This window comes from Diadema setosum, chromosome 17 (assembly GCF_964275005.1).
Source record: "Diadema setosum chromosome 17, eeDiaSeto1, whole genome shotgun sequence".
Lineage (NCBI taxonomy): Eukaryota > Metazoa > Echinodermata > Echinoidea > Diadematoida > Diadematidae > Diadema > Diadema setosum.
This window is the reverse complement of record NC_092701.1, coordinates 21,035,979-21,093,178: the sequence shown is the minus strand read 5'-3', so window position 1 is coordinate 21,093,178 and position 57,200 is coordinate 21,035,979. Positions and strand designations below refer to the sequence as shown.

The window sequence follows — 57,200 nt, the reverse complement described above, 5'->3', positions numbered from 1 at the left end:
TTATGTCTTAATATTATAACTATAATGATTCAAATTCATATATCGCGGCAATGTGTTGTAGAATCTCGAAGCCTGTCGTAGTATAGCCTCTTGCATACCAATTTGCATACGTCATTGCAAATATTGTTATTCATTTTTTTTTTTATTCTGAATTGGTTGGTTCCAGTACTTGATTTTCCTCGGACTAAGATGACACCATGTACAGTTTGCTTGACCGATAGCATATCTATTTGTCACTACGCCAAGGTACATTTTAATAGCAAAACTTTGTTTTAGGGGAAAATATGTTAAAAAGGAAAAAGTTTGCTTAATCTATTATGCAAATGAGATGCATGTTTTATTTTAATACTTAAAGTTGGTTCTTGTATCTCTTTATCACACTAGGAATCTTGAACCGGTCTTGATACAATGATAACTATCATCAGAATTATGATTCAGATCCATATATTGCGGCAATGCGTTGTAGAATCTAGAATCCTGCCAGTTATGTATCCTCTTGTATACCAATTTGCATAGATATTTGCATAGTGTAATTTAATTCTTTTGAATTGATTAATTTTGATTCGACTCTGGCGACACCAAGTACTTTTTGTTTGCCCGATAACTTGAACACGTAGGTACTATACATGTGCATATATATGCGGTAATGCATTGCTGTGTCAGCGGCAACTCCTAATTTGCATATTTCACTTCTTAATTTGCATATATAAGTGAAAGTTATGAACAATTGATGACCTAGCTATTGTCTTTGCACCTTAATTTCTGAAATCATTACTATTTCTGCATGTCTAGGAACATTATATGAAAATTAGATCATCGAAACACCTTAAAAAGCAATGAATTGGCGGCCATTTTGTTTATGCAAATTAGATACTCTTAGACTCGAAATTCCGCTTGGGAACAGGAATTTTTTAATTCAGCGTACTTGATTTATACAAAGTAGCCCGGTTCCCAACATGTAGGTACAAACACATAGATACACGTAGATGAGCAGGTATAGGTACTATACATGTGCATATATTATATGCGGTAATGCATTGCTGTATCAGCGGTAACTCCTAATTTGCATATTTCACTTCTTAATTTGCATATATAAGTGAAAGTTATGAACAATTGATGACCTAGCTATTTCTTTGCACCTTAATTTCTGACATTATTACTATTTCTGCATGTCTAGGAACATTTTATGAAAATTAGATCATCGAAACACCTTAAAAAGCAATGAATTGGCGGCCATTTTGTTTATGCAAATTAGATGCTCTTAGACTCAAAATTCCGTTTGGGAACCGGAATTTTTGGATTCAGCGTACTTGAATTATACAAAATAGACCGGTTCCCAACTTTTACTAAAAAATGCCTCTAACAGTCATATTTTCCCCAAATCCCACTAGACTATTATACAGTTGCCGCAGGCTGGTTCCAGCATCAGTGAGCACGTGACCTCCTGACGACCCACCGCATGAAAATGCGGTTTTCCTATATTCATATCACAAAGAAAGCAAATCAGAGAAGACGAAAAAAAAATGTCCTTATATTATACGGAAGGATTATAAAGAGACCAGCCTGAAAGAGACAATCAGTGCACTTGTTTACACACTTACACTGCATTGAGAATATCAGTGCAATGTATATTACGCGATAGCGTTATTAGGTGTATCTCCCCTCCCATGTCTTTCTTTAAGAGGAATATTGACGGACAACGTGTAAATAATATTATGCGAATTCATGTGATGGGTTCCATGTTCAAGAACTCTCAAATGAAGAGCAAAAAATAAATAAGTAAATCAATAAAGTGAATAAATGAATGAATGAATAAATAAATGAATAGATAGATAAATAAAATGAAATGAAACAAATAAAGAAAAAAATAATGGAATAAACGCAAACTCTCTGAGAAGTGTTGTGTGAAATCGAATACAAAATATTTCCTGTTGCCATTTGAAACTTTGCATTTTCTCATTAATATTTTATGCAATGTTATTATGCATGAAATGATGATATCACCTCATCTCACAGCTCTCATAAACTTTTTGTTATGTGATAATCCTGATTTGGTCTTTAATTTTGCAACTACAATTCCTTTCCCTTTCAAATGGTCATTGCTACAGATTCTTTTAAACTCTTCACTGATTTGGAGTGGAGTTGGCAAGTTATTCCGTTTGAGTTCATTGAGAAGAAAAGCGAAATTCAGAGAACATTTTGTTAGCACACCATGCGAGGTCAGGACAATGTCTTTATGTATAGTTCTCGTAAAAACTGCTTGAATAGTGTAATTACGGACTTGTAGTGAAAGCAAGATAAACTTGAAAGGTACTGTTTATCACCAGTGGGAGCACTGGTTTAAAAATGTTCGAGTTGTCACATTTGATGCATATGTACACGTATATGTCAGTTGTATCACAAAACATCATGTTATAAACCATACAATTTCGCAATAAAGCCTGAATATAATTAGGAGATAATCACTATATTTTTCTCAATAAACCATAACTGTACATGACTTATTCTACAAACAATTCTAGCACAACTATTGCTCACATTTTGTATATTTAACAATCTCAACATTGATTATACTCATTAACATTTTCACATTGGTTGTTTCTATCCCTAACTCATATTTTAGAACTATTTTGAAGCACTAAAGCTGGGTTTTTATTTCATCTGAATAGGTATAATTTAATAATGCCTTTAAATTTCCCATAGCCCCTTCACTTTTTGACAAATTCCATTGAAACTGTAGATGTCCTGTTTGATCTGAATTTGTTTGTGAAAGTCAATTTAAACGTAGAGTGGAGTTTAACATCATGAAAGACAAGATTTTATCAAAGTCGGATCAATGGAGCGGAAGCGTGCCAAGTAGTTATAGCGTAACACCTTTTACAGATGTCATTTCCCGTATTCATACCGACTCGGGAAAAAAACAACAACAACAACAATTCGAGGTCTTTAAACTTTACATTTTAAAACGTTCTTGCGATTCCTTATCAAATTCCATTCGTCAGTCGTTTTTTATAATTATTTCTATCTGAATCCCAATGGTAGTGACCGATATGTTAGACGCACCTTCATTGTCATAAGTGATAAGTGCAGATGATCATCCGAACAGGTAGTGTTGCACTTCTTTACTCCATTGAACCTATTTATGTTGTGTTTAGATACCTATCTCGACGACGATTCTATCAAAACACGTAAATAATATCAACAATGACGAAGACTGACTGCTTTAGACTGCGACCCACTCAACTGGAGCCATGTTAACTAATCACCAGGAAGTTAAAAAAGGGGAGACGGAGTGACACATAACAAACCCGAACAAAGGCTCTCCTTTTCGGGGTCCATGCCACGCTGGGTTATTGTGCATAGGCCTTCACTGGGTAAAGCACGGAAGGTGAGAACGAAAGCTATGTGCTTTCTGACACCACCACCAGGACTTCTACTTCCTGGTTCCAAACAGTGCTGCAAAGTGCATCACAGATTCGCCCCAGTCGTGTCCGTTTCACCTGTGTGTGCTAGACGGGACCATCGCAGTTACTGCAGCACATGGGTTTCAAACTCGTCAACATTTTAGACCACAGAAGCTGCCTGTGATTGAACACGCACATGCCGAGCCTCGGTCAGTTGTTCTACGATTTCGTGTTTTAAAATGTAAAGGGAAAACTTTGAACCAATAGGCAAGTGAACGACGATTTGTTTGGTAAATATACGGCGAACAGGTTTCGCTCGGGCCGCCCCATTGCCGATTAACCTGTCCATTTCGAAACAGATCGCCCAACAGGTTGTTTACTAGTGCATGCTGTGTATTTTTGACGAGATTATCATAGCTTTGATCGTATAGACGGATATTCTAGTCTCTTCTAGAGATGGAGAAACAGACACACAAAGATACCATCCAGGTTTGGTACGAAGGGGTCCAGATGCACGATAAGGGAGACACATCGGGAGCCCTACAGTCCTTCCTCAGCATCGACCAACCATCAGCGAAGATCCTCTTCAACATCGGCCATGTCGAGATGTCCCAGTATCGCTTCGAAGAGGCAGAAAAGGTAAGTTGACAAGAATCCGCTTTCTTTCTATAAACATTAATTTGTAAAGAACATTGTCATTTCAAGTGCCCCTGTCTGCAAAACTTTCGATTCATTTTTTACGTTGTATTATTACAGGTGTTTTTTTTTTTTTTTTTTTGCATTTGGTGTTGGTATAGTGAGGTGTTCTTGATGTCAACATTGTTTTCTTTATACAATTATTATACCCCTTCATCATTATTTCCTTGGACATGAATAAGTCAAGAGTCATACAACTGAGGGATGATAGTCATAAATCAAATGCCAAACCCAGATTTAACCCATCAACCCGAAAACATTGGCCGGCGGACCATTTTTCATTTGTATATTATGGGGGGGGGGGGGGGGCTGCTCATTTAAGTAGTCACAGAAGGGCGATGTCTGACTCCAGCTTCCCTACCCCTTTCTCTGAAGGAGTCTCGGGTGAAAATAAGAAATTCATGAGATTCAATTCTTGTGAGTTGTTTTGTTTTTGCTTCTTTTTAAAGACCCATCGGAAGTGTGTGTGTTTGTGTGTGTGTGTGTGTGTGTGTGTGTGTGTGTGCGTGTGTGGGGGGGGGGGGAGCGCGAGCGGGGACTGCAATGAATTACCCAATCCCACACACCTTTATGAACTTTAAAGAAATATGATGACTGTAACCCTGGCTCATTATTTCGGCGTATAATGAAATGCTTCACGGTTTTAGTCGTGTTTGATGCTGTATTGTGTAAAGAAATGGGCTACACGGTTGATTCGTTTTGAGCTTTCCACCACCAAAATAAATAATGCTTGTTTATCAAAATGTGAGGATTCTCGACTGCGAAAAATAAGTTTTCTAATGCTAGATTTGCGTCTTTTTGTGTTAACTTATTGGTGTGCTGCATGAGTAGTGAAAGGGGAGACTGCAGATAAAAAGAAAAGGCTTACCTCTGGGCCCACAGTTACATGTTGCATAAAACATATTATTCAAAATTTTTCTGATACGGTGAACAAACAATCATTCACTTGCAACACAGTCACTGCCGAAAGGAAGATGTTATTTTTTTACAACACAGAAGACTCTGTTTGCATGATAACACCACAAAAGGGGTAAAACAGGGGAAAAAGTGTTTTTATTCATCTGAAGGGTTAACCCGCCTTGTATCAGTGATTTGAGTCAAGGTGGTAAACCACTTTAATATACGCCAGTACACAAGGCCGTTCACAGGGTCATTCTATAGCATTGTTGTTTGGAGGATATAGTGTATACAGTACTGACCGCTCAGAGATTAAACAAAAAAAAAAATCTTTTGTTGATTACTCAGAACTGGATTCTATAGTGCGAGTTTCGAATTAGACAGTATATTGTCACGATTTTTGTGTGGAGCACAAATTGTACGTGAACCATATACTGACCCCAGAAATAGTGGGTCAAAGTGAACACACGAGCACTTTGATAATTACTCCGCGGGAGAGTAGTCAAGAGTAACGTTCATTAAAAAAGTGAAATTGTAGTGTAGATAAGTTAATCGAGTTAATAAAAAAAAAGTGAGCGGCAAAGCTACAAGGTGTTAATGACAATGGAACCGACGGATATAAGATCTATATATAACCAATGTATTAAACTGTATAGAGACAAGTGACAGAAACTATACCGACTCGATTTTCTCCTTTTATGCTCTCGTTTCTTGTGACGGTTCCCAGCTAAAATAGAGAATGCCAAGTCACAGCTTCATCGCCCTGTTCCTTCTGTAGCTATTAAACTTTACCATTATTTTGCGCAAATTTATTCTCATCATAATTGCTGTAACTTTGATTTGTATAACTGTGACGGCGCTATAAGGTTTATCATCGAATGCTTCCGTGAAGCAAGCAGCCATTAGATGGGACCAACGCCGGACCAATGGCCATAACTCGCCTCCGAAGGACTATTAGGCATGATATGCAATGAGAACCAATTGCCTCATAGCTACACCTGTATATGCCCCCCCCCCCCCCAGAAAAAATACAATCGGATTCCCTCATTGATAACTTTCATATAGATTATACAATCTGAATGTTATTTCAAGGAATGGAACTATAACTTCTTGTCTACATTTTGCAGAAAAACCCATTCAATATGTGGTCAAATAATAAGGCCAATGTGAACATGAAAAAGAATCGCACTTTAATGTGTAAGGTGTCACAAAGCTTTTAAAAATATCACACACTATTGTTTCAGGAAGCTAGGGTATGATTTTGAGATAAGTGTTTGTAACTGGGACTTCTCCTGTGAAAAAAGTTAAGGGGGTCAGAGGTCAAATATAAGAGTAAGTTTGCAGTAGCCTATAGATGATTATAGTTTTGAGAAATGAAATAAATTTGATATTAAACGCGCATTTTCTATGATTGTCCAAAACTTTGCGTGTGTTGAGGAGTGTAAAAATCCGCAAGTATGATTTCTGTTATGTTTTTAAACGCATCCCATTGACAAGGAAAAGGAAAAGCTTTCTTCCTTGTTCTACAATTCTAAAACTATAGGATGTCACTTACTGAGATGTTTATATTGAGCCCAGGGTAGCACGCCGAGGCAGTCTGTATAGAGTACTCGCCCAGAGAATGACTGTGCATGCGAGACATGCACTCGGACCCGGATGTTATGGCTGACAATCGTAAGTGCCACGATTGAAGCTGTTAATAATGAGCTGGTTACCACGGTGAAGTGCTAAATTGATCGCATATAGGTCTTCCGGACGTATCCCCTCGCTTGTCCCACAGCATGAATCGACAAATTTTAAGTGTAAATCTGGCATAGATCGGTATCCCCCGTCGGAAATTAAAAACTGATAACGCAGTAGCTCGGAAGTGGTTTCCAAAGCCGTGGGTAACACCTTTGCGCCAGAAATCAATCATTTTATTTTCAGGTACGGGTCATTTATGTCATAGCAATTAAAAGCTCTGGAGTGACCTTCCGAATTTCATTACGTCAAATTTCTACCGGGTACACAATGAAACGCTTCTTTTCTGTGAGATTCGTCATAGTGGTCATGTATTGTTTCATTGTTAATGAATATTAACAACAAAACAGTACATTATATGGCAGTCCAGTTTAACAAAGAGTTTGTTTAACGTATTCCAATTGCCATACCATAACGGGATGACCTTTGTAGATGCGTGAATATCGTCACGCAAGTCTTAGACAGTAATGGTATAAACAGAAAACAAAAAAGTACCACGCACACACACACACATCCACACGCACACGTAATAATCATGCAATTCATGACACCATGGTTGATAAAATGATTTATGTTGTCGAAGGCCGAGGAGTTTGCTTTTATTTACCACTTCATTTTCACTATCATACGACTGCGTGTCGTGTATCAATATGGACAAAATGATAACTACAGTACATTAATAAACGTCTGTTCGATTACCTTCATTATATCAATTATAAAACTGGTATGCGTGCTTTGCACCATTCTGCTCAAGGGCATTTTCTTCACGGGTCTATAGATTCAATGAAATAGTGTTTGGTGACGTTTTCCTACTCATTGTCTGTGGCCGATCTAGAGGCGGAGGTCGTATCAAGGAATAATCTATTAGTACCGAGTACTGTATGATTTCAGGCCCGGTAAAAACCAGTGAACTGTCGCCCTCTGTTGGCAATACTGTGCAACTACTCTCACAGCACACAGCATGCAAAAGTCAGTGTATTATTGGTGGTGAACCCAGGGAGGTGGATGGTTTCTGTTGATAATCCCTCTTTTCAACAGATGTTGGTGTTGTTATCACTTTGCCATGTGTCACTATTACAAAATTATTATACAATAAAGATGATCCTTCATGAGGATATTTCTGATGGTCAAGTTTTTGGATTTTCTTTGTTTCTCTCAGCATTTGCTGACCATGTACGCGTTGATGTGTAACTTGAAAAGTGGAAAAAACAACAACAACTTCTCTTTTTACATGTATACAGGAGTATCTTAAGTAGAGTCAGTTATCTTCATGTAATATGAGAGTTGTAAAAGATACCACTGAAGGAGTATTGCAGTTATAATCTTCGCTCATAAATAGGACTTATGCTCCGAAGCGTATAATATAGCGTATACGGTCTAAGGCCTTCTGAATATCCTTATAAACGATTGCAAGGGCCGTACGGAACTGTTTTTGTTGTTTTTCTTATTTCTTTTTTTTTTGCTCCTAGGATGGGGCTATACGGGCCGACGGGGCTATGGGGCAGGGATAATCATACCCCCTCCCTCTGTAGCTCCTCTTCGTCGTTGTCATAATTCCTCTAAAAATCATCGTCATCATCATCTACTTTTTAATAGTGTTTTTATTCCTCTTCCTTCTTTCATATTTCAATACTGTCTTTTCTTCATGTTATCTCTCTCTTTTTCTTAGAAGAATACGATACACGCTATTATAGCCCTACTTGATTTCGAAGGGATCTGATTTGTGCAGTAAGGGCAACACGTCGTGGGTTTTTTGATATAACCGTAAATAACGGGGTAATAGGGACGTTTTCGTCTCACCCGCCGCATTAACCGCACTCCCCCACCCCCCTGAAATATAAAATTCAGGGTGCAGTTTATACACCCTTGCAGTAAATACTTACTGATATAAATTAGCATAATGTGCAGACATTGTTTAATGTTCGAAGAAATAATTCCTTTATACAGTCAGGCATTCTACTGTATCATTTCCTTCTTTTTATGGCACAAAAATCAACAATCAATTTTCTCTCCAAAACGTTTCACTCAATACCCTACCAACATGTCGGCAGTATCTCCACCCGTCATGCTAGTCAACGGATTGTCATCTCCTCCCCCATCCCCCCCACCCCTCCCCCCCCCCCCGACGACCGAAGAAAAGGGGTGCGATTAATGATACGTCGACGCGGGTACTCACTTCCCGCAACAATGTTTACAATTATATAGTTCAAAGCGGTGACGAGAGCCGGATGATCTCATCTCCTCGTATACCACCGAATACACAGAACTTGCGCCAAAAACGTACTTAGTCTGCGTCGATTGGGGGGGGGGGGGGCAGGTGTGGGCTATCGCCCCCTGAAAATGTTAGCTTAGGAGTTTAGTGCAATCCCCTGAAAATGTGTGTGTGTGTATGGGGGGGGGGGGGGGACAAACATAATTGTACTCTCTATATGATTCCCGAGATGTGCAACTTCTTGCTTTTTAATTGTTTGAATATTGTCCAAACTCTACCAAGTCGTTGAATTTCATTTGTAAGAGTAAAAAGCCTCCCTCGCCTGAAAAACAGATACCCCCTCCCCCCCCCACACACACACACACAGCTCCCCCGCTCGGTCCCTTTCCATTTATAGATTTTGTACAAATTTGACATAAAATAAATTCCCGAATATTTGATTAAAACAATATTCACCAAATTTTAATATTTCAATTCCAAAAAGTTTAATGCTACAGTTTCCTCATGTTGGAGTAGATATCCCCCTCAAATAACCCCCGCCCGATCCCCCTTTATAGATGTAGTCCTTTTTTATGCAGACCTTTTTGATTGACAATTCTATTCCATCAAAATTGTCACAACAACATATAACACACTGTAATTTCATTTCAAGTCTAAAAATGCAAAAGCTCTCTTGTGAGAAGAGTTGGGGGATAATCCCCTCTTTCACACTCCCCATGCTCCGAGCTCCCCTCCATGCATTGACTAATTATGGTTAAACTTTTTGGATTGACAACTTAAATTCCAAATGCACCAATGGTGTTCACCAGATCATCATCTGAACTGTGCGTAGACATGCAAAAGTTCCTTCATAGGAGGGAAATGCCCCCCTCCCCCCGTCCCCCCGTCCCCCCCCCCGTCCCCCCTCCTACACCGCATCCCTTGCTTAGTTTGCAGGCACAAACCCTTGTTGGTCGTATTAGGAGTCTGCATGTGCCAAGACTAATACACGCACCACTGCACTTCAATTCAAAATTCAAAATTCAATTCAAAATTCACTTCAACCACTTCAATTCAAAATTCAATTCGCACTGCAGCCTCTCCCAACAAGGCCTTGTTGGGAGAAGCTAAAACACAGGGCCTATGGGACAGTGCCGAAGTGGTGCATATAGTAGTCTTGGCGCAGACTCCTTTACGACCAACAAGGGTTTGTGCCTGAAAACTATCCCTTGCTCGGTCCCGGTCTCGCATGGTATGAGAATTTACAAGTTTCCGAGTACATGTATTCGAGTAATCCACAAAAGTGTGCATCACGTCGTTTTATTTCCATTCTAAAATGTGTGGGGTGGGGTATCCCCTCCATAGATTACTGGATGTTATTGTACACAGTGATATGACGCACAAGCGGAACGAGAGGTGCAGGTATTACCACGATTTAGCCATTCACATTTCCCATTTCATATTTCTTTTTCTTATTTTTTGTTGTTTACAGAAACCCCCAAACATTTCACCAAACGTGTGTACTAGTAGATCAATGAATTTCAATCATTAAAATTCAAATCTTCCTCGTGTGAGAGGGGATACATTATGCACCTCCCGCACAGTATATTCTCCAAGTTTTGCCCACACCCATCCTCTGTACCCCAATCTTGGAAACGAATGCACGCCCTTGCATGCTCCTAACATCCGAACATCCCATTATTGCTGCACTATCTACTAGTATGTGCTGCAATACCAATGCTTTTTTATTTTCATTTTTTTTTTAAAGATTACTCGTAATCATAACACTGCGAGTCATTGGCCAGATGCTTATGAATTATACACTGTATGATTTATACATAGCAAAGAGCGTACAACGCTCTTTGATATTGTAGTGATTGATGTGAGCGAGATTGATCATTGAAATGTGGTGGTGGATGAGAGCAGGGAGGTCTTCCCACGACCACCTCAGCTCCCTGGTGAGAGTTCGAGAGTCGAAGTGAAGGTAGCAGCTCAACCCACCTAATGAATATTCATACTCGCCCAGACAATCTGCACTGAGAGACTCGTGACCTTTATTTAGACACTAGTCCAGGCCGGGATAATCCCCTCGGGGATCGCCCGGCGTCTGTTTTGCGGCTGTGTGACGAAGCCCTTCACGTCATTGTACGAGGGAGCCCCCGGAGCTGGAGGAGAGCCACTCAAGGAGCTGAGGGACAGTAGGGGAGAATGCCTGCACACTTTGTGAGAGGAGAGTGGAGAAAAACTCGCCCGTCGTCAGGTTTGCTGGCTTTACACTGTATGCAACACATCAGCAATTACCGGCAACGAAACCCACATCATCGCGCATCGTGGATGTCGACACTAGAGATTAGAGTAGATGTCAAACACCACGTCGTGTGGCCTTATGACAATCGCAGTAGATGCGTATTCACACCCTTCGTCAACCTCTCAAGACTGGACGGACGGACTTGTCGGTGCCCCCAGCCCTAGTCGGCCGCTCGCCCGTAGTATATGCGTAGCTATACCGCTTAACAGCGCCACACGCCTTCGCTTCATTCAATTACAGTTAATACAGTAGGCCTATATTCTAATTTCTAAACACCGTTAGGCGTTGCTTCGTGAAGGCACTTGCGAAATTATGATGTCTTTCAGAATTATTAAGTGCTCAACCTAGCTCTGTAGCTGTTTAACTTTAGCAGGTGTTCTAGACTGTCTGCTCTGACGTGGAGCGAAGGTCAAACTTTTTGTCGATGTCCGACCGAACTACTTTATTTACTGCCTTCTGCAGCAATCCCCTTAGCTTGCCTTGGACCTCACCGCGAAGGCCGAAGCCACATGAGACCAGTGCAGTGGTGAGAATATCTGCTTGGGAAATTTGATTGACTGGCCACTGCTGCCTATCTAAGGTCGGAGACCAAAAAATTAAAAAATACAGACCTTGACCAAATTCATGTATTGCAAACAGAATGTTGATTGGATATTCTATTTTAATTAGGGTCATGGACATTGGTTGCGCTAATCCTTCTTGTAATTCGAATTGAAATATTAGTAGATCTAACGGTACTCTGGACTGTGGTAACGTTAGAGCCCATAGGCCCCACAGTTCTACACCAATTTTGTTTACAACAAACAGCTTGCCTTGTTTTACAACAAACAATATTGCCTGCTCTGATGACTAATAGTAATATTCAAGAAGAGGTGGTTTCAACACATCCTTGTCAGAATTACGTTTTTCACAAGGTAAACCTCGAGGATTCAGGAAAGAGGTTGCCAACGAATTGTGACCAATGTTTCCTTCGTCAGTGTCGCGTCCTCAACACCCGAATAAAAGACACTGTGAATGTAGAAGAGGACCACTTGTGCGCGACAGAGAGGGAAACGAAGTCGGTTGCATCACAGGACATCGCAGCAAGCGCTCTGCAAAAATTGTCTTCTTGCGAGGAGACCCATCTCCAGTTCGGCGGTTACCGCACTGCCCAGTTCACGGATTTGTCGGGAATGAAAATGAAAAGAACGGGCACAACATGGAAGGAAACGCTAATCCTCGGTTGACTTTCAAAGACATCATCGTAACATGGCACCAAGGTGTGGAGAAAGGGAAGTGCGGACTGTGGCAGGACGCCTTCAATTCTCTTCGACCGATCAAAGACTACTCGGCCAAAATCAGGTTCAATTTAGGCCAGATTGCGTGGATGCTGGAGAATCCAGAGCTAGCGCGAGAGGTAATGTCCTGTGAGAATTGTCATGATAATTTGATTGTTCAGGAAATCCAAGGACTTATTGATACCTTCTTGGAAAATTTCAGTCCTTGCATGCTTGTATTATAGAAAACAATATAATTTACACAGCTGTATTCAAAATTGTTGATGCCACATTGCAGAATGAGTGACTGATTCCCTAAATAACTATGAAGTGCCAATCACTATTACAATTTAGAACAAAAGAGATTGGCGTCCTTACCATGAATCAAAATGTTTTCTTTTGCCCCAAAATGAATCCAGAATTTCACCTCAATTTTATTGATTTTATTATTTGATTTTTGTTGGTCTTTATTTTATTATTATTATTTTTTAATAGTAAAGATATCGTGTTTGGTAAGGTACCTGGTTTGCTATTTGTTTGACACTGATGAATATTTGTCTTTTTTATGCATATTCATACAATCTACAATGCAGACAAGTTCCACTTTTGGATGTTTTTAAGATTACATAAACTGCCATTAGTTTAATGAATACTAGAACAGGCTTAGAGCAAGAATTATAATCTACAAAGTACTGAAAACTACTGTAAAAGTCAGATCATCAATGGCCCATCCTTGAGCCATCCATTAAAGGATTTTTTTTTTTTTTGTCTTTAAACTTGAATTTGTCTTCATTGATGTAAATGTGTATACATACACATTTTCAGGTATGATATGCATAGAGCTGATCAGAAATGTCCTAGTAAATTGTAACTCATTTTAAGTTAAATGTCACAGTCTAAATGCATGATTTTATTGTACTTCAGGAAAACAATCTCGCAGACATGAAAATAACAGTATCAAAAGTAGGTTAGAGTAGATATACAATATAAATGAGACTTTGGGTACTGTACATAGGCTAGATTTGAAGTATTTCACTTTTTTTTTCAAGTACTGTATCTTCAATAATAACTTTGTTCAAACTACAAGGTACACTTTGTTCTCTAGTTTTCATGAGAGAGCTACAATGGTATAATCAGAGATCATTCACAAGAATTTAGAAGAAAGTACTTTCAGTTTGCTATAAACTGGGAAGGTGAGAGTGAGTAAGACAGTTGGGGACAGAAGCCAAAGTTTCAACGGAACAATTTATTTAATTAATGTTATAAAAGATGGACTGCCCTACTGACGAAGTGCTTGTTTATGAGAGTACTTTGCTGCACTTAAAGTGTATCCTTAATTTAAAACTAAGCAACCGCGAAATGTAGTTTCATAGAAACCAAGGGTTGTATGAGCCATTTGAACACAATTGGCTGAGCATCAAAACATACAAGTTTAGGTTTCTTATGAAGAAATTAGCTTTAAAGACCTAATAAAATGGTTTAGAAATTTTTTTTTTTTTCTTAATGATGTAATAATATTAAATGTTAAATTCTAAGTAATTCTGTGGTCGTGCGGGGTTTTTTACTGTTCTGAATTTTGTTCTATATTTGTTAACATAATGGATGCAATTTCCTCGGTTTTGGAAAACTTTCTATACTTTCTATCACTTCTAAATTGTGATGACGTCAAAGATCGGAGTCGTCGATATCGACTGTCCAACCAGCCTAGCCTAGCCATAGCCAGCGACAGCACCGGCCGGCGGCTAGCGCTGGCGGGGGAGCGAGCTTGCGAGCGCATAGCTAGCGCTGCGCTGCACTATTGTCATTGGCTAAGCCTTTGGACAAAAGAATATTTATAATGAATTGTATCGGATTTAATACTGCCAATAATACAGATTACAACTGTGGTACGCTTGAATATCCATTATTTTCACTGTAAGACCGTAAAGACTGTGGCGAGAAAAGGATACTTCGCACTCGGACAATGCTAAGCTTACATAGATTTGTAGGCAAACTCGTGAAATAGGCCCCACCACTGCGTGTCACTCTGTACTACGGCGACTTGCCTGTTTGTACTCGTGAATTCAGCTCCACCGTGTGGCATTCATTGGTAGATAAGCACGGTGGTGGGGCTTCATTCCACAGTATGATATTTGTGAATGCGGCAAAAAGGACTTCCTAATATGTCCCTCGACTAATTTAACGGCCAATTTAACCATAAATACAACCCTACCTAACCCTAAGCCCTAACCCTAGGACCTACCCTTGCTTGCTATAAACGCACAGGTGCACGCGCACTGCGGTGGGGCCTATTTCACGATAGCCCCACCACTGCGTGTCTGTATACTACGGCAACTCGCCTGTTTATACTTTATTATAGGCCTAGGCCTACTCGTGAATTCAGCCCCACCGTGGCGTTCATCGGTAGATAAGCATGGCGGTGGGGCTTCCTTCCACAGTATGATTTGTTTCATAAAACAAAAACTACTCGACCAAAATTGACGATCATTCTTGGTATCGTTTTTCTTTAAAAATGTCGCATCTAAATTACTGATAACAATCATTGCAGAAACTGACCATGGTAAACTGGTTAGGCCTAGGCCTTTTTTTTTTCTTTTTTTTTTTGAGCCACGACCCACCCTGTAACATACTCTAATCCCCCTAATATAGAGTGTAGCCTCTGTACTACTACCAAAGATTCTGCTACTACGCCTTTACTACTTACTAGTCTACTAGACCTAGTGGTACTCGTACTACTATGGTTTTCTACTAGTAGTAGTACTGGTAGAGTACTACTACTAGTAGACTACTACTACCGGTACTAGTTTAACTTGTTAGCGCCGGCCGACAGGCCAGGCCACGGCCGGGACGCTCCCGCTTGCGGCAGCCAGAGTAGCTGTTCACTTTGTGAGCGAGCTGGGTCTGTTCTTCTACTACTTACTAGACAAACAGTTCCAACTTACAGTGTCAATCATGAAGAATACAGTATGTATATCCTTTCTAACGTTAAACTATGGGGGCATACCACACATACTCTGTATTTCCCAGGCGATCGTTTCCATGAGGTCTATTCTCGGACTTGGTGCCATGTTCATACGCTCTTGCACTGGCAGCGGGAGATGCAGCTGGTTCATATCAGTAAGGTGCAGCCCCACGATAACATTCTGGTTCATCGGCTTCCTCTCCCTCCCCATCTTCCCCTTCAACTTCATGTGCCTCCTCTTCTTCTCCGCTATCGTCAGAGCTGCAGTCTTCATCATCATCATCATCAATGTCGAAGTTTACCCATATAGGGGAAGACATTATGCTCGTTGTGCAAGCTAACTTAGTGATAATGTACGTGGTACTAATGCGTATGTCGACAGTCAGTGGGTCAACTGGGAGCGCACATCCTGGGCCCGGGCCTGGCCGGGCTAGCTAACGTGTACGCGCGTGTACCAAGCTAGTAATCTAAGTGCTAGTGCTGAGCGGCGTCTGCTAACTGAGCACAACTCCGTGCTTACGTCATCAATCGGTTCAGGGGTGTTGGTCACGTGACATATTTTTCTGCAAAAACTGCAACGAGGTCCTCCAAAAATGTGATATTATTGGGGGAGTTTCTAGAAGCGATAAAAACCGGAACAACACTGAAAACATATTTACATTGATAATCATGACATTACATTTCTTTTGCATACTGGTATTAAAATATTTTTGCACGCATTTTATTAGGTCTTTAAATGCCCACTTCAATGCTTTTGATCTCTTTCTGCATCTAGTCTAAACCTTGCTATCTACCATGCTTCTAGTAGTAGAATGTCAAGGCTTTTCAACCACTGCTGGAATCCAGAGTGCAGATATTGATTTACAAAATAAAATCCTCAATTAGATATTTTTACTTGTCTGATCAGGTTTGTGCACTCCATTTAATAAGCTGCCGATTTGATTACAGTTCGCTCATGTGATGCTTGCGTTCACCTTGACATAGTTTCCAGTATGTATGTGCTTCTTGTTTGACAAATGAACAACACTTCCAATGAGGAAACTTCATATCAACATGACCTTCACTAAGCCAAGATGTCACAGATCATGTGTGTGAATTTCTCTGGTTGTATTTGCCAGATGTAGGCCAAGATACAATAATTACAATTTGAAAGTGAGAAGATACTGGGACTATAAGCTTTGTTTATGTTTGTGAAACTTTTTTGTTTAATGTAAAATACAGACAACTTTATGTGATGTAAGACATTGAAATAAGCAATAAAATAAAAAACAAATAAAACAAACAAAGGAAAGAAAAACAAACTTGTATCTCTGTATAAAACATTCATTGAGGATTAAAAGTAAGCAAAGATACGGAACAAATTTCATTAGTACTTGGGGAAGATACATCCCACAACAAATTCCCTATCACTCAGCACTTGCAGAGCATGCCATTGACACTGGTCATGACATTGGGTGGGATGATGCCCACATAATTGACTCTGAAACATACTTTTGGCCAAGGAATGTCAAAGAAGCGATCTGGATTACCAAGACTGATATCCTACTTTTAAATTTCATGATTTGATGGTCAAAGACTACACAGTAGATCTACAGCTGTATGTAGCACTTTTTTGTGTTCATTCCTGTCTTGTGCATATATGTACAATTGTAAATTATACGTACGAGTACACCTGTGGATGTAATATTGTTTTCTTGAAGTCTACGTAGAAAGAAGGGCAGAATTTACTCCTACATGTACTTTTCACTTTTCTTTGTTACTCACCAATAAACACCCACATTTTGCAATCTGCAAAGAAATTATCAAAATACACGATGACATTTCTTCCTTCTCTCTCAGGATTGTGTGAAACAAGATACCAACCGTGTATTTATTGAATTTGTGCAGTTTGCAATTTGATAGTTAGATACTTTATTGCCTTTGGAGATCAGGTAATATACACTGTACTAAAGTACATGTACAAGTGTTACTGGTATATTACCTTTTTAATACACAATCATACTTTTTCAATGTATAGTGTAGGTTCACAGGCTACAGATATCGCCATGTGCAGAATTGGCAACAGTGAAACAAAACACATTTTGTTCTCTTTAGAGCTTCAAAGCTTTTCTGCCATTTTGCAGAAACATTACCTTCACCAGGATTACAACTGGTACAAATGCCCTAGCACCTACAGTGTGCTGAAGTGACGATCATGTGATATACCCGGTACTTCAAGAATTTTCAGGTGTGAAACTCATTCTATTGGTGGACTTTTAGTGTTAGGGAATCAGCCATGTAAGAAGGCATGTTATCCCTTTGCCAGGTTTTCAACAGCATAGGCCCTATACTTTAATATCATTTTGAACTCTTATTATTACAGAACACTTGATGGTTTTAAAACAAAGCTTTGATACAAATTCCTGTAGAACTGACTTGACTATAAAATGGAAATATGTACAGTTTTATGGAAGAGACCATTCTTGATAAAAGATGGCTGCTTCCGTATCTAATAGTACCTGTAGGATTTTGAAGTGAAGCACATGCAATGTGTTCAACAAATGAAGACAAACTGAGATCTGTGAACCTCTCAAGGGGGTATGGCTGCACAATGCATTCAATGCTTTATCAGTCGGGGAGCTTAGGTACTGATACTGTATGTATTATAGAATGGGTAGCGAAATTCCTGCGATCTCAGTGGTCGAGAGCTGTGTGTTGATTTTTACTGGCTGCATGCAGCAGTAAACTTGTCATCGCGCACTTGAAGCAGGAGTGCGCGCGCACTTCTTGCAAAGGTTCATGCACTAAACGAGCGTTTGCGCACTCGGTAAGATATTGCCAATTGGCTAAAACACTGATGCGGTGATGCGCGGTAATTTAACACCTCAAATTTTTCCTCAGTAGAAACACATTGGGTACCATTGTCCACCTTTTGGGGTGGTCGATGCGTGGTGATGCCAAGGACGATTTTTCAGTAGAAACACATTGGGTAGCAAAATTCGCGGTGTACCGGAAGTCTCGAATTGTTGGGAGATTTCGCCCGCATTTAATATTCAAATGGTCACACACCTGCTTTGCGTTCACAGCACTGACGCATCTTGTGTGTTGTAGTACCAGTATCCTATTGTGTACAATACATGTACCAGGTACTGTACCAGGGAGGTGGGGATCCCACCTCCCTGACTGTACAGTCTACACTGTACACTTAGTACTGCGTACTGTTGCTCCTCGTTTCACGGCTTGCATGTTGTCAGGGTTAATGTTTCCGTAACCAAAAGATACACTAACTTGTTTCTTGTTGCTTGAATAGATAATATGTCAGAGAATATCGACTGGAGAATGGATCTGCAGCGATTTTTGATTTTCAAGTGACGGCAGATAACAGAAGTAGTGAAGGGCATTTCATTTTTGGACGCCAAAACAAAGCGGGATGCCGACAGAATGCCATTATGTAGCCTATTATACATGCTTCTTCTAATTTGAGATGTTGCATCTCCCTAAACATTAGGCCATTTTCTCCTTCTCAAAGCAGCAGATTGAACTTGACTCCTGACTCTGTGACTTGCAGTGAGAACAGTACAAAAGCAAAAATACTCAAAAACACTCGTCCCGATCTAGTTTGTGCCATCTTGATCATTTTGTTTACCTTCCATACCGCGCGACCTGCGACCACATATCATGCTGTAGAATACGCAACTTCCGGTTCACCATACAAGTAAGTTCTCTTGTATCTTCCCGCATCACCACGTATCACCACATATTTATTGCTCAATAGGAACAGTTCTGGTAGTCGTAAAATACGAGGTGATGCGAGGGACAAAATTCGCTGTGATGCAAGGTGATAAGAGATGATGCGGGGTGTCCCCTGTAGAAACATGCTCTTTGTGCATGAGTGGGATTAGTGTTCATGCGGCATCAAGCATGGAATTTAGCCTAAACCCACTTGGCTTTGTCTTGTTGCCTTGTGGGTGAAGCATTCCATAACATTATGCACACAATTCCGACTGACGCACTCAGACCTGTGTGTCATTTGTATACTGTACCTCTGTGTGCCATGTGAAGGTATAATGGAAAACAAGCAGGAGAAAAAAAAAAAAAAAAACACTCTCAGCCGTGGAGTACTTGGTTAATACCATGGACCTAGGTCCATGGTTAATACCGACTGCAAGCAGATCCATATAGTGCTTTGTGCTGCATGGATAATTAGTGCATTCCTAACGTCTAACAACAACGTTTTCTCTCCACCACACTGACATTTCAACACAGAGTTCATAGAGCAGGATAGTGCATTCATTACATTCTTGTGTAGTAGGTCATCAAAATAACTTTGTGGCAATTTATGAGCATGTTAATGTAAAATTTTCTATTCTTACACATATGTACAGTTGGTAACTCACTGTGCAGCTTGACTACTATGTGATGTTGTACATCAGTACATGTATGTTCGTACCAGGAGAGTACTTTATAAACGCTAAGTAATTGAGAGTTTTCTGTTCTATTGGGAGAAGTTTGGAGAAGTATACCCATAGCACATAACTGGTTGTGTCTAACTTGTGTGTGTGTGTATGTTTATGCAGGTCTATTTAACTGTCTGCATTTACGGTGTGATTGTGTTTAATTGTCTTGGGTTTGTAGGAACATTGGCTTCTTTTGTTGTGTGTTATGTGTGTGTGTGTGTGTGTGTGTGTGTGTGTATACATGCATTTTTTGGTTAATCCATGAAAGTAAAATATCCTTTCTATCATATGTGACCCTGCATCATAAAACCAACAAAAAGTCACCAGACATGGATTTTTAGTTAAGGGCAGATTCTTAAAGAGCAGTAAGCTTTAAAATGATGTATAATTCGATTCAAATGGACTATCCTAACCTATCTAAATGCTAGAAAGAAGGCACACACAGTGCAGTCTTTGTATATGTATTTCTTTCTTGTAATTTAATTTAAACACAGTGCAGTGCATAAATGATGTCCCTTTTCTTTTCTGTATATCAGACTTTTCCTTTCTTTTTACCACTTCTAGTTGGGTGTCTGCCTTTTTTCTTTCTCCCTCACTCTCTTTCTTATTTCTTTCTCCCCCACTCTCTTTCTTATTTCTTTCTCTCTCTATCTTTTTATCTCTTATTAGTCTCTCTTCCTGGTTACTCTGTATTATGATTGTGAAGATATTTTAATTGTGTTTTAAATTTATGTGGATTGTATATTATGTGCGACTGCTAAGTTATATTGTTGTAGTTATTTTTTCATGTCTGAATTATGTATACAGTGTACTTTGTATAATTTGTATTGTATTTTTTCACCTGGAAAATGATTATCTTTTTTTGTTGGAAGAAAGACTAATAAAACTATCTGTATCTGTATCTGTATCTGTATCTGTATCTGTATCACACTCTGGAAAAGTGTGAACTGAGAAAAGAGGCTCTGAAGTGCAGGGTCTATTCAAGCGCTTAATCTTTACCAAGCCGTGCTAGCTGTGCAATGCAAGGGACAAAACACAGGATGTAAACCACCAGAGCAACGACAATGAAGGGATTATCAGAGAAAGCTGAAATTGAGCATGATCTATTCACACATTCTGTCCATGATTAATGCCAACGTTCAAAGCAGTTGTCATATCCTTTCATAAGTTATTAAACTTGAAAGTGAAGAGTGTGTAAATGATTTCAAGAAATAAAAAGGGGACTCTAGGACATACCGGATCATTCTATTCTCCCCCATAAAAGGGTTGTAGAAAAACTGCTGAAAACACACGTTCCCATCAATGTTATGATCCCAAACTAAAGAATAATGTAGAAGAAGGATAACTCTTTCAGAAAGTATGACAAACTCAATATTGACTCGGTTGACCCATTTCACCTTTTTTGAGTCCTCACATAAAATTAAGGATTGCGACTTTTTGTTCGTTTTGTGATGCATGGTCACATATCGTTGTGACATTGTCGTATAGACTTGTAGTGAAAAACGCAATGATGACTTTAAGGAAGAAAAGACTGCAGTCAGACAAATCATGGACCAAAAATGTTGTTGTTCTGCATTGTATTAAACAAGAATTTATAGGAGAGATGATAGGTGATTTACATGTACCCATGTATTCAGTGAAAAACCCTACACATTGTAAACATTCCTTCTCATTTTTATGTCCAATTTTGATGTTCAAAGCTTACAGTATTGTATGTCAGTCACATCGAAATTCTATTTTTTTTTTTTCATTTCAAGTTGGCCTGAACATGATGTGGAGTTGCAGAAACAAAGAAAATTTGAAACTTTATTCATCATTCCGGAGTTTCATACACTACGTGTATTTCACTATTTCTACCTTCAGCAGCAGTGCTTGTTTTTTTGTTTGTTTTTAATATAAAACAAGTTGAGGAGGAGTCCCGAGTATACTCGGGCAAGTGTCTATGGGAAATGCGTGTTGAAGCAAAATCAGCCCGTCCTCAACGGGGAAGGGATTTCCCAGAATTGCTGAACTCATTTCTTGGGGAAGCTGGCAGTTAAGTCATTAGCTCGTCAGATGTTTGGGGCTGACAATGGCATCCTTTGTAAGGAACGCAGACATCCTCAGACCTAGTTGTTAAGCTGCTAATGTATCTCTTTCAACTTCACCTTATCGGAAGACTGTGTGATGTGTTCTCTCTGAATTGGATTGAGAAGGGTTGTCTCTGAATTGGATTGAGAAGGGTTTCATCTGAATTGAAAATGTATATGTGACCGTGCACCTCAAAACGAACATAAGGTCGCACACACTGATTTTGCGTGAGGACTGAAAATAAGTGAAATGGGTCAACCTAGCCGAACTCGACTTTTTCATATTTTCTGAAAGATAGGGTCTTCTTTTACATTATGCTAAAATTTGGTATCATAAAACGGGCAGGAAAGTGTGTTTTTTTAGCAGTTTATCTCGAACATTTTTGGTAGAATAGTGTGATTATGTGTGTCTTTAGAATCCCTTTTTCATTTCTGAAAAACCTTGTCCACACTCTTCACTTTCAACTCTAATAACTTTTGAAAGGATAGTGCTACTGCTTTGAAAGTTGGCATTAATTATGGACAGAATGTGTTAATGAGACATGCTTAATTTCAGTTTAATCTGATAATCTCTTCATTGCTGTTACTCTGGTGGTTTACTTCCTGTTTTTTGTCCCATTCATCGCACAGCCAGCACGGTTTGGTAAAGATTAAGCGCTTGAATAGACACTGTACTTCAGAGCCTCTTTTCTCAGTTCACACTTTTCCTGAGTTTGTGCTTTCTTTCCAATATTTAGATAGGTTAGGAGAGTCCATTTGATTTGAGTTATACATCATTTTAGAGTCTGCTCTTTCAGAATATGGTCTTAACTAAAAATTCATGTCTGGCGACTTTTTGTTTGTTTTGAGGTGCAGGGTCACATATGATGAATCAACTTTTTGTGACCTCGGGGAACTATTCTTGATGAGCAGTTGTGGCTTGAAATGCATTTTATTGAAAGAGATTTCAACCTATCTCCTCACCTGCTTTCTCAGGTTCAGTATTATGAGAAAGGGTAATAATACCAGATTGGTCTGGTGAGACTCTGGTGTGGAAACTTGTAAAGAATTGAAAAAAAAGTAATTGCTTCACAGAATGTGTCATCATTTTTAATGTTCAATGTTTTGAAAAGAAAAGAGTAAGTTCTGCAAACAAATTTCACAAAAATTTTCACAAGAGTCTAGAGAGATCCCCGTTCACAGGAGAAGGGTGTTAAAACCAGATGATATTGAAATTGAATTTAATATAGTATTCTTGTTTTTGCTTTGATTTTTTTGTTTTTAATCCATACAAAGCTGTATTACAACTTCATTGTAGTTGTGAACACATTTTTTTTTTTCCCAATGGAGCCCAAAGAGAAGCATTTGTGTTTTCATTAGTTAAACAAATATAGTTCTGTTCTGCTTAAATGCATGTACATTAAGTGATTACTTAATGCAGAAATATTGTATGCATCATGTATTCTAAATGCAATCACAATTTTCTCTCACAGGTTTAAATAGTACACATTAGATCTGAACAAGAAGCAGGCACACTTAGTACAGAAATTATCACCTAACTTTAATTTGTGAACACATTTGGAGAAAAATTTTGACAGAAAAGAGAAATTCAGGAAGAAAACCACTTGAGCAGGAATCAAATTATCTTTCCTTCATGGATGCATTCATCTGACTGTGTTGCAAAGTACACTTTTCATGATCTACGTGTAGTTGAACTGGCGCAAGTTGACAAGTTGTTAGTCACTTTTTCTTGTGACGTATGTCTGTTCTAATTCTGATACGTGAATGAGGTCAGCTCAACAGACGAACAGAGCATGTGGCTCTGAGGCAAGTCCCCATGCCAAGCGAAAGGATTGTGTCAGAAGAATTGCGCCACAAACGTAATAGTGATCGTATTGAACAGGATGGTGACAAACGCCACCTACGCAATTACGATGACGTCCTTATGTAATCCCGTGAAGCGATGTCGTTCCGTTAATTGGTCGTGAGCCAATCCTCGTGGCCGTGCAACGAGAGTCGGCACGTAGGCCTGAAACAAAACAGGAAGTTTATGGATTAGTGGAAGCCCTTGTTTGCTTCTTGAAGGAGAAGAAATGCTCATTACATGGGGCTGACTTTTTTCACTGATGATGTCACAAACGGAGGGGGTGTGGTCTTGACCAAGTTTGTATGAGTGCCCAATGGGTTTTCTCAGAAGTGGAGACGTTCTGTTTTAACATTGTATGAGTCTTCTCAATCAGCTGCTGTGGTGATGGTGTAAAAGCTATGAAGATGGCATTTTTGCAGACAGGAAATAAAATATCATATTATGATTCTTCATATATTTTATGCACCTTAGAGCATGACATGCCTCCACTGAGTAAGATTTGTGGCTGATCAGCAACTATTCAAACCAGTATGCGAACAGTAAATATTAAATCCTTTTGAAAAATTAGCCAAGAAGCTAAGAGCCCGCTTTGGAGAGACCTAGCTCTCCATTCATCATTTTAATAGAGGAAGTACAGAGGACATCAATCTAAGTGGAACATACATTGAGTGGAAAACTTAGACCTGAAACAGGCTATCACATGACAGCCTGTTTTGATATATGATGCCCAGAGTGCTATGAAAACATACAGTGCACGAAATGAAAAAATACTGCTCATTAGTTTGACATGAAACAAAGGGACTATTTTTATAATGGGCGATTATGGATACAGCAGTGTGAATAGTTTCATTCATGGCCAGGAGTTTTAATTTAAGTTAGGGTAATCCCGTGGTGTTAAAAGTGTTCAATTAATCACCTTTTTTGGATGGGTTTCCTCCTTTTGCTGTTTTTCCTCTCACTTTTGATATGTTTGCGTTTTAATTTCACGAGGCTCTTGTTTGTACCAAATTTCAGAACTTTGCTGCTGCAGTGTCAAAGGACCCACACATGGCCCTTGGCCACTTTCAGCTGGGCATGGTGTACTACAGATTGCAGCGCTACAATGAGTCCAGGAACAGCTATGACCAAGCCAAGGTCACTCTTCGTGGCAACAAATTTATTGATTACAGGCAGCTGGGGTTTGTGCACAAACTCTATGAGTGTGAGGTGAGTGATTTTTACATTCTTCAAGAAAATTTGTTGCTTTTGTTTGCTTGTTTTTGCTATTGTCTTTGTTTCCTTTGGTTCAAGTTTTTCATAAATAAAATTTGTGATTGCTACAACATAATCTCACATTCATTTTCTTTTTTTTTTGTGTATTGTGAGCGATTCTAGGGGGACATTTTATGAAGTATTTTGTCACATATTTTTTTTTCCTGACAAATTTGCTCTCAGCCAGTCAGATGCAAGGATTTCTGTAGCTTATAACAGTTTGTCTGAAAAGTACCTGACAAAAGTCACACTTGATGAAATACCCCCGAGGATAGATTATGAAAATGATAATAGCCAGTGCTTGCTAGTGAAGACTAAGCTCTAATTTTTATGAATTTTAATGAAAGATATTCTAATGTATAGGGGAGCACTTTCTTCATTGAGTTCCATTGCATGGATAGTTTGCATGTGACACACTGTTCCATTGATTTATTAACTGCAGAGTACATTGTAGATGTGTATATGACTGACTTCACCCATTGTGGTGTTCCTCTGTTTCTTGATCGGCAGGTCTTGTACAACCTGGCGCTGACCTACGCCACCATGATGAACAGCTCGGAGTATGCCCTGGAGCTTCTCCACCAAGCCAGCAAGGTCACCGTTGAGACCCGCCATGGCACCATGATCGAGAAAGCGGAAAAACTCCTGATGGTGTGTGCCTTGGTATTCTGCTTTTTGCCCATAATCAACAGCTTGACTGAGCAGTGCATGGATGAGAACTATTCAAGGATTAAGATATTTGCAGAGATGAGGGTTCTAGGGCAATTACCCCCTGGACAATTATCCCAATCTAATCCTAATCTTTACTCTAACCTTGTCACTAACCAGTATTAAGCCGATGGGGGGGGGGGGGGGGGGTAAATTGTCTTGATATTGTAATATACGTCAAACACAATCTAAATTTGCCAGTCAATCTAGGAATCTTTGAAAAGGAATTAATTGAATCGGGTCATCTCAGATGAATGCAAAATGCAAAATATATTTGATTCAGTGTTCGGCTTCCAAACTCTACATTAGGGTGTTGTGGAATGAGAGCCAATTTTAATAGCCAGTGTTTGTTGATGCTGACTGATGAAGGCTGAACACACTATGGTTCTGCCAAACAATGGAGATAGTGCACATGACATGCCGAGTAGCTGTGACAAGTCTCAATGACTCACAGAAAATCCTGTAGTCCTGTCAACATACACACCCTTCCCCCGAGCATACTAGAAAGTTTTGATGGAGAATATTTAACAACAACAACAACAACAACAACAACAACAACAACAACAACAACAACAACAACAACAACAACAACAACAACAACAACAACAAAATTGTCTTGAGTTACATGGTTTGTGCTTACTTTTTTTTCCCTTTTTTTTGAGGGGGGTGTTGTTTGTTTGTTTGTTTGTTTGTTGTTTGTTTTTGCTTGGTATGCAATACTCAACAGATTTGTTTTGATTTATTAGTTCTGGTGCATGGTGAAATGATTACATCATTATCTTGGCAGGTGGTACACATATATGTGGATTGCTATAATAAACAAATGGTGATAGTAAATAAACAATGCCAGATGATGAAGACTAGTAGCATTTTAGCATGAAGAGGGTTTCCCAAAGAGCAGAAACCAGTATTGTTTTGGCCATGATTCTGTGCTCAAATTATATATTCTGACTTTTATTCTTTGGAGTTGAGGAAGAGAAATACAAATGAACTCTTTCCTGTGGCATCTTTTCTCCCAGAGCAACCAGCTGTATGAACCCCTAGTGCTACCCACCAACCAGCTCTTCCGTCCGCCCCAGAGCAAAGTTGCCAATTTGAAGAACATTGACTATCTCGGCAAAGCCAAAGTCCTCAGCGAATTGCCTGACTCAAGCAACAATAACAACAAAGCGGTAAGATGTTGAAATGTGTACCTTTCATTTGTATGTTTGTTTGTTGTGAGTCCAAATAGACATTTTTTTCATAGAGATTGCTGTACAAATATGTACTTTATAGTTACACTGTACATAAAGAAGCCTTTAACCTGTTGAAGACTAGTCCCGCGTATACTCGGGCAGGTGTCTATGGGAAATGCATGTTGTAGCAAAATCAGCCCATCCTCAACCGGTTAAAGTGCCATAGTTCAGGGAGATTGTTATTTTGCACGAAGACTGTGCTGTGGAAGTGGTGAGAATGGTGATTACTGCAACTTGAGTTTGTATGATTTTGTAAAGCATGCTTTACTGATACTTATTATCTTGCATAGCAAAACATTATAGTATCATTCAAGATTATTGTGTTAACCCTAACTAGGCCGGGCTATTTAAGAAGATCATAGAGCCTGGGGGGGGGGGGCCTCCCAGGCCCCCCCTCCAGATCTCGGCCGTCGACCGCGCGATCGCTACGAAAATTGGCACACACATTGCCTATGATGTAATCTAAAGTACCATGAAGTTAAATTTAAAAAGAAATTATCATTTATGCTAAATTATGCTAATTTATGCATGATGATGCATGAAATCAGACAATTTGGTATAAATCACTAAATAAAGCTCAAAGTGGACAAATTTTTTGTGTAAATATTCTTTTTAGTGTCCTGAGCAAATATAAGAGAAAAAAATTGTGCCATCAGAAAAAATTTCTTAAGTATTTTATTGTTTTTTGAATTTCTTATGTATTTCTTTGTTTTTTCGACTTTATGTTTTTCATTGTTTTTTCGATGAAACTTGTTTGCGACATTGTTCCGAACAAGAAAATATATTAATAATTGATTTTAATCAATAAAACCCCTAAATAATCATGCTTTTGTGAAATTTGCCTGTTAGCACAGTTTTCATTGAAATTGTACACAAATTCACGTTTTTGAGCAATTTTTGGTCTGACATGCACATACATATTTATGCCCAAACTTCGAAACCGCGCGCCCGGGCATCGCAAATTTGGTGTCAAAAGATGCGGGAGACTTGAAAGAAAAAAGTCATGAAACATCGCGGCGATAGCTTTTCGCATTAGCGATACATCGCGCGGAACGTCGAGGGGGGGGGGCCTCGGAGGCCCCCCCCCCCCCCCCCCCCCCTGGCCTAGTTAGGGTTAAGAGTATTAACTTTGACATGGTCTTTTTTTTTTTAATTGATTCGTCAAGTTTTTGTGGCCTACAGCAGGGCACTGCCTTGTGACTGAAAATGCTTACATTAATGCCGTGGATTTATTTGTGCAAATTTTGTGAAAAAAAAATGGAAGCAAAAATATTCCCTGCATGCACTGCCCAAGGCCAGCATGCTAGCATTGCAATGTCAAGAGGCTGCTAGTACTAGATTTTTTTTTTTTTTTTCTGATAAATTTGATTGCTTTTTATTGAAGCAGTGTTTCAAGTACTGTATACGCTATATATTTTGCCTGGGTTTTATTTTCACGAATTTTGCGAGTCTGGAGCTATTCGCGAAATTAACAACACGCGAAAATATTACCTTAAATGTTGAATTCTAACTTACTAGTTTTTTTCATGCAGTGTATAACCATGGAGCTACTCTGTTAGTAGCTCCATGGTATAACTAGTATCATTCTTATTTGCTAGTAAGTTGAAAATTCACACTTTCTTTGCCACTTCATATTCCCCCCCAATCGTGAATTTAACAACTCGCGAAAATGTGTGACAGCGGCAATTCGCGAAAATTTATGTACGCAAAAATTATATCGTATACAGTAAATGGTTTGCTTGAAAAGTTAAACTTTCTTTAATAAGAGTGTTTGTCTTAATTTTGGTTACAAACATTTTATCATGATACTGAGATGACAACAAAGCATGAAATTAGCTACACATGAACATGTTCAATGAACTGCCTTTCGTGAAAGTATCTTTATGAGAAAATGTCAGCATTTACAGTAGTTAAAAATGTTCTATATTACTTGAGAGGCTCAAATTCCTCAACAACACATCAAATTACTATGTGGCAACATCATTCATGGCAAATGGACTGTGCAGTGATTGTTAAGTATATGAAATACCATCATTGTCTTAATCAAAGCTATGCCAATGCCAGTAAGGAAGTTAATTGCATGAATTTCTAGATCAACAACAACAACAACAACAACAACAACAACAACCACAACCACAACAACAACAACAACAACAACAGCAACAATAACAACTACAACAAATGATGATTATGATAAGGAAACGTGTACATGAGGATTTGAAGTCAAAATATTTTGTCATTTTTCAGAAAGATGAAAAAAATTTCAAAAGCACAAAACTTTCTGCTTTGATTTTAAAACACATGATGAAAACAAGAGGAATATAGTGAAAATTGCCTTCCTAGATGTGGTCTCAGTTCTTTTTCATTTGATGAGGATTTTTTTGTCATATGATGATGACTGGAAACTCCAAACGCAACTGTAAAAAGGTTCTATTGAACTTTGTGTAGGCTTAAGAGTGAAAGGAAATATTTTTTCTTGTCCTTTTATTTCAGAGCTCAGAAGAGTTTGACACAGTCATCAATGATAATTAATACCCAGTAAAATTTGTCATGCTTTTTGTTATCATGTGTATGTACATGTGACAAGAAAGAAAAATAACCAACAGGAAACCATACACACACGATGTGGGATATTACATCTCACCTTTGTTTCCTGTGCAACGATGGGAGTGGGCGATGTATCATCAGTACTGTAAAATGCAAGAGGACATTCAGTAATGTGTGTGGTTTGAGAGTGATCAATTGATATTGACAATTTGTCATTGGGGCACAGTAAACAAAACAGGAAGAAATCAGTCAGTCTAGATGACAAAACATTGGTCATACTCAGAATTCTTTTTTTTTTTTTTTTCAATCATTTTTTTTTTTTTTTTTTTTTTTTAGGGGTGGGATAGGGCTATTTGTCTGATCTTTCCGTCATTGCATCATGGAATGAACACTTCTCCGAAGTGGAAATCTAATTTGCACATCTCTAGCAGACAAAAACAAATTATTGAAATTATGCAACTGAGTACCGAATATATTCAAATGAAAAGTAAGAAATCATATGAGCATTACATATTTCACAAATGTTGGAAAGGGAAGAGATGTGAATAGTGACTTGTGTAATAATCAGTTCATTTCATCAAAGAGACACAGTTGAGATGGTCACTTCATTATATTGTCTTAATGTCTTCTCTTATTTGGTGACTTTCAATTATAGTAGATTAATTAATTAAGTAGATTAATTAATTAATTAATTTTCAGTTAAAGTAGATTAGAGCTGCTAGGAAGGATCAGATTGTGTTACAGATTTACCACTGTTAGATGGAAAATCAGTGAATTTCAGGGATTACAATGACGGATGGAGCAATTTTCGGACGCAATTGATAGTAAAATTGTGAACAGCTGGACTGATGCTGTCCAATGTAGCTTGAACATGAACATTGCTGTTTCAGTGAAAAAAAATCATGGATATGAATATATAAACAATAACTACAAATTCCTTGATGATTGAGACTGATTAGAGGACAGATGTGAAAAGTGGGTTAAGTGTTTCTTATATATTAGGTAAATGAATGAGACAAAAAGTTATGTTGAACCAGCCTCTGGATGTGAATTACATATAGGTTGAGTATATCGCAGACTCTTCCCCCCCCCCTTTTTTATACTTAAATGACAATACAAGTGATAATAATTCGAAGTCTTGCTTGGAAACAGGAGTTACAAAGGAAAAGCTTGTGTGAATTACTATGCTGGCTCTTAATTATTAGTATGATTCAATTTTTTTCTTCACATTTGCTTTCGATGTCAACGTGCCTTGACATTTCCTCACACACAGCCAAGCAACAGGGACGTCCATTATAATGAGTCATTTATTTATCTATGTATTTATCAATTGAGGTTGTGGCTTATGCCAGTGACTGGTGGTACTTGCTTGGGATTTGAGGTTGGTCAGGAAAAGGTCTATCAGAATAGATACATGTAGATGGTGGAAGTCAGGGAAAGGCACAGAGATGTTTACCTTGTAAAAGGTTACGAGGGAATTCACTACTGACCTCTTATTCACCATTATTTGTATACGTGTGGTGGGATGGAGTGGAGTGAGAGTTATTCATTTTATGAGATTACATTTGCTCTGTCTATAATGGGACTTTCTTTCTAGATTCAGTTTCACAGAGTATTTTTCTTTCATTTGAACCTCCTTTATGATTCATTGCTATTTCTCTACATTCGGGGAATGCCACCTGGAAACTGGTGTTGTTTTGATTGACAGGATGCACGATTCTACTTTCAGAGTAATCTTAGAACATGTAAACTTATTATTGAGGAACTTGATTTTGTTGCTATGTATAGTTAACATCAAATTAAGTCAACTTTGATATTCTTGTAGTTCTGTGAGTAGTCGGTATTATTTTGCTTCCTGTTTTATGCTATCGGGTAATGTACAAAAAAACACACATTCACACACTAAGTATTTATTTGTCATAGGGATGAACACTATAAACCTAAAGGCAGAGTTACCATCTGGACTCTGCTGTAGGTGTGTGCTTTTTCCTTTTTCAGAAGTGAGAAAATACATTTCATTTTCAATATGACTTTGCTTTTATTATGAATTTGATGTACAGCATGCTACAATTATTGTAGCTATGCACAAATTCCCCATTTGTGAACCGAATAATAGTTCTTTCAAGCTGTGATCCTCCCGTGCCTTAGTATTTTCTTTTGATCTGCAGAAGTGGCAGTCCTCTTCACGTCAAATGCTGTAAAATTCAATTCCCAGTTCTAATGTATGCAATGGAGTTTAGGTATAAATGCAATGCTTACATGTGCAGGGTGCTGTCAAAACATGATTTTGTTATTCATGAGCAATGTTATTTTTTCATAATTTCAGCTTTTATTTCCTCATTCTGAACCATCTATTTGACACTACTTCACAACTCTAACATTTTATAGACTGGGCTATTCTTCCTCAGTTTGGGGAATTGTAATAATTTGCAGATTGTCAAGTTGTGTCTGTGGAGAGACTACACATATTCATATGCAATGGTTTTTATCAAAAGAAACAAGGACGTGAGAATGCCTGGGAGGAAATATGCTGAATTGTTCGTGTATGCACATTTTTTTAATTTTTTTTTTTTTTATTTAACTGCATTATTGAAACTTTGAATAGAAATACCAATAATGACCTGGCCAAAAAAGTTAATTATCGCCATCTTTTCTTAAAAGTTTTTTTTTTCTTTTTTAATCTCATTTCTGTAGCTGTAGGATGTTCCTGAATCAATGTCCTGTTGGATTAACTTCTTCTCTTTTTTTTTTCTTTTTCACTTTCAGTACCGTAGTTTTTCTGAAGTTTTGCTATCTAGTAGAGGGTCATGTACATGTACACTATAGTCACGTCAAAACCCAAAGGATCCTTGGAAACATGAAAAAAAAGAGGAAAAACTATCATTGTGTGATTCATGTTATCACATTAATACACAGAGGATCCTTGAAAATATGAACAGAAAAAAAACAAAACAACCAAGAGGAAAAGCTGTGTGATTCAGTTGTTTTTCCTGCAGTATTCTTGTCCTTTGGTTATTATGTTATTTTTTTTTTAATTTGTGCTGGGAGTTTGATATTTCAATATCATTTTCCTGTTTGCTCGTACCATTCTCAATTGCTGTTGAAATGAGGAAGTGCAATGATTGTGAGGAAGAAAAGAGTATTCAGAGTAGGAAGGGATGTTGGATGTATATATGGTGACATCACAGGCTGTTACCAAGGACATTGTTGAAAATTTGTAAAATAATATGTGACCGGCGACAACGGTTTCAGGCAAAAGTCAGGAATTTTGAAAATTCATTTTTTCACTGAATCACATTGCCCATTTCCAAAGCTTTGCATTGATATAAAACACTTCTATTCTTCGGCACCATAAGTGGGCATAGAAAGAGAAATAAAATGCACTTTTTAAGTTGTTAGCCTGACAAAATTGCGAGAAAACAGGCTTTGAAGATTCACTTCTTTCTCAAAGACAATGTCCGAGCGGCGATGCGAGGGTAGAATCACCCATCCGTACGATGGTGCCAATCGATGTTAAGCCCCGCCTCTAGCAACCACATCGCCTTCTGATTGGCTCACTGAGAGAGTCAAATTTCCCGGGCACCTTCCTCGGAGCCCACCGTATGGAGCCGAAAAACACTGCGTTTCGCTCGGGTTTGTTTACCAGTACGTCTTTCAAGATGGCGAATACGATAATTGCACGTATGGTGTACATGTACATGTGTATGGTGCACGCATTATGCAATGGAATCCACACCCCATGACTGTGTGCATGTAACAGGAGCGGCGGTGAATCCACACATTTACAAATCGCGTTTTCATTGTGGTTGATTTGTCTTGACATTGGCGACCCTTTTGAACGCAGAAAATTGCTAGTGTTGGCAAGGGTCACGCTGCCTCTTTGTTTTGCTTTTACAAGACATGCATATGTTGCTTTGTTTGGTAGTGCTAATTAAATTAAAACAAACAAACAAACAAACAAACTCGACTCGTTAGTTTGGTCCGATCTTGACGTGTAGTATTTGAATATAATTGGTCACATGTGACCGCTCCTTTCCTCTTATCTACCTTCTATTGAGTCAGTCTGCTGTCATGATTTTTACTACATGTACAAGTAGACAAATTTGAGAATATTTAGTTTTCTTTTCGCACGATTATGTCATGCTACATGATTTTTGTTTCACTTCCGTTGTCGAACATTGCGGTAGAATAGTTTGGATAGAAAGCCAAACGAAGAGCACGCACTACAGAGCGAGGGTATATAAACCACTATAGCAAGAACAATGGAGCATGTAATTGTGCACGCGTGGACAAAGCATTCCCCAAACGCTGCAACTGGTGTCTCCGAAAGCCGAATTATGTAAATGTATGCGACGCACCATCCAATCGCATGCGAGACCCTGCGCCGTAGCAACACTGGGGATATTGGCGCGGCGTTCGAAAAAAGCTCGAAACTGACGAGTGCGATCTAACATAGGGTGCTTAAAATTCCATTTTCGATAGGAAAAACTTGGTCTTATGCTATGAAATTTAGTGTAGATATAGAAAACATATCAAAGATTTGATTTCTGCAGAAAACCTAAATCGACAAAAATAATGGTCAAAATCTTTGTACCCCGCCTAGGAGGGAATTTGCGCTTGCGACTTTTGCCTGAAACCGTTGTCGCGGGTCACATATGTGAAGGATAGTTATATTGCTTAATTGCTTTAAGTGAAAATATATGTGGTGAGGGTTTTTTTTTAATGGTACTATGTGTGGTTAGCTGTTACTGAATTGATTAGATCAAATAAGTCATCACTGTAAACAGGTTAATAGATCCTATCACAATCGGACATTGGAAGGCAAAGAGCAATTTTAGGTGTTCCCATGCCCAGTATGTTACATCCTGGTCTGTGTGTGTATAGGGATTCTGTGTTTGCAAATTGGGCGTGCACTGTGTGTCTCTCTACTCAGTAAATATGGATGTGACATGCTTGTCATGCATAAATTCAATTGTATGTGATACTGTGTGTACAGGAGACTGACTGAGGTAGAATTATTGCATACATGTGTGTGTGTGGGTGTGTGTAACTAAAAGTATGGAATTGATTTGGTCGAAATTTGTAAATGACTACTAGATAGTTGATCCCCTATCTCTGATGCTAGTGGGGGTAGTGGAAGAGGGGCTGATATTCATAGTTAATGTATTCATAGTTTAGTAATGATTTTTTTTTTTTTTTTTTTTTATCACTCATGTATTTCGATTTCAGTCCTATGACTTTTTTTTTCTCAACAGGCAACAAATTCAGAACAAAAACTATCTACAGATCTAAAAAATGCTGTCCATTCAAATGAGTGTTTGCACACATGCTCTTGACATTTTTAAAGGCATAGCATGTTTTTAAAATTGCTGCAGACATGGTTGAGTGGGCACTTGACATTGTGTTCTATGAATGATGGTACTTGTAACTGACTCATGAATCCAGTCGTCTAGGGCAATACAATTGTCTGCAGATACAGCCCAAGATAAGCAGGGTAAACATTTTGTAGTCAGGTGTCGGCATACACAGTCTATTCATTAGATTGTTTGCAAACAAGGACTCTTTTTTCTTATAGGACAGAAAGTTTGCACATCCATTCCACTCAGAAACTGTTTGCACTATATGTGACCGTGCATCACAAAACAAACAAAAAGTTGCATGTCCTGATTTACGTAAGGATTCAAAATAGGTGAGACAGGTCAACCTAGTCAATCTTAAGTTTTTCTTATTTTCCGTAAGAGCAATTCTTCTAAATCATTCTACAGTTTGGGATTAGAGAGCTAATGGGAAATAGTGTTTTCAGCAGTTTTTCTAGAACACTTTTATTTTTGTAGAATCATGTGATCAGTGATGTCCTAGAGGCCCCAAATCATTTCCCTTTACACAGTATTCACTTTCAACTCTAATTGATTATGAAAGAATGATGCTACTGTTTTGAAAAATGGTAGTAGTCATGTATAGAATGTGCTAATAGAGCATGCTTAATTTCAGCTTAATCCGATAATCCCTTTATTCATATTGTTGTTGCCCTGGAGTTTCACATCCTGTTTTTGTCAATTATTTGCACAGGGCGTGAATAGATCCTGTGCTTCAGAGCCTCATTTCTCAGTACACACTTTTCCAGAGTGTTCGTTTTCTTACCATTATATAGATGGGTTAAGAAAGTTCATTTATATAGATTTATACAGTGTAATCATCTTTGCTTTGAGATTTCAGAATCTGCCCTTAAGTATAAAACCATGACCCTGTTTACAGTGCGGGGCTGGGAAGAGCCCTGCAATTTTGTCCGTTTACACTGCCCGGTTCGGCCGCGCTTTTAATTAAAACCTTTCAATATTTTGTCGTAGTGGCGCTCTGCTTGTAAACAAACGCAATTTGGTATAGTCTGGTTTTCAGACCCTTTGCCAACTGGATTATGTGGTGACAAAGTCCCCGTTCGGGCAAAGGCCTTTGCCGAAGGAAAAATCCTGTGCAGGACAAAACCACCTTAAAGGGGATGGCTAGTAACTGATCAGTGGGAATCAGTGGGAATGCTGGGGATGATTGTTCCAATTCTTGTTCGATTCATTTAAGAGTACATTATATATATCTATTGTTGTGTGAAAATTACTTGCTTCAGAATGGTCTCATATTCAAGTAATGTGCAGTTTAATGCCCCACTGTACAGGCATGCTAGCCTGGAAACATTAAACTGGAAACATTAAACTGTCCCTGCACTGAAATGAAGGAGGGCTCGGCTGCAGCTCGGCCGCGGCCGAGCCTCACACTGTAAACGGGGTCCATGGCTGGTGACTTTTTGTTGGCGTTGTGAGCAGGGCAACATGTATGGCAGAGATGCGAAGTCCAGAGAGCAGCTGGGTGAGATATTTTATGACTTGTCAGTGGTAGAAGGGTGTGGGAAAGGGTTGTCCCCCTCCCTCCCTCCAGCATTAGGGTGCATAGCATTTTAACCCGTCAAAGACTGGTCCCAAGTATGTTTGGGCAGGTGTCTACAGGGAAATGCGTTTTGAAGCAAAATCAGCTTGTCCTGAATGGGTTAAAGCTGTAATTCATGCACGGTAAATACTGGTATTCAATTTTGGCTTGATTTCTGTTGCTGATACAGAATTTTCAGCCACTTTTTAGGGTAGCTGATCATCACCAAACTCTACACCCGAAACTTGCATTCATTGGTCTGTGCCATTTCTCCACTCTTTTGCATCCTCTCCAGAATTTTCAGGCTCCTTCCAACACCTTCCGCCCCATCGACGATGACTTCTCGGATGACGACGACTTTGGTCCCTCCACCAATGGGGGTGGCTCCCCGACGCCCTCCATGATGGCGCGCATGACGCACAAGGACACCATCGCTATCTGGCATGAGGGTGTGCTTGCCTTTGAGAAGGGCGACCTGGAGGAGGCCCTCAGTCAGCACAATGGGATCGTCGACCCTTCAGCCAAGATCCTCTACAACATCGGTGTCTTGCAAAAGAGACTGGGACAGACGGAAGATGCCCTCGCGGTAAGCCGCAGTTCTCATGAGCGACAGTATTTCCCCTGCACTAACACACACAAACATGTACATGTATGCACAAACACTCATGCTATTTGGTACACATATAACTGTGTTTGGGTACAGCCATTGATGGGGGGGGGGGGGGGAATTGGGGAACTACATTGTTTATTCCTGCTGTATTTGTACCCCAGAAATTTCTCCTATGGTATATGTACTGTATACCCCACAAGCGTGATGAACTAAAGGTGATTATTATTCTGTTTTCTGTAACTGATGCAATTCTGACATAAATGGTTAATGAACAAATATTGAACAATAATGTTTCATAAATTTAGTCAGCGCTGACAAGTTGTCAGTCTCTGACAATTTCAGCGAAATCCTTGGTTTTGATTGACTGAGATGGTCTGGTCGCTGACTGTTACCGTGGTGGTTGTCAGAGACTGACAAGTTGTCAGCGCTGACAATTTTCCTGAAATGGTACCCTGAAGGCAGGGACTGAATGGTGGCTTGAGTGCACAGAGAAAATGAAGGGTATTCATACATGAGATATCATGTATCCATATTGGGAAGCCACAAGCCTGTTTAAGGTCTAGACATCTCCCACTGTGATCAACTTCCGTGTGCGTATCACACAGAGTGGAGAAAAAGAATAGAAATTGCTGAAAAGAGTTACCAACTACAGGCTCATGATTTTTCTCTATGATGTTTTTTTCGGTGATCTATCACTTGGTATACTCCCACTTTGTCCAATAGCCATTTAGTCTCAAACCACATGGTCTGATCCTGTTGCATCTACACCCAGTTCGCCTAATAACCATTTCGTCCACTTGCCACTTAGCCTCATTACCAGATGGCCTACTTCCAGATGGGCTATGCCCATTTTGTCCAATTCCCACAATTTATTAGACCAAATGGGAAAAAAGTCCCCAAGGAGATAAAACTGTGATTAGTCCATCTGGTTATTACATGAAATAATAATTAGCCAAACTGGGCATTAGACTAAGTGAGGATTAGATTGAACAGGCATTAGATATAAGTGACAGTTTGACTAAATGAGTTTAGCCATAGTGGTGTTTAATGGACTGGGAAATAGACCATGTGATAGTAGACCAAGTGGCAATAAACAGTTCTTTCTATTCATCACAAAAGACCTTCCAGGAGGTGGTGTCCAAGGACCCCCACCTCGCCATCGGTCACTTCCTGCTGGGCATCGTCCTGGGACACCTGCAGAGGCACGAGGAGGCATGGCGCGCGTTCGAGAAAACGCACGAGACTCTGAGGGGCAATCCAAAGATCGACTACAAGCAGCTTGGTCTGCAGTACAAGCTGTACAAGTGTGAGGTATCTTGATGCTTATATCTTCATGTGTTATTACTCAGCTATTATCATAACTACCAAGTGACTTTCACTCTAAGCATTTGGCAGGATATAATTAAGGCTAACACAGCCGGATTTCGAAATGGCTATGGCTGTAAAAAACGAAAAAAACAAACAAACCCAAAACGAAAGTTGATTAAGCAACCTTTTTGGGAATAGAAATCACTTTTGTGGTTTACATGTGAGTACTCTTTCATAAAGTTTTGTTTTCATTATGTAATCAGGCTGACATCATCTCGCTGACTTCCCCAAGTATTTGATTGGTGTCTTGATTCACTTGTAGCTCCACACCCGCTTTGCCCCTTGGGTGTCGTTTACACCAAAATCTACCAATATCAAATGTAATGAAATGTGAGAGATGAGCCCAGAAACTAGATTTCATGATATCAAAACTTTACATGGCGGGTGTGTCCCTGGGATATAGTGCATGATTAGAAAGGGTTCCAGTGTGGGCGAAAGGGAGTTCAAATTCTGATACCTTTAGATATTTTAAAGCTTTTTTTTTTTTTTTGGTTGTTTTTGTCCCCATCAAGGAAGTCTGAGAAATGTTTTCTTTGAGAAGAATTGCATGCAGCACAAGAACTATCTGCCATCAACATTCTATTTTATGTTACCTGTCTACTCTGGAGCATCAAGACTCCAAAGTCTATTGTTTGGTTCCTCTTCCATTCGTAGGGTTTCTTTAGTCCTTGGAGAAGTGGGGGGGGGGGGGGGGTGAGGGTGTATTCATCTATACCTTCCTCCCTGGTACTGCTGCGTTGTAACAGAGTGGGCAAAACAGCAGTAATCTGAGATGTGATGTAACTTACGCTGGAAGTTTCAAAATTAATATGTATACAGATCCATTACTCAGTGTCCCTTTTATAACCAAATATTAGTGGAAAGATATCTTATCTTTTCATCTGGAAAAGTTTGATCTTTCAGCCCATGCAGATAATGATGTTTACTGAGTACTTGTTGTGAGTATTAATTGGTAATTAATTACTTGTTAGTTTCACTTGTAATGCATTTCAAATTACATTTGAGATTTGGCTGGTGTGGATTTCACTCAGCTTATCATTTGTGACCCTGCATCACAAAACAAACAAAAAGTCGCCAGACATGGATTTTTAGTTAAGGGCAGATTCTGAAAGAGCAGACTATAAGCTTTAAAATGATGTATAGCTCAATTAAAATGGACTCTCCTAACCTATCTAAATATTGGAAAAAAAAGTATGCACTCTGGAAAATTGTGAACCGAGAAAAGAGGCTCTGAAGTATAGGGTCTACCTGTCTATTCAAGCGCTTAATCTTTACCAAACCGTGCTAGCTGTGTGATGAATTGGACGAAAAACAGGATGTGATCCACTGGGACAACAACAATGAAGGGATTATCAGATTAAGTTGAAATTGACCATGCTCTATTAACACATTCTGACCATGATTAATGCCAACTTTCAAAGCAGTAGCCTTATCCCTTTAAAAGTTATCAGCCTTGAAAGTGAAGAGTGTGCAAAGGGTTATCAAGAAATGAAAAGGGGCCTATAAGACATGCCTGATCTCACTACCCTACAAAAAAGAGTTGTAGAGAAACTGCTGAAAATGCACTTTCCCATTCATTTTATTATCCCAAACTTAAGAATAATGTAGAAGAAGGAGAGTTCCTTCAGAAAATATGAAAAATTAAATATTGGCTTAGTTGACCCGTTTCATCTTTTATGAGTCCTCGCGTAAAATCAAGGGGTGCAACTTTTTGTTCGTTTTGTGATGCACGGTCACATTTAGTGTTGATCTCAGTGAAGGCCTATGATTCTAGGAGAGGGAATGAGGGGAGTAGATGCCATTGAATTTACATGTCAGACAGTAGATAATGCATAATAGGCTTCCTTGACTTTTTTCTAAAACCAACTACAGTTCGACCTCGATTATCCGGCCTCCTTTTATCCAGAAATCTCTATTATCTGGACGCGTTCACGCAGTGAAGGACTTTTTTTTTTTCATCCAAAAATTAAGAAAAAACAGTGACTTTAAACTCAATTAAAATTTCTACTAAACTCACACGATTTACCTACAATATTCCCGACAGAACTAACATAAATTCACACCACATTATCATCGTAAAAGTAAGCAGTCAAGAAGGGCCTACAATTTTGCGCAGGCTAGCATAGATTACACCACCGTTGCGGGGTATGCTACCTGCCTTGCTGCCAGTGCACTGGGACGGCAGCTATATACATTAACATTGTGTCTCCCATATCCGGCCAATTCGCTTATCCGGATGAGCGCCGGTCCTGACATGGCCGGATAATCGAGGTCGAACTGTACTGTGAAAGTGGAAATTTTCACATGAGTAATTGTTCATGCTCAGCTGGGTAAGATGAATTTTGCTTGCTCTGAATTTCACAACTGTTGAGTGAGTGCTTCAAACAGCTTTAAAGGGAAGATAAACCCCAAGAACAATGTGGATTGAGTGAAAGCAGCAACATTAATAGAACACATCAGTGAAAGTTTGAAGAAAATCGGACAATCGATGCAAAAGTTATGAATTTTTAAAGTTTTAGTGTTGGAACCGCTGGATGAGGAGACTACTAGAGGTTATGACGTATGAGTGGACTACAATATCAAGAAAATATAAAGAAAATACTACAAACATCCATTTTTCATGAAAATTACAAATTCCATCAACTTGATATTGACATATGTTAAGGGTAGCAATTATTCCCCCTGCTTTCTGAAAGCGTTTGGTCCACTGCTCTTTCATAATTCTAGAAAAGTGAATTTTTGTTGAATATCCTTTATATTTTCTTTGTATTGTTGTCCACTCATACGTCATATCCTCTAGTAGTCTCCTCATCCAGCGGTTCCAACACCAAAACTTTAAAAATTCATAACTTTTGCATCGATTGTCCGATTTTTCTCAAACTTTCACTGACGTGTTCTACTAATGTTGCTGCTTTCACTCAATCCACATTGCTCTTTGGGTTTACCTTCCCTTTAATAGTGCCAAAGTGGGTGATGGTTTTTGCATTGTATACGGCCATAGTAAGAGGTATCTGGTCTGCATTACTTTGTATGACGGCAAATTCACTCATGCTACAAGCCTGGTGATGGTGAAGAAAGATATGAATAACATAACTTATTTTATATCTATACAATATACATTGAGGTCAAAGACAAGGAATATTATTACACAAAACAAAACATTTGCACACTTATTTATTTTTTTTTTTTTGCAGTAGTTTCTGTTGGGCGAAATGTACGAAACATTCCACACTACAAAAATTTCCAATTTCGCAATTATTTCCACTTTTACATTTGCGTAATCCATTTGTGAACTATTTTGCTTGTTCCAAGATCCTTCACAACGAGGCCTGGACCTACAATGAGTTGGACCAGAGAGACTGGGCCCAGAAACTCCTGGATGAAGCCAGAATAGGCAAGACTGAATCCAGACACGACAAGATTGATGACTCCTACCGAGATTTCTTGGTAAATATCATTGCATTGATGTCACTGGAGTTGGAAATAGATCAGGCTACGAATCTCATGCTTCTTATTGTTGCGTGGGACCCTTTTTTGTATCAGGAAAATATCACTCTGTTAATTGTGAGAACCTGAGTCATAAAAGCGCAAGAACTAACTTTTTTTTTTGTATGTGTACCCCATCATGATGTGACTCTGCCTCTTGCGTCAGAAATTGTTAACTATTAATGTGATAATTTTCAGCTGTATGAAACATTTGTCCTTTTTTGGAGGGAGGGATCAGAGAAACCCAAAATGCTTTCAGAAGGAATGTTTTCCAGTCCCACAGGTTAGCTCTTACTACATTTATTTTCCATAAGTAGTAGGTTGAGCTATCCATTTTTTGAATCTTTCTTAAAGGTACTGTTTGCCATTTGGACCAGTGATTTAAAGAAGTGCTTGAGATATCACATTTGATGCATATGTGTAAGTCAGTTGTATCACGAAACATCCTACCATAAAAAATTGCAATAAAGCCTAAATACAAGGAGATATAACTATTTTTCTCAATAAACCATATCATACTGCATGTAGACGGTTTAGTCTAGAAACAGCTTTATGATAATTATTGTTCACATTTTGTATATTTAACAATACTTAAAATTGATTATACTGATTCAAATGTTCACATTGGTTGTTTCTATCCTTAAGACACATTTTAGAACTATTTTGAAGCACTAAAGCTTTGTTTTTGTTTCATCTGCAAATGATAAGTAATACCCTTAATTTTAAAGCTTGATGTTTTCTTCCTAGAATGGTCATTCATTCAAGCTGCTGGAGCCACCCAAGGCCTTGCTGTTCAAGCCTCCAAAGTCCAAGATTGACAACCTGGAAAAGAGGGATTACCTCGGCAAAGCCAAGATCGTTGCAAAATTACCCAGCCAGAGACAGGTACATGGCATTCCTTTCACTGTGAATCTTAATTTTTATTCCCACGATTGTAATAGTCATTACTCATCCCTACATGTCAGTGTATTTCCGCATATTTATTTCACTTAATTTCTTTGATATCATGCACAGATGGCAATTCTTACAGGAGAGAAAAATATCAGACTGAAACAGTGTAAACAACATAGCATGGAAAATTATGGAATATATTTAAAAGAAAGCAGTTGAAACCTCAGATGGATTTAGCATTTTTGTAGGTAACAAAATGGTGCTTTGTTTATAGTTTTTCTCAAATTTTGACAAATTTTTCATTGTTCAGACTGTAGTATGATCCAGCTCCCATGTATGTACAAATGTTCATATGATTATTCTCTATCAATTACTGCTCTGATTCATTACATCCAAGCAATTTTATTGAAAAAAGATCCATCATTCCTTTTCAGCTATGTGATTAGGATATGATTCTGCAGATGCCATTATCAAATAACTGTTACTTAATAAATAAGTGTTTGGTACTACAGAACTTGAAAATGGCATACAACACACACATACTGAAGCTTTTCGACATGCACTCATCAGAGTAAAATCGCATGAATGAACAGAAAGCCAGAAACGAAACAATATCAAGGAAGCGAAGGAACCATAAGGGCGAAATGGCGAGCTGTGATTGGCTGCTAAGGTAAACAAATTAGCCTTGCTGCCAGCCGTTTGGTTGATTAATGCTAAAATACTAAAATAATGCAAGTGTACTTACGAACTCTTTCTGGCGGCACAGAATGGGGTCCGTGAATTGGATGTACATTGTATACTGCTTCGAGCATGCGCAGATGCGTGAAACTTCTCGCTCGGCTGAGAACCTTAAACCAAGATGGACAGTATTGTTTGGCGCACTCTTGGTTGTTCATCAAGTGGTGAGCAATGGCCGAATTGCCACCATCCACCGTCGTACGCACACTAGGCCGTCTACATGCGCGCGAAGGTAGGGAACGCACGTTGGTTTTGCTACTAGTATTCCGGATAGAGGCGGGCACATGTTGGTTCATGCGATCTGCTAACCGTTGGGTTGTATGCCCTATGTACCGAGCTTCACATCGGCACTTGTACTCGTAAATAACATTGCTACATTGCGTAATAGGGAGCACATCCTTTCGGACAGACGACATCATTCTATGTGTGGTAAATACCACGCGCGCCTCAACACAAGGGAAAGTGCTGGATACCGCTTGCTTGATTTGTTTCTCAAACTTTTGGGAAGCCTTCCCTCGCCAAGGAAGTTTGAGATAGATAGGGCATCTCTTGGGTCCAAAGGCCGGTGTCTCTGTGGGCCTGTGCAGTTTGCGTGAGACATGGTAATCAATCACACGATCGGGATAGCCATTTTCGCGCAAGATATCCTTAACTCGATCAATCTCCGTAGCGAGCTTGCACGGAGAGCAGATTCTCTGTGCTCTATCCACGACAATACCGATAAGACCGGTTTTGTACCGAGTGGGACTAAAAGAGTCCCAGCGCGTGTACTGACCTGTAAATGTAGGTTTCCGATAAACGGAGGTAGTGAAGCCATTCGCCGATTTTTCTACTAGTACATCTAGAAACGGAAGTGCACCATCACATTCGATCTCTATGGTGTATTTGAGAGACGGGTGGAGCGCGTTGAGAAATGCGCAGATATCAATCGCAATCGATATCTGCGCATTTCTGCTTTTCCATAGTGGCGGTGAGCCCCCTTCTCTCTCTGAATCTGCTTTTAGAGAATTGATGCTGTGGGCCACATGCAACGTGGAATTTAGTTTTGATGATGTCATGTACGCGCAGACTGATGGCGTTGCTATGGGTTCGCCGTTGGGCCCAATACTTGCGAACATCTTTGTAGGCTATCATGAAAAGCGTGTGTTCGCTGATGTGAGTCCTAAATGTGCCCCGTTAATGTATTATCGCTATGTTGATGATACTTTTGCACTGTTTCACAACCGCACAGCGTGTGAGAATTTTCTTGCACATCTCAACGCGCTCCACCCGTCTCTCAAATACACCATAGAGATCGAATGTGATGGTGCACTTCCGTTTCTAGATGTACTAGTAGAAAAATCGGCGAATGGCTTCACTACCTCCGTTTATCGGAAACCTACATTTACAGGTCAGTACACGCGCTGGGACTCTTTTAGTCCCACTCGGTACAAAACCGGTCTTATCGGTAATCTCGTGGATAGAGCACAGAGAATCTGCTCTCCGTGCAAGCTCGCTATGGAGATTGATCGAGTTAAGGATATCTTGCGCGAAAATGGCTATCCCGATCGTGTGATTGATTACCATGTCTCATGCAAACTGCACAGGCCCACAGAGACACCGGCCTTTGGACCTAAGAGATGCCCTATCTATCTCAAACTTCCTTGGCGAGGGAAGGCTTCCCAAAAGTTTGAGAAACAAATCAAGCAAGCGGTATCCAGCACTTTCCCTTGTGTTGAGGCGCGCGTGGTATTTACCACACACAGAATGATGTCGTCTGTCCGAAAGGATGTGCTCCCTGTTACGCAATGTAGCAATGTTATTTACGAGTACAAGTGCCGATGTGAAGCTCGGTACATAGGGCGTACAACCCAACGGTTAGCAGATCGCATGAACCAACATGTGCCCGCCTCTATCCGGAATACTAGTAGCAAAACCAACGTGCGTTCCCTACCTTCGCGCGCATGTAGACGGCCTAGTGTGCGTACGACGGTGGATGGTGGCAATTCGGCCATTGCTCACCACTTGATGAACAACCAAGAGTGCGCCAAACAATACTGTCCATCTTGGTTTAAGGTTCTCAGCCGAGCGAGAAGTTTCACGCATCTGCGCATGCTCGAAGCAGTATACATCCAATTCACGGACCCCATTCTGTGCCGCCAGAAAGAGTTCGTAAGTACACTTGCATTATTTTAGTATTTTAGCATTAATCAACCAAACGGCTGGCAGCAAGGCTAATTTGTTTACCTTAGCAGCCAATCACAGCTCGCCATTTCGCCCTTATGGTTCCTTCGCTTCCTTGATATTGTTTCGTTTCTGGCTTTCTGTTCATTCATGCGATTTTACTCTGATGAGTGCATGTCGAAAAGCTTCAGTATGTGTGTGTTGTATGCCATTTTCATGTTACATAATAGAAATACTGGTATTTCTAAGTGGTTATTCTGTAGCGAGACTTCCTGATTTGTACAAACATTGAAGATGCCGTGAGTATCAAATGGAATCCAAAGTGCATTGTGGAGTTGACACAGTTTATGCTTTTTCTTATTTCTTGTAGGGTTCTTCCACCCCACCACCCAAGAGCTCCAGCAGCCTGGGTGTGTCAGCTTTACCCCCTCGAAGCAGGACTCCAACCCCAAGCAGTGCTAGGACCAGTCCGCCACCATCTCAACCACCCCCTATCAGCAGGATGCAGAATGCCTCTGCCCCGGTCCTACCGTCCCGGCCCATCCCTTCACAGCCTCCAAGGCTGAGTCTTCCAGTTCCTACGATACAGGCTCCACGCTCAGCTAGTCCTGGACCTCCAAACAGACCACTACCTTCAAAGAAGCAGGAGGAGAGGAAGATGTCTGGGGGATTCAATTTTGACAAGCCCTTGCCAGCACCGCCACCATCCAGTGATTCTAGCTCTGCCAACTTTGATCGACAGCTTAGTGCAGATGTCCCTCCCAGCCGGCCGCTGCCTTCACCGAGTCGTTCAAGTCCTGTACCAGATAGACCAGTTCCCCCGTCACCACGAACCAGTCCCATTCCAGACAGGCCTGTCCCGCAACCACCCCGCACAAGCCCTGTTCCAGATAGAGCACTTCCACCTCCCCCTCGCAAGACAAGTAGTCCAGACTTGCCAGACAGACCTCTTCCTCAAGTGCCCCAGAAGCTTGGCATCTCAGATATTCCAAACCGACCTGTGCCACCGTCGCCGAAGGCAGGGAGAGCAGATCTTGGAAATCGGCCTGTGCCTCCAAGACCGCTTGCATCAGACATTCAGAGTAGAGCCATTCCTCCTGTGCCCACAGATGAACCAGACCTTCCATCCAGGCCAACACCACCAGCTCCCAGGAATGGTTCAATAGACCTCCCCTCTCGGCCTCTCCCACTCTCACCAAACGACACACCCCCTAGCCTACCCTCTAGGGTTGGCCTTCCGACATCCAAGCTTAGTGCATCAGACTTGGCGAATAGACCAGTGCCACCTTCTCCGAAGAGTGCAGGTCAAGAGGACTTGCCATCTAGACCAGTTCCGCCTGTTCCGAGGGCAAGTTCTGGCAGTCTAGAACTACCAGCGAGGCCACCTCCTGTTCCAACATCACCCAAGCTACCAGCCAGGCCATTACCAAAGAAAGCCAGCGAATCTGGATCGCCTAATGATCTTCCCACAAGAGCAGTTCCTCCACCACCAGTGCCTAAGTCTAGTGAACCAGAACTTCCTGAGAGGCCAAGTTTCCTCACCACCAAGACAAGCTCATCAGGTCCTCCGTCAAAGCCCCTCCCCGGCCTACCAAGCAGAGGGAGTCCAGTTCCTGAAAGGAGAGTTCCATCTATCCCTAAAGACAATAACAACTTCAAAGAGGGAAGACGATCGGCCAGTCCTGGACTACCCGATCTGCCACCTCCGCCCGTTCCTCAGAAGGTGCCTTCTCCACTCCCGCAGAGGAGAGTTGGTGCCAGCAACAGCAACAACTCCAATGACAGCAAACCAGCAGGATTCAAAGCCAAGCTGGTGAAAATAGAACAGGACAGTCCACCTGTTGTGAGGCGTGCTGCAGCTGTGATTGTGCAAAAAGAAGTAAGTACAAATGTGCAGAATATCATGCCTCCCACCTTTGGTCCCGCAGAAACATCAGACTGCTGAGTGCACATTTCCAGCACATACTTCCATTGCTTGCCATTTGCATGCACATGATCATGTTTGTTGTGTTACACGTAACCTGCATTTGCTGCTATATTACGCAGTATCAGCAGTTTAATTTCATATTTGAAGGACTGGTCCCAATACTTAAGTAATTTGATCCCCCATGATATATTCCAGACACAGTATTGATATCTAATGTGCAGGTATGGGAGATGAACCCTTTTGCTGCAATGTGGGCTTTCCTTTGTGCTGTTGGGGGCCAACACAGGTTTTTGAATTACTAAATTTGCAGTGTTTAGATATGTCTGCTTAGGTAGATTAAAAAAAAAAGAAAAAAAAAAGAAGAAGAGATAGATAAGTGCTTGAAACAAAGGAAAATGTATTCAAGAATGACATTTGGAAGAAGAAAAAAAAAAACGACAAAGCACTGGATGTCACTTTTGCTGCTCAGTGACTCCTTCAGGTAGCTCTCTGTCACTTAATGACGTTTCATCACAATGTAGTATTTATTCTATGGACAACTTTGCTCTGTGATCTCGCTTGACTGTCTTGATTGCTAACTCTTGAGCACCTTGTGATTACCTTCATTGACCAGGAGAAACCGTCCTTGCCAAAGAGACCAGAGGGCAATGGTAAACCCTCCTCCAACTCTGGCCCTGGTGGTAAGCCGCCCATTCTGGCCTTCCGTCCTGACATCAAGTCCAACCAGGCCCCAGGCGGCGGATCGGGCCCCAAAGGGCACAGGAAGACGGCGCTGGTGATTCAGAGCTACGATAGTGATGTGGAAGGAGAAATTTCTGTCTCCGAGGGAGATTTAGTCACAGTATTAAACGAAGGTAGGTTGATCGACTTTTGCGGAACAGCGCCATCAAGGGGCGACCTGTGAAAACAAATGCATTATGTCGCTTTCTCTCCCAAAGTTGAACTTCCCAAACAAAGAATCCCTTGACCGACTCCTGTGCTAGCAGCTTGGACAACAATTTAAAGTCTATATTCCAAATGATGTTTTGACATACAAGCTGTTGTGATGAGAGGGGAAAAAAGTAATCTGCTCTTTATAATCACAGATGCAGAAACAGACAGTAACTTATCAGTGGGGTGATAGGATAATCATTGAAAATAGCTGCACCCACACCTAAGCTTTTGAAAGAAAGTGAACTGAACCAAACCGAGTGGTTGCCCAGTTTAGCAGCCAATCAGAGATCACCAAGTAGTATGTTTAGGGCCGCAGTGTCATTACTCATAAAGGTGTGATAACATGAAAAATAGTTTAAGTAACTACAGCAGATAAATGATGTTACATTTGTAATATGTGTACTCCACACAATTTTAGCAATAATAAGTAATGATGTCCTATTTCTTGTTCATATTTGTTTTTGTTTTGCAGATGGGGACTGGCTGAAAGTGGAGATCAAGGGTCATTCTGGTCGTCTGCCAAAGTCCTGTGTCAAAGGTTTCCACAAGCCAAGCTTAAACCTCTAATGGCGCAAATTCCCCACCTTCACTTTCGTAGTCATAATATAATGTGATTTTCTTTGTGCCAGAAATGTGTTCACCCTGTCTGTTAGCCAGATCCAGGAGACAAAAAATGTATTATGTGTGTGTAATATATCGAACACTAAATTAATTTCATATATTTTTTGATTGATTGAGGCATTTAAACACTGATTTGTATCCTCTTGTGCCTTTTCCAGTGGAGAGGATGATTACAAAGAAGAGCAACTTTCAGTTTGTCATATGTGACCCTGCACCACAAAACCAACAAAAAGCCGCCAGACATGGATTTTTAGTTAAGAGCAGATTCTGAAAGAGCAGACTTTAAGCTTTGAAATGATGTATAACTCAATTCAAATGGATTCTCCTAGCCTATATGAATATTGAAAAGAAAGCACACACTCTGCAAAAGTGTGAACCGAGAAAAGAGGCTCTGAAGTACAGGGTTTATTCAAGTGCTTAATCTTCGCCAAACCGTGCTCGCTGTGTGATGAATGGGAGAAAAAACATGGTGTAAACCACCGGAGCAACAACAATGAAGAGATTATCAGATTAGGCTAAAATTAGATATGCTCTATTAACTTATTCTGTCATTGATTAATGCCAACTTTCAAAGCAGTAGCATTATACTTTCAAAAGTTACTAGACTTGAAAGTGAAGAGTGTGCAAAGGGTTATCAATAAATGAAAAGGGGCCTCTAAAGACATACACATGTACCTGATTTCACTACTCTGCAAAAAAAAGAGTTGTAGGAAAACTGCTGAAAATGCACTTTCCCATTCATTTTATGATCCCAAACTTAAGACTAATGTAGAAGGGGTGTGACTTTTTGTTCATTTTGTGATGCACGGCCGCATTTGTAATATTTTCGAGCCAGGCGATCCTAGCATGGGTCTGGTTCAGATGCTGCTCATATTACTAGTGATATTCTGTACTGTAGAACCAACATGCTCTGCTGGATTTTTAGCAGTTGTGTATGGATCTATTCCACTTTAATAGTGGAAAACAAATTTTGACAAGATAACCATTTATGATTGATGAAAGAGTACTACACGTAACAGTTCTGTTGAATTTGTCGTTAATTTGCACTGGATTACAGGCACATGTCTATTCCAGTTTCAAGAGAAAAGCAGTTATCATTTTATTTATTATTAGCATGTACACTTTGTACAATTTGCATATTTTACTTATTGAGCGAAACTCATAGAAGTCCCAAGGATGACCAAATATATATAAGATATACTAGTCTTTCAATATGTACGTGTGGTGTTTGCTCACATTTGAAAAGAACAAAAATCTTATTTTACTTTTTCCTTACGCAGTATTTTGTGTTGTAGAAGTAAAAGGCTACATTTTATTACAGTAAGTGACTGGCTTGGCCAGCAAGAATTATGTGTCATAACATCCAAACATTGCAATGTAAAGAAAACAACTGACAGACCAAATTCTGTGTATTATTCGTGTTTGGATGTAATTGTCTGAATCTTTTTCACCTGTCGTTTTATGTTTAAATGTTCACCAAGGATTCATTTTGCCCTTCTGTCTCGAAAATGTAAGCCTCAGGTGTGTTCTGTTTTGTTATTGCTTGTTTTCTAGACTTCAACTCCAGCTGTTTTTTAGCTCACCTGAGCCAAAGGCTCAAGTGAGCTATTGCGATCGCCCTTCGTCCGGCGTCCGTCGTGCGTCGTGCGTAAACTTTTTACATTTTCATCTTCTTCTTGAAAACCCCAGGACCGATTTTCATCAAACTTGGCGGGTAGCATCCCTAGGGGGTTAGGAACTCAATTTGTTAAAATGGGCACCATGCCCTACCCAGGGGGCCCCAGGGGGGCCCAAACCCCCCAAAATTAAGGAATCTGTAAAAATCTTCTTCTCTAGAACCAGAAGTGATAGAGCTAAGTTAATACTATGAGTTAGTACATTAATGACTGTAGTTTCAAGTTTGTTCATGGCAGGATCAGGGGTGCCCCCCTTGGGACCCAGGGGAGGGGGTGGGGAGGGGTTCTAATGGGGCCTAAATTGTACATTTTCATCTTCTTCTCGAGAACCCTATGACCCATTTTCACCAAACTTGGCAGGTAGCATCCCTAGGGGGTTAGGAACTCAATGTGTTAAAATGGGCACCATGCCCCACCCAGGGGGCCCCCAGGGGGGCAACCCCCCCCCCCCAAATTAAGGAATCTTTAAAAATGTTCTTCTCTAGAACCAGAAGTGATGGAGCTAAGTTAATACTATGAGTTAGTACATTGATGACTGTAGTTTCAAGTTTGTTCATGGCAGAATCAGGGGTGCCCCCCTTGGGACCTAGGGGAGGGGGTGAGGAGGGGTCCTAATGGGGCCTAAATTGTACATTTTTATCTTCTTCTTTAGAACCCCATTACCCATTTTCACCAAACTTGGCAGGTAGCATCCCTAAGGGGTTAGGATCTCAATTTGTTAAAATGGGCACCATGCCTCACCCAGGGGGCCCCAAGGGGGGCCCAAACCCCCAAAATGAAGGAATCTTTAAAAATCTTCTCTAGAATCAGAAGTTGTAGAGCTAAGATAATACTATGAGTGAGTACATTAATGACTGTAGTTTTGAGTTTGTTCATAGGAGATCCAGGGGTGCCCCTCTTGGGGGCAGGGGTGGGGGGGGGGGGTGGTTGGGAAGGTTCAAATGGGGGGCCTGAATTGTACATTTTCATCTTCTTCCTGAAAACCTCATGATGGATTTTCGTCAAACTTGGCAGGTAGCATCCCTAGGGGGTCAGGATCTAAATTTATCAAAATGGGCACCATGCCCCACCCAGAGGGCCCCAGGGGGCCGCAATCCCCAATAATTAAGGAATCTTCAAAAAAATTGGGCCCTTATTGTACATTTTCATCTTCTACTTGAGAATGCCTGGTCAAATTTTGGTAGAGCTGTGAATAATTCAGATTAGTGACTGCGTGAAAGGTGAACTTGCGATACTCAGGTGAGCGCTAGACCCGCGGGTCTCTTGTCTTTGCTTTGCCAAACTGGCGTCATTTATAGTTAAATAATAACCACAGCTCATGCATCATTGGGTGTATCTACTGTAGACTGAATTGACCTCTCATTTTCCCTCAGTTTGATTTATTGTTGTTATTGTTTTCATACAATGACAGTTTAAATGTTATTTTTGTTGTACTGTATATTCATAGAATTGTATTTTACTGATTTCAACCCTTCACATTCATTTCTCAGCAGGAATTCCTTCAAGTCTGTATCTGATTGGAGAGTACAAACTATTATATACAAAATATGTGCACTAGGAAAATTTTGTGGTAAAAGTACTGTTTGAAGCTGCAGGATTCTTCAATTTTAAAGATGCCATGACATAATACATGTACCAGAATATCCTTTGTGTGCAGCTTGTAGAGCCTGCTGTCAGTTTGCACATTCATTCTTTTTTTTTTTTCACTTGATTCTTTCCGTTCAAAGTGTTTTGTGCTCTGAGGAAAAAAAGAAGAAAAAAGGAAGACATTAACTCCCACCAAAATAAAAGAGCAAAACATTAGTATTTCAATAAACTGTCAAGTTTATGAAATTTGTAGGCAAAATATTTGAAATATGAATGAAAGAAAAAGAGTCATAACAGTTGATATTTATGTAAGGGTCTTTTCCACTGGGTATGAAGCAGTTTGCTATGTCATCCCTGGGTCAGCATTGAAATCAAAATAAATTGTATGAACGAACTACCAATCAGTTACAGTACAAGTTCAGTGAGTTCATTAGTGCATAATGTATCAGAATAGATACATAATTTTATGTCTTCAAGTTGCTGTAGACTTCTTTGACTGCTAGTGGAGATTTCAGATGACCTGTAGAGGAGAAAGCTGTTTTGCAGTCCAGTTTGTTGCGTAACCCTTAGTGTGTTTCGTTAAAGTCCATTGGCACAAAAATTCTGTAGCATTAAGGTCCGGTTTACCTTTTGGAAAGTGATTTAAAAAATGTTCAAGATATCACATTTGATGCACATGTGTAGGTCTGTTGTATCACAAAACATCCCACCATATGAAACTTTCACAATAAAGCCTAAAATATATTGGAGATATCAGTATTTTTCTCATTAAACCACAACTGTAGACGATTTAGTCTTGAGACATTTTAAGTATAACTATAGTTCACATTTTGCGTATTTAACAATGCTCAATATCGATTATACGGATTCAAGTTTTTACAGTGGTCGTTTCTGTCCCAAACTCACATTTTAGAACTATTTTAAAGCACTAATGTTGGGTTTTTGTTTCATCTGCAAATGATGAATTATGCCTTTAAACACATTGTCTAAAGTCCCAGGCACAGTTAGGGTTGAGAGCTGTACAAAAGTCAGCGACATTGACAAACGAGTACATATAGAATGTGAAAAGATATGCATCCACAGCCTCTGTTGTTGACCATGTTGCAGACCAGTATCCCACCTGTCTAATTATAGGCCTACCACAACATGAGTGTTTCATTTGTTACTTTGATGTAACCGTTTCACGGAATGCTGGACAAGTAGCTTTGTTCCTGTGATGTGTGAATTCGACTCTGATAACTGTGCAGTTTGCTTCTAGGTACCTGTTGATGGGTGAATGCATCTCGTAATTCCCTCCACAACGTCACAGTTCCTTTCAATTTAAATTCATCATGATCATACACATCCTTTGCCTTTAGCGCTATCACAAGATACCTTTTAAATACACGTATCTGCACTGTGTGTTCACGCATGTAGTCATGCATGTAGTAGAGCATTGCAGGCACTTTCAATGTTGCGCAAGGCTTTAGAAGGCACATTATGCATACGTAATATGAGTGATACAGTACAAGGTTGCCAATCTGTGTACCTTGGTACATTGTATACCAAAAGATATATAGATGCACAGTCAAAAAAAAAAAAAAAATGCTTTTTGAAGGCAAAAATCATACTTTCGATCAAAGATGGAAAGGGTACATATGTACCTAGGCATGTTATATGAGATTTTCAGAAGAAAACGACACCTTATCTTTTTCATTTCGAAATGCTTTATTTTCTTGCACTAGATGAAAGATAAACAGTATTATTAATACACACTGTTGAGCAGCTCAGACAGGGAAGAGATTCTGAAGTGAAATGAGTCAAATGTAGTGTACACTTGTACTGGGATACAAAATCTGGTTGAAAACCGGAATAGTTTACATGTTATTTGGCACCATCTTCCACAAAGCTTATGCTGAATAGAAGACTTCTTAAAAAGAATGTAGATTGAAAAGAATAAAAAATTTTTGGCATAACTGTGTATAGTTTTATTTACAGTATCTTGTTTTATGATGAATGATTTTCTGTTCAATTGTTTTGGCCACTCTGGTAATATGTATAAGGTCTTGATACAGGGAAACCTTTTTCAAAATGAGCTCGCTTACGAAGTACCGCATTTTAATTACAAGGTGAATTCGGTGGTCTAAATTTTCTGTTGTGCTGTACTAGGGCTTAGCTGGTCTCTTTTTAGCACATTTACAATGAAGTACCAGCTATAATGAGGTAAAATCAGTGGTCCCAACAACCTTGTTACAAAATGATTCCCTGTATAGCAAACATACTTCTTCATCACAGTGGCCCATATTCATGAAGGTGGTGTAAGTGAAATCCATGGACTAAAATAAGCATGAAAAAGGCGTACCTCTCACACCCAAGTATCAGCATGTGGTTATTACATTGGACGTCTGCTGGCATAAAAGTGACCTGTCACATGCATTCATTGTACTAGGTGACGTTACAAAAAACATTTCCCACTGTTGACATTTATAATTCAAAAACTATATTATTAGATAACACTAATACTGATGTGAGCAATTAGCTGAATAGTGTACAATTTTGTTGGAGGTAATTTGAAAATGAAAGCATGATTCAGTTTCGTTAAATTCTACATTAATTTTTCAGTTAGGTATCGGATTTTGTTCTATTTTCAACCCTTTGTACAAAACTTCAACTTAGCACAGGGGTTTATTGGTGTGTATAGGAGTGTGTTGTTGATAACCAGACAATGATCCGGACAGTGGCCAGGATTGGAATGCTCTATTACATATTTATGAGGAATTCTACTATCACAGCAAGTCTTTATTCATCCTGAAATGCGGTGTATGCGAGCACATGGAAACATGTGCTCACATTTTTCATGTGCATGCATTTCACCCTGTGTCATGAATTCAGAGTAGCAGTGCTCAGGACAGTCCACATGAATAATGAATAAAGCATTCATGTGCCTTGCAGCAGAGCTCTGAACAGGTGGTAGCCATGTCCATTGTTCAAGGTCATTGTAAGCACACACTCACATACACATCATTGGTTCCTGTGTAAAGTTCAATTTTTGTACAGAGGGTTAAGATTTGCTCAAAATCTGGAACCTAACATTGAAATAAATCATTGATTTCATGAAACTTATATAGGCTTTTATATTCAAATCACCTCTAACTAAAATTGTACTCTATTCAGCTATTACTCTTATCAATGACAGTTTTACCCGATATATAGTTTTTGAACTATTAAAGGGACTGTACAGTACTGATTGAGGTAGGGATTCATGTTTAGAACATTCCTAAGTGAGATAATGAAAAGCCTCTTGTGCAATATGAAAGAGGATGTAATTTTAAGAAGGATTCAACGTTTATTTGATGAAAATTGGTTTTCAAATAGCTGAGATATCCAAAAAAGTGCTAATAATAAAAGGCGACATGCCCCAACTTTATTAGGATCTCTTTGTTTCGTTTTGTTTTTGGATATCTCAGCCATTTTAAAACCGATTTTCATCGAATAAACTTTTGATACCCCTTAGAACTGCATGCCCTTTGACATCTCATAGAGTGGTTTCTGAATATCTCACAAAACGTTAAAAGCTAAATCTTCACCTCGACCAGAACTGTACACACCCTTAAAGAATCAAAAGTGGGAAATTTTTTTTTTTTTACCTAGTACATTCAAGAAATTTGCATTAAACATGGATTTAATGTAAACCACCTTCATGACAACAGTCCAAAGAGTTTGTCATAATGAGTACGCTGTAATACAATCTCCGTCTAAACTGTGCTAGGTCAAGATCATTCCACTTTTGTAATAATTTCTACATCGATTATAGTGCTCACTGTGTACAGTGGCATGTTCATCTTTATTTCCCAGGATTTTGAGATACAATGTTATGTTTCTCTGAGCACTATACAGAGCAACCACCGATTTTGACAAACCACCTCTAGAGCTCCGCAAAATCTGTACAAATTTTATGCATGCCTGAAAATAATTTGCTCAGGAGTTTGTACTGTGTGTGTTCTATTTATACTGGAATCATGAATGAAATATCTGTGTCACACTCTGAAAGGCTTTTGAGTTCAAGAAGAAGCATACATGTCAGAAACATATCAAATGTGATTTTGATTTTGTGTTCCTACAATCAACACTCAGTAGGCCAGAGGTGATTAACTATCAAGGCATCATATATTATTACTGGTGTATAATTTTCCTGTTGATGGATGCAATTGTTTTCTGTGAATATTACATGTTAATGTTGACTGTATGATAGTCTTTCATGTAAGATTTTATACTCTTCAATGTGCAGTTTAGTCACCTTTGTACTTTATTTGTACTACATTTTTAATCATCTGCCAATTATCATATTTTTTTACAAAAATACTGGGGATTGCAATAAAGTCTTATTCACTTAAAGATTTTGATTGATATCATCTTGTGCAATGTGTTGTATAGACCAGTATGATGTGTGCTACTAAATGTACTGTAATATGAAAATGGAAAGTGGAAGTGAAATGCCATGCAAGTTTTGAATTGACCTAGAGTTATATAATGAAGTAGAATGGCAGAAATACAGTATTGGTGGATGTGAGGATTGGGCCTTAAACTTTTTGTAAGATCCTAAGAAACCACCAATGAAATAGTACAGAGGATACCATTCTAAGAGGAATTCAAAGTTTATTTAATGAAAATCTGTTTTGGAATTGCTGAGACATCCAAAAACAAAGTAAAACAAAACAATCGTACTAAAAGGTGGATCCCATCTTTCATTAGGATTACTC

General features: G+C 39.5%; 1 protein-coding gene across 1 annotated transcript; it reads left to right on the top strand.

Annotated features, from left to right (window-relative positions):
- The first annotated feature begins 3,860 nt into the window (after nt 1-3,860).
- Nucleotides 3,861-49,689, top strand: LOC140240521 (uncharacterized). The gene is made up of 13 exons (XM_072320288.1): nt 3,861-4,043; nt 10,991-11,126; nt 12,214-12,632; nt 24,820-25,011; nt 25,567-25,707; nt 26,784-26,936; nt 36,757-37,047; nt 38,191-38,382; nt 41,752-41,886; nt 42,673-42,810; nt 46,088-47,596; nt 48,258-48,498; nt 49,050-49,689. Exons 1-13 carry the CDS (start codon nt 3,861-3,863, stop codon nt 49,142-49,144), a joined length of 3,825 nt encoding a protein of 1,274 aa, XP_072176389.1. The 3' UTR covers nt 49,145-49,689.
- Nucleotides 49,690-57,200: the final 7,511 nt, after the last annotated feature.

Bases quoted from the DNA above. Each gene is read 5' to 3' on its own strand.
- LOC140240521 (XM_072320288.1), top strand. From the start codon at position 3,861: ATGGAGAAACAGACACACAAAGATACCATCCAGGTTTGGTACGAAGGG. The intron at 25,708-26,783 runs GTGTGTGCCTTG...CTTTTCTCCCAG, and splicing joins AAGCGGAAAAACTCCTGATG to AGCAACCAGCTGTATGAACC. The intron at 26,937-36,756 runs GTAAGATGTTGA...CATCCTCTCCAG, and splicing joins GCAACAATAACAACAAAGCG to AATTTTCAGGCTCCTTCCAA.